The sequence below is a fragment of the Physcomitrium patens genome, chromosome 21 (genome assembly GCF_059467195.1).
Source record: "Physcomitrium patens ecotype Gransden chromosome 21, ASM5946719v1, whole genome shotgun sequence".
Lineage (NCBI taxonomy): Eukaryota > Viridiplantae > Streptophyta > Bryopsida > Funariales > Funariaceae > Physcomitrium > Physcomitrium patens.
Genome location: NC_143430.1, coordinates 7958556 through 8030644, shown reverse-complemented (window position 1 = coordinate 8030644; position 72089 = coordinate 7958556). Strand labels below are relative to the sequence as shown.

The 72089-nt window shown below is 29.7% G+C and overlaps 3 protein-coding genes across 3 annotated transcripts; 2 read left to right on the top strand and 1 right to left on the bottom strand.

Moving 5' to 3' along the window:
• The first annotated feature begins 31059 nt into the window (after nt 1-31059).
• On the top strand, nt 31060-34494 carry LOC112273998 (uncharacterized). The gene is made up of 6 exons (XM_090245909.1): nt 31060-31227; nt 31452-32155; nt 32605-32799; nt 33021-33084; nt 33354-33649; nt 33853-34494. The coding sequence occupies exons 2-6, from the start codon at nt 31488-31490 to the stop codon at nt 33959-33961; spliced, it is 1332 nt and encodes a 443-aa protein (XP_090102035.1). The 5' UTR covers nt 31060-31227; nt 31452-31487; the 3' UTR covers nt 33962-34494.
• A 1775-nt stretch (nt 34495-36269) lies between these two features.
• LOC112273999 (FK506-binding protein 2) lies at nt 36270-37382 on the top strand. The gene has a single exon (XM_024503126.3). It carries the CDS (start codon nt 36470-36472, stop codon nt 36998-37000), a length of 531 nt encoding a protein of 176 aa, XP_024358894.1. The 5' UTR covers nt 36270-36469; the 3' UTR covers nt 37001-37382.
• A 601-nt stretch (nt 37383-37983) lies between these two features.
• LOC112273997 (acetylornithine aminotransferase, mitochondrial) lies at nt 37984-41121 on the bottom strand. The gene is made up of 6 exons (XM_024503123.3): nt 40668-41121; nt 40112-40348; nt 39645-39903; nt 39224-39405; nt 38841-39068; nt 37984-38562 (listed from the first exon to the last, which is right to left on the bottom strand). Exons 1-6 carry the CDS (start codon nt 40917-40919, stop codon nt 38266-38268), a joined length of 1455 nt encoding a protein of 484 aa, XP_024358891.1. The 5' UTR covers nt 40920-41121; the 3' UTR covers nt 37984-38265.
• Nucleotides 41122-72089: the final 30968 nt, after the last annotated feature.

Sequence of the window (72089 nt, the reverse complement as noted above, 5' to 3'; positions counted from 1 at the left end):
ATTGTTAATCAAAACATCGATGATTAGTGCACTTGGATCAAGGTTCAAACTGACTTCACAAACTTCCTTATTACATTGCCTATGCTGTGTTAACGATGAATTCAATGTAGAACGACACTCTAGTGCGATTGCTAGAAGTTACTTCATAGAAATAGAAGGCCAAATAGTGTCCAGATCCTTCAAAATGTCATAGGGTTCCATATTTAAGGTAATTCCTAATGCCCTCTTTCTTTTCATTGGATTGAGTTTGACTCCGAGAGGTAAGATATTCTTCTGTCTTGGACTTGGAATTGGAATAATAGCCAAAGCTTTCTTGGAATTTGTGCCGCCAAGAGGATCTTTCAAAGGATAGGATGTTTTTCAAAATTACGTAGAGAATGGAACAACTTGAAATGGAACTGAAGCCTCCGTAATCGGGACTTCATTGGATTGCCCAACTGAGTCAAGTCTCATACTAGATAAGAGGCCTGTAACAGGACCTGGATTGGATGTCCCCGTAATTGGATCAAATTGGCCATTTGCATCAAGCTCACCTAAATATTGAATTGGTCCTTTTGTCGTTTTGCTGACTCTTAATAAGAATGGCTTAGATATATTCCACCCGATTTACTAGAAAATCTTGAGGATCTTGATTTATTTTCTCAATTTTTTCTTGGCTTTGAATCTACTGATCCCGATTATTGAAATTGAACGGAGTATTACATTGCTGATAAGTATGCCTCGACTGCTTACAATTTCCACACACTAGCACATAATCATCATTGGCTTTGAGATTGGAACATTCATTGGCATAATTTCCAATTTGTTTGCAACGAAAACAACAAAGTGGTCTCCTTGCACCCCCATGAGGCATATTGGGTGTCTCCATCGATATATATATACTAGGCTTGTTGCATGTAGAGTTAAAAAATGATCCTGGTTCTCCATTGGTACGGAGGGTACTTAGTTTGATGACGCCGGTGGATCATATTGCTGATACCTCTACTACTCCTTACCGTAGTTTTGGAGGTTTGATGCAGATCCTTGATTAAAATTAGAACTTTGAAAGTTATTGAATGCTTAATTTTGTCGATTAGATCGATTTCCATTCCATCTATACGTATTTTCCATTTGAACTTGATTGATGTCCCACTCAGTTGGTGAGATCATGGTTTAATTACTGAATTGTTGTTGCCTTTGCTAATTCCAACAATTAGCTGTTAAGTACTTTCCTCCGAAAAATGTACATTGATCCATCATTTGTGAGGGTGAAGGACATTCTGTTACTAAATGACCGTGGCCCTTACAATTACTGCACTATACATTGGTCCTAGTATTGGTAGGCTTGTGCTTCTTTTTCTTATCCTTAGCCATATTAACATCCATTTCTTCTATTTTCTTTATCAAGTTCAATAACAAGACTTCATTGGAATCTTTAGGGGCTAGTATTATTGGTAACTTTGCCATAGTTAATGCTTGTTATTGATATGAAAACTATAGAGCATACGGTGTTGTCACATTCGCTGGTACAGCTTGTAATAGAGTGACATTAACTGGCCCTTGAATATTGGCACTGGAATTGGCCACTGTTTGTAACATCCGTGGATAACTACCCATTGATCCGTTCTAAGTCGGATTTTGATAGCTGCCTTGAACTGGAATCATGGTGGCACCTGTAGTTAAAAACTGATCATAATGGTATTCCTTCCAAAGCTTGGCTCTATAAAGAGATGCAGTTACCGTATTTGGTTGAGCCTCTTTTATAAATATTTTTAGTTCGGGTGGGTACAATCCGTTGATTACTATGGACAATACAAAAGCCTCTGGCATTTGGTGATTAGGCTACTTGTGGAGTATATTTTCCACATGACCATAGTATGATTCTACTACCTTTCATGGATCCATTTTGCTAGTCATTAATCTTTCTCAAAGTCGATCATCAAAACTAATTAGGCAAAAATGGATTAAAAATGTATTCAACAAATGCTTTCCAATTGAGAAATTGACCCATTGGTTAACGGTTGTACCATTCAAATGCGTGTCTTTCAAGGTTGTTGGCAACCATCGTAACCAAATATCTTCAGTTCTTCCATTATTGCCTATACATGTTGTCAAAAATTGAGAAAAATGTTGATCGAGTTTTGCACCCAAAAAATCCCTAAATGTAGGTAATGGAGCCATGCTCGTTGTGCGGTCACTCACGTCACCCATTTGTATGCTATTGGAATCGCTGGACCATCCATCACCATTGAAGAGAATAATATTCCACTTAATCTTTTGTCAAAATAACTGGTGCCTTCTCCAATTGATTGTTCTAAATTTTCAAGTTTCTTCAATTTACTATTATTGTCCCTTACTAAGTTATTCAATTGAATTGGAGGTAAAAATGATGGATTTTGAAATACACTAAATTGGCCCTTATTGACCAGTAATTTATGCCACTCTACTGAACCAATTTTGACAGAATTGAAAACTTCTGTTATTAGAAACATATCCAATGGAATATCCAATTCTTCTGTGATTACTCTTCGCACAGTTAACGGCCTCAAGGAAAACATTAGTCTATTGACCAAATTTTCCACGAGTGCTCTTAGCAATTTCTCTAACGGTATATACTTTTGAAATATTTGATGTTGATCAGCTTCTGGGTGTACTCAGATATGCCGACAAGCATGCAATCATGGTTTAATCCCACTTTATCGATGATTCCTTTTTAACTTCTATTCTTGCTTGTTATGTAATAAATTTCTTGCTTGTGATCTCTCTATTCTTTCTTTTGAGTGCCGTATTCTCTTTACTATTAAGTTCTCATTCTTAATAACCATACTCTTTCATTATATACTACTGAATTTGCTTCCTATCTCCCATCTAATTAAACCGGCAGTTAATTCCTAATACTCAATGCTATTGTCTATCCTCGACAGCGACGCCAAAATGTGATTGTTATTTTTCTTATTCTACAATTCTTTTTAGAATAAACCTGTATAGGAGAATTCAAACATAGGAAAAGACTAAGTGCATGAGTTTTACTTATTATGGTCACACAATTAATTGTATTCCAAACCACTAAAATATTAAGAAACACTACGATGCTTTCTCCCAATAACAATACTCTTTCATCAACTGATAACAACAGTGTGTAACCCTACACTCTCAAAATACGGCTCAAAACATAATAATTTCTATCTAACACTAAGAATAACAGATTTCACTCCAACCAATCTAAATTCACATAATTTTTGTAATCACAGACTTCCTCTGTCGAAACACACACAGCTCTCAATAAACAACAGTCTTAATCTTCCAATAACTCCTCATATAATTCAATCACTTAGTACTCCAATTATATAATCAATAACTCATAAATCAATCTCTGATTTATTCCACAGATTCACTTCTCAATATTGAGAAACTATCCATTATTCTTCAATAATAAAGAAAAAAAACAAAGAGACAAAGAGGTAGCACCAAGCTTATCCCAGCTCATGACTATCACAGTCTGGCCATCATACTAACTTCTACAACTCCTATATACTTACTTCATATTTCTAGATTCTAACCATAATTCCATAATCAATCACTTTTAATAACTAAATCAATCATCCGTCCTCTTGAACTGACTATTCTATGGACTATAAGTCTATTTTATCAATATCTTACAGAAACAAACTAATATCTATTCTACAAATATGATAAATATCTTAAATGTTGCCAAAATATCAAGAATATTCTTCTATTCATGATAATATTAAATCTATCATTGTCTTTTTTGATAACTGTAAAAATATCCTTCAACTTGATAATCTATTTGTTTCTTATTTTTTTAGTTTGAATTGGGGCCCCAAGTGGTACTTTAGTTCAATTTTTGGGCCCTACATCCAATCAATGGTCTTGTTTGCATTGATATTGTAAATTTTCTAATATTATATTAGGCAGCATCAAAATAGTTTCAAACTCTTGAGTAGTATTCTTCTTCCTATGAATCTACCTTCTTTGCATCCTCTTCATGATTGGCACCTACTCTTCTTTTTACTTTGATTGATTGCAACTCTTCTTTGGCTAATTAGTGCATATAAATTCTTAATAATACAATGTAGACTTACTATTGTTGACAATGGTCATTGAAATTTTGGTTTTGATTGGTGTCATGATATATTATAAGGTATTTTTTCTCTTCCTTCTTTGATTAATTTCATTATTTATAATGCATGTGAAGTGGTGACTTATTGATGAATTAAAGTAATAAATTACTCCTCTAACGTATTTGATGTTGAATCACTCAAAAGCATGGACAAGTCACTATTAAATTGCCTATTCACTTCTCAACTTTGTGTTGTCCATTCTATGTGTATGTATAAATTGTATTGTAAAAGAATTATGTGCATATTAGCTCTTGCTTAGTTTACTATACAATAGCTTGAAAACTATGTTTACCTAAGATCAAATAATCAAACTTTAATGAATCCTAATCAAACCTTAATGAATCCAAAAGAAATTTTAAAGAAATTACAAAAGAAACATAAAGAGATATTAAATTAATTTCAAAGAAAAATAATAAAGAAATCATTAAGAAATATAAAATAAAAATCTTAAAGAAATAAAAATAATACTATAAAATATTAAAAATATAAATCTTTAAAGAAATAATAAAAAATCTTAAAAAAATATTAAAAATAAAAATTCTAAATAAATTCCAAAGTAGATTCTAATTAAATTATAATATAGCCATAATTAGATATTAATTAAATCTTAATTAAATTCTAAATTTTAGACCTAATCTTAATATTTTTTTTAAAAAAAGCTCCTAAATTTGGCTAATGAATTAATTATGATTGACCTTAAATCCTAAATTTCGAGGTGTCTTGGCTTTGATTAGGCATGTTAATTACAAAGGAAGAAGGGTTAGTTATATTAAGGTCCAACTTCTCTATTGTTTGTATGGGTATTATATTTAATCTACTACCTCCATCTAGGATCATGTAGGGAATGATCTTGTCAACTATTGAGACCTCTAGTTTAATTGCTTTGACTTCATGTTCCCCTTAAATTGTTCTTATATGGGCTTGAATTTTTTTCTTGAATCTTTGATGTCTTTTAATAAGCATGTTTGTTTTAAAAACTCTTCTCATTTTTAGAAATACCTCCAATAATTGAGCAATGGTTATATCTACCTTGATTTTTTTTAAAGTCTTTCCACAAATCATAAGACTTCCTTTGATCATCTTTTTTTAAGGATATTAGAATCTCACATTCTAGTTCTGAGATTCTACGACCTTTCCACTCTTTTGTAGAAGAGAATTCCTCCACAAGGATATTTTTCTTTATTATCTTGGTTTTTGGTAATAGGTTCTAAATCATGGAGCACTTGTTTTGATTTCCTCAAATTATCCATTCCCTCTTTTGTGGCTTTATTTAAATCAAAGAAGTGAAAAGAATCTTTTGAACTATTTTCACTTTCTATTGAAGTCAAAGGGGGAGGGCTAGTATATCTAGGCCTAGTCATAATTGCTAATATTAGCATATTAAGAAGTCTTTTAACTATACTAGGAACTTCTTCATGAAGTAATATGTGTGAGAAAACAATGGTTGGTCTTGAATATATTGAAAACCTTGTTTCTCAGTTGGTATTTCCAAATACCTTACAACTTGTGAATTTTGGCTTTTATTTTGTTGGCTATATTAAGATTGGCTATTGCTCAGTGGAATAAATCCTTTTTGTATATTTAATCATGAAAGAGGTTTTTGGATTTAACGATTATTATTATAATAATAAAATAAATTAAAAGGTCTTAAGATATTATCCAAATTTAAGATTCTTGTTTCTTTCAAATGATCTTGGACTTGCAGTTGATAATTTCCTTATGGAAAATTTAAAGGAACTATCTTATCAAATTTTCTACATAAGTCCATAGGATGGTTTTTCCCATAATTTCTATATACTACTCCATTCTCTATGCAACAAATATTTGATTGATGGTTTTTCTTACCAAGATGATAGACTTATTGTTCTTATTGTTGCTAATTTCTAAAGCCTTGGATAGTATTTTTTTGAGGTTGGTATTCAAAATTAGAACCTTCTATACCTTGGTTTCTATAAGGTAGAACATATGATTGTTGCCTTCTTTGATTTTAATGGTAGTTTTTCTAGTTAAAGCAAAATTGACTAGTATGCCTTAATTAGCTACACTTAATGCACCAAAGCCGTGAAGTATACCTATTGGATTCTATAAGAGGTGGAATTTGATTTGAATTTTGACTCTTAATTAAAAGAGTCATCTACTCTTACATAGCCTTCATTTAGTGAGAAAGTTCATTTTGGAACCTCCGTTGGCTTTGAAGGATTTTATTCTTAAAGTCCTCTATTCATCTATTCTTATCTTTTAGGTATATCTATTCAGAAAGAATAGAAGATAGTCTAACCTCTAAAGGTGCTTGATAGTTATTTATGGATTGAAATTGAATTTCTATAATTTCACATGAATGTCCTTGAAAATACCCTATATTTTGAATATATATAGGGATGAAACTGGAGATTCTATGGTCTTTTTTTTTCCACATTTGTCTTACTACTTCTTGATGTCTTTACCTATTTGAGAAATTTTCTTGGCTTCTTTTAAATTATTTGGCATGCTCTTTACGATCTTCTAAATTTTTCTTTTACTATTAAATCCTTGAATAAAAAAATAGGTTAGAGTATCATTTGTGAAAAGAATTTTAAAAAAGTGAGTTACTATCACCTCAAATTGCCAAATATATTCAATGATTTTTTTCCTTTTTCTTGTTTTAAAGAAGAAATGGTCATGATGGCATTACTTTGCTTTACTTTTGGTTTGAACTTTTTTAGAAATACTCTCATGAGTATATTATAATTTTTAAAGTTTTGAAGGAGATGAAGAGTGGTTTCTATACCATTTGTAAGCTCCATCTTTTGAGGTGCTTGAAAACCACACAAGATAATAACTCAAGTTGATAATTAAACATGTTAAAAGTTCTATGAACCTCTCCAAATATGCTGATGGATCATCATCCCTAATACCTTTAAGTATAGGAAAGTTGTGAGGCATAGGCACTACTTATAAATCTTTAAGAATTATAATTGACAAAGTGCTTGATTGAACCAAGGAATTGATGGATGTAAGATTGAGATTATTTTCTCTATTGCATTCTATTGGAAAAAAAAGGAGGTGTTGACTCTTCTCTCTTTTCATTTATTTCTATAAATAAATTAGATGAATCAAATTTCAATCCTTTTCTTCTTACTCTGTTGTTTAGATTTGCATCAATTGGATTTAAGACACAAACATCTCCTATCATTGGAAATGTAGGTTGTTTACTTTAAGTCTCTTCTTGTTTGGTCTTTAGTTTATTTTTTTTGATAGCTGATTTTGGATTTTCTATGATTGGTGATAGGTTAGATTACCTAGATCTAGTAGAATGATGCATCTATACAACTATCAACCTATCATTCAAATTAATGTAATTTTATTTACTAATTGATAATAATTTAATTTTTGGCTCCTCTACTTGCAACCTACTTAAAACACCTTCCAATAGGGAAGAAAAATAAAACAAAAACAATTAAAGGAAGAATGCTTGCTTGTATATCATTCCAAGCAAGACTATTTCTAACTTTAATTATTATATAGAAGTACCATATATAAAAGTGACCCTAAAAAATCTTAATTGTAAAAAAAAATTTCATACCAACATGACAAGAAGCCTAAGCTCTTCTTTTATCTTGCCTTTTCATAATAAGACTATTAAAGAATTATCCACTATAACAATTAAGAACAATTGTCTACTGAACAAAAATTATTCTTTTTAAGAAAATCACACCACATTGAAGAAAGACTCACTTCGTTGCATCTCTAGCCAACTCGACACCAATTAAAGAATTTTCAACCTGATTTTTTCCTATTCGATTCGAACTAAATAGTTTGAAAATTTATTTTTAGATTGAGATAATAAAGGATTCTAAGGTTTTTTTGATTCCATATGAAAAAAAATCTGTAAGAAGGTTTAGAAGGTTACCTCTTCTAATGTCTTCCTTCTAGATTCTACCATCAAATTCCTAGCTCCTGTTCTTTGTATTTAAGCAATTTGCTAAAATTTCAAAAAAAAAAAAAAAAAATTGACAAGGATTCAAGGTCTTACTTGCTCACAAGCTATTAATTCCACTCTCCTTTCTTCTTGAGCTCCTTTTTTTCAAACCACAATCTGTATTAGCAAAATAAATTAAATTCAATGAAAGTTGTTGAAAAGAATATTCATCTTAGATTTATGACTTGAACTTATTGGTCTTCTCTCTCCTTATTGATGAAGAATTTTCTTGAGATTCTTGTTAAGCTCCTATTATACTACTTCCTATGAATAAAAGGGATCCAAGAAGTAGAAGGAATAATTAAATTTCCCTACTATAGAGAAAGACCCTCAACTAGAAAAATTACAAGGAGGGATAGTGAAGATCCTTGAAGATGAGCTCTATCCTTGATAATGAATCCTTAGAACTTCTAAGCTTCCTCTTTATTCCAAATATTGCCAAAAATTGAGTATTAATGTAATTTCAAAGAAAATTACACCACTCCAAGCTTATCCTTCAAAAGCTTCTATTATAAAGTACTTTAATTGAAAGTAATCAACAAGCACTAATAAATGCCTTTTCAAACATGGAGTACACAAAATTGCTTAGGCACTAGATCTCTTTTAAATAAAAAATTCACTAAAAATTTAATTTTAGTCCAATTCAAATATGTGATAGCTTTTTAGGAAGCTAACATTAAGATACACATTTTACAAAGTTTCAAAGTAAAATAACAATTACATAAAAACTGATTGATTAAAACCCAAGAGCAAATCACTCTACCTAACCATGATTTTTTTTTTCTTCTTAAAAATACCTCTTTTCTATAAAATTAAAAGAGATTTGTTTACAAAAATAATGAAAAAAGGCAGGAAACTTACCAATGATGGAAAATAGATTTGAAATATTCACTCAAAAAATCCACATAGAAGGTCAATTACAATTAACTCACTCAAGAATAAATCCTAAATCCTAAATCCTTAAAAATTCTAATCAAACTTTAATTAATCTAAAAAAAAACGTAATAGAAATTAAAAAAGAAATATAAAGAAATTATAAATTGATTTCAAAGAAAAATAATTAAAAAAAACTTAAAGAAATATAAAATAAAAATCTTAAATAAATATCAAAAGAATAAAGAAATACTAAAATATTAAATACTTAAAGAAATGATAAGGAATCTTAAAGAAATATTAAAGAAAAAAATTCTAAATAAATCATAAATAAATCTTAATCAAATCTTAATATAGTCGTAATCAAATATTAATTAAATTCCTATAAAATCTTCATAAAATCAAAATAAAATCTTTGACCAAATCCTAAGCAAATTCTAAAAAAATCCTAAATAATTTTAAGATAATTCTAAGTAAATCTTAATTAATTACTATAGCTATTTAAAACATTTAATAAATATTAATTTAATTGATAATCTTAGCTTAAATTTTACACAAAATTCAATCTACAATCAATTATCAAGCATAAAAATTTTGAAAAAAAATTGACTCACCAATTCAAAAGATAAAGGTCCTAAACCACTTAGATATTATATGCCCTCCTTCTCTAACTTAGATGTTGATATTCCAATAGCAATTTCTCCTTATTAAGTCTTTCAATTTCTTCAAAAACTTTGCTAGTGTGTAGAATTTTAAGTCTAAATAATTTTTTCCAATTTTTTCTTTAATTTTTGCAAATATTGCAAACTTGTAAAAATCCTCACTGACTTTAAATTTCAATTATTTGAGACCATAATCTACAAAAATTCTCATAATTTTTAATCTACTTGTTCAATTAATATCAAATTTTATAAATATATTTAAGACAAATATAATAAAAAATTAAAAAGTTTTTAGCTATAAATATGCTACAACATTTATAAAGTCCTTAACATTATAAACTTCTTTTTATTTTTAAAAATTCAAATCCATTGAATATATCTCTTACTTTGAAAAGCCTTCAAAACCTTAATATGCCTTCAAATCATATAAAATTATTTTTTAAAAATATTCTTATAAGTTTGCTCTTAAACTCTACTCTTTCATCTACCAAAGAACCTTAAAGCTGTCATAGGAGCGTGGCTTTGTGCCTCAAAGTCTGATTTTAATCTTGGTTTACAACCAATCTTCTCCAAATATCAATTCTTAATATTTTGAGATTTAAGATGTTTCTGTTTTAATATAAGTCAATCTATTTTTGTATATTTTTATTATTTTTACTAATTTAAAATTGATATATGATTGATAAATTCCACTAAGTTGGAGTTCCAAAAAATTAAAACGGTAAAAATTTGTAGGAAAAATATCCTTCATTGTGGCAATATCATACATGTCCTTAAATATCATTAGGAAGTTGAAGGTTATTGTTGTTGTGGTGATGAATAGTAACTATTGGTATTAGTATTATTGTATGATACATAAATTAGATTTGCATGTGTGATTAATTGTTTGGAAGCCAAATTCTTGACCTTTTTTAAAATTGCACTTTGCATTACTTTTGTACCTTTTATTTTCCTAGTATTGATGTTGTGGATTCTAATGTGTATATATTATAGAGTTGTAGCATTGATAATAGTTCCAAGGAATTTGAGACTCATTTTTTTGCATCTAATTAAAAATATAGTATAATATTAAATTTTCTATTTATTTAATTTTTTTTAAAATATTAATTAAAAATCTTTATTTTTATGAAGTTTGTATTAGAATTGTAAGCTCATGTAATTTTTGATATAATAATTTTAATATTTTTGATATTTTTTTGATATTTTTTTGATATTTTTTTATATTAATTATGATAATTTTTCAATATAATATTTTTGAAATATATTTTTGATATAGTAATATTATTATTGAAACAAATAGATTTGGTACTAATTAAAGTTATAACATAAGAAAGAATATATTATTGATATTTTATTATATATTTATCACAAATTTGGACTTTATCAAAAAAGTTATTTGCCTCTTCAAGCTCTAGAGAATATTGGTAGATGATGCTTGTGAAGTAATTAACAATGAACAAATTTTTCTTCTGAGAAACTTGTTGAGCAAGAATCTTATTTCAAAATGATAAGTACTTTTATTAAGATATTTTTTTTGATAATAGTAATGAGCTGAAAGAAGCTATTTCTTATAATGAAATTAATAAGCATTATGAAACATCAAATATCAAGTCCAATCATATGAAATATACTATGAAGTATTATAATGACACCTGCAAATAAAAACCACATTCGTCAAGATTTCAATTGGCTTGTACAAGTGAATTTGTCATTTAGGAATTTATCTTTGAACAATCATGCATTGGTGTTAACTACTTAGACAACCAATATATTAATGCAAGTTGGACACCGAGCAATGTGAAGAATAAATTAAAGGACACACTATTATATAAAAATGTAATTATGCAAAAGGATATTTGATGTAATGAAGGTATTATAATACCTACTTGATAGCATAGCATAGAAGAAAAAAGACTATTTTCAACCTAATTGGCTCCTATGAAGATATCTATACCAATCTAAAAGAATATTGTCACCAAATCAAAACAACAAATCCTAGAAATTATATAAACTTAAAAATCAATATATATAGATATATATATATATATATATATATATATATATATATATATATATATATTTTAAAAATATAAATTTATATGGCTTGTAATATTATCAATTTATCATTGAGATAAATAGTACCTATCTAAAAAAATAATACTATAAAATATTCTTTGTTGCTATAACAATCAATATGAAAGGGCAACTATTTTTGATTACATTTTGTATTATAAATGTTTTAAATGATAATAATTAGATATTTTTTTTTTTATAGAAATTAAAGATAACAATTCTTCTATCTTGTCCACTAAAGAAAAAACTTCCAAAGTTCACATTTTTATCTGATTGACAAAAAAGTCTCATTAATGCTATTAATCTTATATTTTTAACATACAAATATGTATTTTGTATGTGCCATTTAACTAAAAAAATCCAATAGAAATTTAAGAATCTAGGGCTTATACAACATCTTTAGGTAATAATATGAATACTAATTATTTTAGATTTTAATATTAAATTTTCAAAAGTGTGGATTGTGTTTGAAAAAGGTACAAAGTACTTGATGAGCATTGGATCATAGTATTGGGCATCATCAAAATTTGACAAAAACCAATTTAGCCACATGACTTCAAATATTGTAGGATCTCTAAATTCTTAGATCTTGAAAGTGCATGAGATGTTAATTCCAATGCTAGAAATAATTTGTTGTCAAGTCATGGCATAGTACAATGAATGATGTATTGTAGCCAAGACAATTATTAGACCATTGTTAACAAGTACACAATATCAGATCAAATGATTACACATATTAGCATACAAGTATCACATGATTTCTTTATTTGATATTATTTTTGAATGTATATTGGAACAATCATCTAATATTTTAGATTTACAAAACTACACATGCACTTGAAAATGGTAGCAACTATTTGGAATTCTATGTGTGCATGCAATTAGCTCTTTGCTATTCATGTAGCAATCTATTGTCAATTACATTGCTTATTTTAATACTATTGAAGTTTAATAAGTAATCTATATAATAGCTATCACCTCAATACCATCCATGAAGTATTGGACAAAAACAAGTGATAATAAAAATTGATGTTGCTATGATTCAACTACCCTTCATATGACAACTACTTGACCACCTATAGAAGAATCGCATCTGTACAAAGGATATAGAAATAGCCAAAAGAATATTTGAATGTAGTTGTTGTAAGAGTATAAGATATAATTGCTTAACTTATAAAAAACCAATTTGATTCTAGCATTGATATGCTACTTCATATAATGTTTAATTTCATTTTTAATTCTTATATTTTGAATCACATTATAATAATATTGCAAGTTAAATTAAAAAATTATTTTTTAAAATTTTAAAATAACTCGTATTAAATTTTAGATTTAAAATAAATAATATGTAATTTTTTATTAAACATAATAAAAAAATTGATTATATACAAAAATATTGTCATGTGATAATACAATTATATAGTAAAAAATAAAAATATGGATGTTATTATAGAAGAGCCTAGCAAAAAGATGTAGTAGAAAAATAAAGTTAAATGATAGAAAGGTAGTAAAAGATTTAGTCTTAATACTGCTTTTTTATAGAAGGGACTTCTATTAACTTATAGAAGCATAAATGAGCCAAATCAAAATAAATGAGATAAAAAATTAATATATGCATATTTAGGAGAGAATTAAAAATTAGATAAAGCAAAATTTACTTCAAATTACTAAAAATTGGTACCCAAAGAAGACTAGTTGTCAACCTAGATCAAAATCAGACCCCAAGGCATAAAAGTACATCCATACAGTGATTTTGGAATTCTTTGGATGATTAAAGAGCAAAGTTTGAGAATTTATTTGAGGAGAGATTTTTAGACATTGATTTTATATCAATTGAATCAATATAAAGTTTTTGAAGGATTTTCAAAGTTAGTGATGTTCTTGGTTTGTTTAGATTTTAAAAAATAAAACTATATTTATAAATTTAGAAGTTTCTTAAATTTTGTGGTGTATCTACAAATGAATTTTGAGCAATGTATTGGTGTGCTACTTGTAAATATGTGTGCAAAATTTGAAATCAATTGAACCATGAGATTGAAGTGTTTGAAGGTTTATATAGGTTGATGTCTCAAAAATTGGAGTTTAAAGGTTAGTGAGTAATTCTAAGATCTAAAATAATATATCGATTGGATTAAAGTGATTTTTTCTTTGTGCATCCTAGACTCTATTTTCAATGTTTAGGTAAAATTTAAGAACAATTTAACAATTCAAGAAGGTGGTATTGGTGCTACAAATTCAGTATTCAAATTAGAATAAGAGGCCGCCTAATACTTGATTGGATTATCTTGCATTTCTCTCAATTGATAAGTGCAATCGATTTCATCTTTTTTGTGCTTAATTCTAAATAAGACATTAAGAAGTGTGCAAATTTTGAGTTGATATCAACAGTTCAATCATTAGTTGTTGAAGTTCTATTTTTGCTATTGAATTGAATTTAGGATTTATCTACAGTTTGGTAAGGGCTTAGGATTTGGTCTAGGATTTGGTTAAAATTAAGATTTTCTTGGAATTTGATTAAGAACTTGACTAGGAATTGATTAGGATTTTTCTAAAGTTTGTCTATGATTTAAGATTTTATTAAGATTTAATTAAGATTTAACATAAGATTTGATTCAAGTTTAATTAGGATTTTAATTAAGATTTGATCTGGAAATTAATTAAGATTTAATTAAAATTTCTATTTTTAGTATTTATTTAGGATTATTTAATTTTCCTTCAAAGGTTTTTATTTCTAATATTCCTTTAAGATTATTGTTATTTCTTTAAAGATTTTATTTTATATTTCTTTAAGATTTCTTATCATTTTTCTTTGAAATTAGTTTAGGACTTCTTTCTGTTTCTTTTATAACTTCTTTTAAATTTATTTTGGATTGATCAAAGTTTGATTAAGATTATTAAGTTTTATTTAAAGTTTATTTAAGATTCTATTAGATTTGGTAGGATTGTTGTTGCATTTCTACTTACCTTCTACAGCTAAGTGCCAAGTGTATTCTCATGCAAGAAAAAATATAATAAAACAACATTCTTCATTTGTTTTTTTAAGAATAGAAAAAAAAATCTTTATAATATAATCATATAACAAGTTGACTATACAAGCTATATTTTTATTTTTTTATTTTTTTACATTAAACTTTAAAGTAGATGTTTAAGTTTCTATATTCATGTATGCATACATGCATACATGCATGGATGTATGTATATCTAATAGAAAATAAAATTTCATTATTAAAATTTATAATAAAATATTTTTTTTTGAATTTTTTAAAATTTAGAATAAGATATAGAATAATATGATTTATCATAATTGGCACAAATTTTCTTTATATAAGAATATTTAAGACAAATGCCATATTAAGAATACTTATTTGTTAAATTTCTAAAATAATGATAAAATAGTTATTTAATTTGTATTAGAATAAAATAAAGGTGGCTAAATTATAATTTTGTATATAATAAGTATTTTTAATATTATTATTAGATATCCTTAAATCCAAATATAGATTTTATTAGATTTATAAAAATATTTTTTATTCTATTAAAATATATTTTATTTTAAAATAAATAGCTTTGATAATATAAAGAAAAATATGGTTTTGATACAAGTTATATTCTACTTGTGTATGAAGATACAATGTCTCTTATTGTAATTTTTTAATTCAAAATATGTATATATGTTAAAATAATTGATAAAGTTCTAATTAATTCACCATATTCATATTTTATTTTCTAAATCATTAAATTTTTTTATTTTTTTATTTTTTACATTAATTTCAATGGTCTTAATATGTGTTTGAGAATACAATCTCAATTCTATTAGATTTATAGAATGAAGTTCTTAGAAAAGCAATCATAATTTTTTTTTTGAAATAAATTAATACAAAGTTAAGAATAAAAAAATAAAAAATTCTTTGTTGTAAGTCTAACAATGCTAGTTGGTGTTTTTATCTTAAGATATGTTACTTTAATATTTTCATAATTTTAATTTATTTTATTGACTATTTTCAAAATAAATCCATGATGTGCATATTTGACTTTATCTTTATGCTTTGGAATATAAAAAGCATTCATATGGATAAGTACGTCTTAGGAGTATTGACATGAACTGAAGTTTGATGCAATTCAAAACATCCTTGGCTCACAAGAGATCTTTTTCCTAAAGTAAATTCTATTTTAATATAAGAATAATAGCATTAGCCCACTTAAATTCTATTGATTGCATTAAATATAGCTGGCACTCTCTACAATATTTACTATAGTCTAAAATAAATACTATAGCTACAATATTTGAAATGTAGTGGAGAAGAACTGTTTATCCTCTCCCCTTCTTTTCTTGTATACAAGACACAACGAAATCAATAGACTTTTGTGAGAAGCTCTCTCTCTCCTTAGAAACTCTCTTGTGTGTGTGTGTGTATTACTTACTACTACTCTTGTTTCTTTCTAAACATTCTCAACACGTTATCAATACAATTTGCTCCTACACACTATCACAATTTTTTTTTTTTTGCTGTAGTCGAGATTCTTCAAAGTTGTTGCTACTCCTACTCCCTATGTGACTCATGATCTTGCTGCACTTCATTCTCGCCCCTCACATCTTAGCTGCTTGCTAGATTATCTTACCTTAGCTACTTGCTTAGAAGACTTGCTCTATTCTATGCCTTGCTTGCTTAAAATACTTATTGAAGCCTTGCCTCTCTACTGCGTCCCACATGTGCTACTAAATAACTATCAAATTGCCACTAAACAGTTGTCATTGCCTTTTGTTGACCCTGCCGCCAACCCTGCTGCTGTCTGTCGGGGCCACCTTGCTGCTATTGCCTTGTCATTGTCACCCTGTCGCTGCCATTGACTGCTGCTGTCACCACACTGCCGCCATTGATTGTTGCTATCGCCTTGCTATTGTTGCTCTGCTACCACAATCTACAACCTTGTTTAAAAAAATAAAAAATAAAAAAAAATAAAAATAATTAATATTTTTGATTTCAATTTTAATTTTATCATTTTATTTGACTTTATATTTTAAGGTATATTTTACTCAATTTTTCTACTTGATCTTGTATTTTTTTTATAGATTTATTTATAATGAGTGCTTCAACATTTTCAACTACTTCTACTATGGTTCCAACTATTATTAGTATATTCCAATATTTTCAAGCTCTTCTATTTCCACCATTGACTATAGATGGAAACAATTATCTATAATGGACAAAAATGGAAAAAATAAATTTATTTACAAAACAACTCTCGAATGCCATTATGTTTGAAGAATCTCTTATAATAAGTATTTCTATTCGTCCTGCTATCCATTAGAAAGTACTTCTTTTCCTTCGCTGTCACTTTATACCTGTATTACAATATCAATATTTAAAAATAGAAGATCGTGTAGAACTTTGGAAGAAACTTAAATCTAAATTTGATCATCAAAATACCATTTTTTTCTTGCATGCACATCATAATTGGACACATTTATGAGTCTTAGAATTTCTAAATTTAAATGCTTTCAATAGTGAAATATATAGTATTCTCTTATAATTATGATTATATAGACAAAGCATTTTTGAAGAAGAAATGATTGAAAAAATTCTCTCTACATTTCCTTCTATATCTGCTGTGCTTGCACAATAATATAAGAACATGAAATTTCAAAGTCATTCTGATCTCATGTCCTATCTACTTCTTGTAGAGAAGCAAAATGAGCTACTCTTGTCGAATGCAAAAACTCATCCTATTGGAACCACAGTTCTAGAATCTCATGCATTTAATATTTCAAAATCTAAGAAAAAATTATATAAACATAGAAAAGGTACTCATAAATATCATGGCAGTCATAGTCATGATTATTTCTACCCATATGGAAAGAATAAATGTTTTATTATTAATTATAGTAGAAAAAAAAATCAAAGATGCATTCTTGCCATAAATGTGGAATGATTAGAAATTTAGCATATGCATGCCGTACTTTAGAATATTTTATTAATATGTTCCAAGAAAATAAGAAACTACGAGCTGAGGCTTGTAAAGTTTATACCATAGATGCATCCATGGATTCAATTGGTGTTGATGATTTAGAGGCTTATATGAATGACAAAACCTCTAATGATGAATCAAATGATATACTCATTGATTTTGCAACAACACATATTATCTTGTAGAATAGATAATTTTTTATTGAAAAATCTTGAACTTGGCAAATTAAAAATATGATGATCATGGTTGGAGCAAATGTGTTTTGCTGCCAAGAGGGAACAGTAATGGTAAAATTATTTGCGGATTCCATCATAAAATGTAAACATACGATGTTTGCACCCTCAGCACCTTAGAGTCTGATTAACTACTGATATGTACGTATCAATGGTTATTAATTCTTCACTGCCATTTTAAATAAAAAAGAGGTTTTGATTCTTACAAAGAACCATAAAGTTATTAAAAAAGCTTTTGCTATAGAAAATGGTTTTATACTGAATTATGATTCGGCCTCCCAATATATTTAATTTTGCATCATCTATCACAAAATGTCGTACTTCTCTCTGGCATGGATGATTGAGACATCCAGTATCTACATTATTTAGAAAGATTATTCCATGTATAATTGGATACAATTTAAAGCCTGTAGATATAGACTCTATGGAATTATGTCATGCATGCATGCAAGACAAGATGATTACTCGGCCTTCAATTTGGAAACTCCTACAAGAATTACCACCAATGCTTGAAAAGTTGCATGGTGATATTTGTAGTCCTATTAATCCAATATCGAGACCATTTTGTTATTTTTTGGTCCTTATTGATGCATCAAATAAATAATCACATGTTTCATTATTATCAACCAAAAACATAGTGTTTGCTAATCTTATATCTATGCTTATTCATTTTTGGACACATTTTCTTGATTATCCTATAAAAACATTGTGTATGGATAATGTAAAAGAATTTGCATCAAAGTCTTTTGAAGACTATTGTAGTGCAACAAGAATTGAGTTGACATATTGTATTCCATATGAACATACTCAAAATGGACTTGCAGAGACATTTATAAAGCATATACAACTCATTACCTAGCCACTCCTCCTTCACACAAATTTACCTGCATCTATGTAGAATCATGCAGTTTTACATGCTGCAGCATTAATATGCTTCCGCCTTTCTTCTCTTAAAATTATTTTACTACATGAGTTCATTTTGGATGGTATTCTAAATGTATCTCACTTATGAGTATTTGGTTGCCGTGCTTAGGTTCCAATACCAAAACCTTAATGACATATCATTAGAGCTCATCGATAAGAAGGCATATATGTTGGTTTTGATTCACGAAGCATTATTCATATAGTTGATCCATCAAGTAGCACATTATTACATGTACATTTACAAAATTACCGTTTTGAAGAGAATGCATTTCCATCTCTTCAAGGAGAAGTATCCAATCAACAAAGAAATAAAGTTCTTGTATTTGAAGTACCAAAAATATTTATAATAAATTCCAATCTTAAGACATCTTTGGCTAAAACTAAAGTTGCTAAGATTTTGCATCTAAAATAGATCGCAGATAAAACACCTGATGGCTTTAATGATGCACCTAGAATTACAAGAATTCCTATTAATGAGGCTCAGAATGCACCTCCTCAGATTGTAGTACTATTGACTACAATACCTCAAGTTATAACAACAACTAAAAAAACTTGTAGACCAGATAAGCAACCACGTAAGAAGAAAGCTATAATATTGACTAATCCTAGTATTATTTCTCAAGAAATTTCCACTCATCTTATAGGACCACCAATTCATGATGATATATCCATGCATAATATACCTTCAATTCTTGTGAAAAACAATCTTAAAATTTGAAGGAATAAAATCGAGTTGAGTAAAGAATTATCTATTTTATATTATACTATACATGATATTTGGGACAAACCATCTATTACGATAAATGAATCATTTGTATGTATGATTATAAAAGCCCTTTTTTGAGAGGAAGATGATCCTGAACCTCAAACTATCAAAGAAGCAATGCGTTGCTCTCATTGGTCAAAATAGAAAACTGCTATTGAGGGGGAGTATGCCTCTTTACGTAAAAAAAAAGTCTTTGGTCCAATAGTAGACACTCTTACATCTCACCATGTGGAATATAAGATGGTATTAATATACCATCAAGATGCTCAAGGTCAAATAACTTGCTATACAGCTCGTCTTGTTGCCAAAGATTTACTCAACGATTTGGCATTGATTATCAATCCATATATTTTCCAGTCATAGATTCAATTATATTTTGATATATTATTAGAATGATAATTCATGCTACCCTTGAGATGCATCTGATGGATGTGGTAACTACATATCTATATGGTTCTCTTGATGCAAATATTTATATGAAAGTTCCACCCGGCTTGGAAATAGAAATTCCAAATAGATTTGTTCTAGGATAATATTGTAGTATTAAAATATATAAGGCCTTATATGGTTTAAAATAATCCAAATGCATGTGGTATCAATGTCTTTGACATTATTTAATTACAAATAAGTTTACAAATTTTATAAAAATTCAATATGATTGATGCTTATCCATTGTCAACACCAATAGTTGGACGTGGTCGTGATGGTAATGATCTATACCATCTATACAAGGAAGAGGAGGAAATATTGGGAGATCAATATCCATACCTCACAATGGTCGGAGCACTTTTATATTTGGCTACATCTACCAGATATTGCATTTACAATTAGTGTTCTTGCAAGACATAGTACACGTCCAATACTATGACATTGGAATGGCATCAAATATTTATTATATTATTTAAAAGGTATTGAAGACTTGGAATTATACTACACACAATCTACACATCTAAAATTATTTAGATATTATGATGCAGGATATAAATCTGATACTCCAATAGCTAAATCTCAAACAAGATATGTATTTTTAAGATATGGAGTTCCAATATTATGGAAATCAATGAAACAAACTATAATTGTAACTTCATCCAACCATGCAAAAATTATTGCCTTATATGAAGCATCTCAAGAATGTATTTGGTTGTAATCAATTGATAAATTCATTCAAATAATCTATGGATTTTCATATGATGACTTTCCAACTATCTCTCATGAAGACAATAGTGCTTGTATTATACAAATACAAGTTGGTTTCATTAAAGGTGACAAGACAAAGCATATTGATCTAAAGTATTTTAGTTATACCCATGACTTGATTACTGATCAAGCACTTATAATTAAGAAAATTGAATTTACAAATAACCTTGCTGATCTCTTCACCAAAGCTCTCCCATTGTGAAACCATCGTCGACTTATTTATTGCATTGATATGCAGTGACTTACTTTTCTTAAATAAGAAAGTTAATGAATTCTTTAAATAATTAAAGAAAATGATGTTGTATTTTTTTTCCTTCATATATGATTTTACTCTTGAATATAATAAGATTTTCCTAGATAAGGTTTTAATGAAGCAACAATTGTTCATCTTGCAAGATTACAAAAAAGTATAGATCATAATTCTATATAAATTTTATATTATGTTAATATTATGATGAATGAGGAGGAGTGTTGAGAGCATTAAATGTAACCAGTGCTCTCCATAATATTTATTGTAGTCTATAGTAAATACTATAGCTATAATATTTAGAATGTAGTGGAGAAGAACTGTTTATCTTCTCCCCTTCTCCTCTTGTATATGAAACACAACCAAATCAAAAGACTTTTGTGAGAAGCTCTTTCTCTCCGTAGACACTCTCTTGTGTGTGTGTGTATTACTTACTACTATTCTTGTGTCTTTCTAAACATTCTCAATAAATTCAAAGCTTTATTCGATCAGACCTTTTTGAAAGAGTGCCTTAAGAATGAAGAGTACACTGAACACATTTAATGGAAGCTACAGTGTTGTAGAAAAAAGTGGTTACATGTGTCAAAACAAACTCACATAATAATAATAATTATTATAATAAACACTAAAAGAGAAAAGTGTGAATTCACATTTGACATGTATTAGTTTTAGTTTCCATGTTTGAATTGTCAAACTTCGAGATGATTGGATACACAATTTTTGAAATTTATCATTTGTGACAGTTTTAGTAATTGATCATTCTCAAACTCTTTATGGATAAGGAGCAAGAGTAAGGCAAAATTGGATCCTTCTCGAGGGAAACAGAAAATTAACATCATAGTATCAATAAACAAACAAATATAAATAAATATATATATATATATATATGAAGGCTCTACCGCAGGGAAGCGAGCTCCGATTGTAGAGTCCGTCTCACATATCAACCAATTATAATGTTGCACTCTCCGCCTTGTGATATTAGTTCCGGAAATGAATGCAGTGTCGTATCAAGTAAGCATTCATGCTTGCTGGTTATTGCTGTACATTAGTTCCCATCTCCGCAGGCTACTGTTATCTTCTGTCTATGTCTGCTAGAACATCTTAAATCAGTTCATATCGTATTTAACGTTTTGCTCCTCTTCTGGTTGTGAATGGTTTGGCAACTCTTTTTTGAGAACCCTCAATTGACTCATTTCAATGGACTTCTTCAGGACGTTGTTGAATTGGGATAGCTGTAATTAACGAAATTAAATCAAGTGAATGTGTACGAGCATAGCGTGATGAAAGATCACGCAGAAGTGTGGAGACTGCTTCAGAATTATCCCAACCTGCCCTTGTTTGCAGAAGTGCTTTCAGAATACATGCTGAAATGGGACAAACAGCACAATAATTTCAGTGCAAGATTGCTTAGGTGTTTTTTGAAGATCCAGGTTTGTGTTGGTTATGCAATCCTCTCGCTTAGATGACCAAGTAGCAGGGTACTGCTGGGTCTCTCAAGTGGGGGCTCTGCTTAAATTTATAGGAGCACCAGCACTCAAAACTACCCTGGTGCTCCCTGGTACAGTGTCGGAAGATCTGCGACGACAGAGGGGGCTCAGAAATTGAGCAAAAGTGCCGCTCTGGGCCCCAGTTCAAATTATATATATAGAAAAAAAACAATAAATAGATAGGATATCAAGTTGAAGGGCATTTTTGCAAGTAGATTTGATATTATCAAGAATACTTGGGTATTCTTGATATTTCGGCAAAATTCAAGGGCATGTACGATGTATATATATATATATATATATATCAATATGTAGATTGTATATTAAATCTATAGATTTATCTAGATGCCACATGGTTATAAAAATTTCTCTTAGAATTTTTATATTTTTAAATAGCAGCAATAGAAGCAACTTACAACTTAGAAGATTACAGATTTTATTTGTTTTTGTATGAATATTGTTACTATAGTACCATTTATTTAATTATTATGTTTTTCTTTTTTCTTCTTCATATTTTTATAATGAGATTTTGAAATAATTAGACTCAAGTCAAAATTAGTACAAATAAAGAATGTTATAATACAAATGCAAGAGCAAATAAGAGAATTGATGTTTGCTATGCATGCATTATATGTGTAATTTTTGCCAATACTAGGATTGACTTGTCAAAAACAATATAGAGATGGTAGGAGCTTCTTTTTTAATTGTATTTTTTTAAGTGACTTGTAAAAACACAATTGCATCTACTAAGGAGCCAAAAGTCACTCTTTTAAAAAATTTTGATGATACTAGATTCAAGTTTTGAGAATTTACTAACCAAGTACAACTTTTCATTAAACATTGTCTTCTTTATTATGAATTGCAATCATCTCAAGTGAGGATTATTTGAATCTTATTTAATAAGTAAATCCTATTTTTATTCTATAAAAAGACCAATAAAGCATCAAAACTAATTATTCAAGTTATAAAAATTAAGTTTTACAATGAAATAATTGGTCTATATCTTTATAAATATTACAATTTAAACAACCATCAATTGAAGTTAGTCAAAATAATAGATTTTTTTTTATCAATTAATGTTTTTATACACAAAATCATAATATAATAGATTTATTTATTAACTTGCTTAATCTTCAAAAATAATATCAAATAATTGATTTTGTTATCAAATTTGACAATTGATTTTTTAAGTTTCAACTAAAATATTGCATCATAAAATTTTAGTAATTTGATGATTTTTTTAAAGTACTTCTAAAAATCAAGATAGATAATTAAACATAAAAGATGTATATATTAATGTATACTACACAAATTATCTTGCTAAATTATTGTACAAATTATCTTTTAAAGATCTTGTATTATTTTCTATATTTTGTTTCATATATTAAGATCCAAATAATATAAAATTTCTACATTTTCTTCATTAGATTTTAGAATATTTGGTTTTTTTTCTTCATATAAATTTTTCAAGTATCATACAAGATTGTTGATGCAAAATTTAATCTTATAAATGACTAAATTTTATTTACTAGAGATATTATCTCAGAAGATTTATTGATAGAAGTAATTGATAATAGAAATAAAAATATATTAGTACGTACTATTATAAAGTTTTAAAGTTACCTTTTTTATTTTAGATTCATTGTAATTAAATCCTTTAGATAAGGTAGATATCATGTAGCATTTTTTTTTTGATTAATTTTAAAAAATTCAAAATAAAAATTATGTATTGTATCTAAAACATTCAAATCTTTGTTTGTGGAAAAAAATTAATTTAAACAAGCAAAAATGAAAGAAAAAAACTTTTAGTCATATATGAAAGAATTATTCTTTGCTCAAATAATAGTTATAGTATAATTTTTAAAATAGTAATAATAATAAAGATATATTAAAAAAATTATTAATCTCTTATTTAATAATTATTTTTATAATTATACAATTAACCATTAAGAGATAAATCAGTATCTTAAATAAAATGTTAAAAAAGATACAAATAGTAGATTTTTTCCTTTGATTTTTATTTTTTATGTTAAATAAAACCAAGACTAATTATGAGATTCAAAAATGAGTTCCAAAATTATTAATTTCAAAATCTATCTAAGGATTTTAATAATACTTCAATATATACATTTATGCAAATACTTTATATCATTAAATGTATGATATTTTTTTACTTTTACCTAATTTTAAAAACTTTAAACCTATATTTTAAAGAATTTTTAAAATATATATTGATATTAAATCATTATAATATCTTAAATTATCAAAATTCTATAATTTTTATTTGATATAAAATCTATTTATAATAAAAATAACTATAATATTTTTTAGTAATATTTATTAATATAATAGAATTTTATATTATAAAATATTATAATAATTATTTATTAAGGTCTTAGAAGGTATTCTTGAAGATTTTAAAAATAGATACTTATCAAGGGCATCATCATGAAGAATCAAAGAATCAATACATTCTAATATCACTTGAAAAGAATAACTATTCACTCAAAAATGATATAATTTTACTACTAAAATGGCTATTGCGAATGACAAGAAGATTAGAGACTTTTGAAATAAGACTAAAAATAAGAAAGATATTTACAAGAGTGAAGAAGGCTTCACCTTTGTCTCTATATATACTATCTAACTAAGAGCCATTTGGTGAAATTCTATAGGACTTCAAACATGTATCCAAGCTTCAAGACATGTCTAACTTATAAGACAAGTTTTTTACATGTGTTTCATATGGCCAACTTATACCACAAGCCAGTAATATGTGCAATATATGGCCAACTTATTGGCAAAGTTTTCAACCTAACAATCAACTACAAACACATCTAAAGCCAAATCCATGTCAATTAAGCTTCTAAAAAGCTTTATCACAAGATATTATTAAATCTATATATATTTATCTTCTATCTAGTACTTTTTATTTAGATAATTATAAATTTTGATGATTTTATTTCTTCTTTTAGAAACAAGTTCTATAAGGAGCAAGAATCTTATATTCAAAAAATTTAAGATATAAAAAATTATATTTGCTACATATTTTGAATTTATTTCTCTTTGAAGGTAATTATTAGGTTTTCTTTTTCATTGTCATATACCAAGGTGAGAAGATGATTCTAATACTTAATTATTTTTGAAGTTTTTTTTAACTTCTTATATATAAAATATTTGAAATATCATAATGAGTAGTTTCTATTTTCAATAATTTCATCATATATTGAGAATATCTCCAAAGGTTGTGATATCAAATACATTGTTGTATTATGTGTCTTCTTATTTGGAAATGCACTAAGCATGTGGTTGTGGAAGGTGAAGTTGTATCTTGCAATTATCTAAGAAATAATAATAGGATTTAAACATTAAAAATGAAGTAATTTGAATTTTAATGCAAAAGGATTTAAAACCAATGTAAAGTGCTCAAAAACACTCTTCTCAATTATCTCAAGCAAATAAAAATCCTAATAGTCTTATTATTTGTCATTTTTTGCAACTTCCAATTTTCTCTCTAAATCCCAATCCTAGGCAATGAGCTTCAACTAGTTATAATTCATGATCTAATTATCTAGTTGATATAAAATTTTACATATTAGTGAAACAATACATCTTCTATATGCTCAAAAATTTTAAACCAATCCAATTGTCAAATTATGAGAAATATGCAAAAGAATTGTGCTAGTATCTCTCAGCCACCAACTTAAAGGTTGATGATGAAGTTCAAGCAACAATTTTTCCATCTCCAACTATTAATTTCAAATCCAAATTATTATATAGCTTGATATATTAATATATTAAAACTAAGCTAACTTTTTTTTAGTTCAATAAATAGATCTTCAAATATTATAAAAATCCTACTCAATGCCAAAATGCCAACTTCTGATACATCTTTGCTCTAATTACTGAATATCTTCCAATTGTACTGTTAGAATAATATAAAAGTTTACAAAAAATTAGCACATCTATTCAATTATATAGTGACAAAATTTTAATGATAGATGTCATATGCCTTTCACAAACCAATCAATAGAATTAATCCTAATTTTATTGAATAAACTCAAAACCACTAATACAAACCTTGATTTTGCACAAAAATTGCAAATTCATTTCAAACTTATGAAAAAAAGCTTTAAAACTTTGAAATAAAATTAAAGCTTGCTCTCCGACTCAATCCTTCAATCTCCAAAAAAATTTCTACTTTGTCTTAAGTAGTCGTTTTAGTAGCTTAAGATCTGATTTTGATGTTGATCTATAAAGAGTTGTCCCTTGGGTATCATTCCAAACTTTCCTAGAATTTTTTTAGCTCAACCTTATCCTTAACTTCATCTTAGAATTGAGTATAGTAAATATTTATCTAATCTATTTTATTTTTATCAATTTATAGCCTTTCTAAGGCACTAAAAGAATTTTTTTTACAACTTAGAAGGAAAATTTGTTAACCAAATTTTAATCTATTAGCTAGTAAAACAAGATAATAAACTAAGAGGCTTTTATAAAAGCCTTGTTTAAATTTCTAAAATTATTATTAAACAAGATAATAAAGTAATAATCATAATATCATTTTTGTTCACATTTTCTCCATATAGTCATGCTACAATGTGACAATATTGTATTTCACTATGTATTTGTAAAAAAACATGTTCTTAAAGATTATTATTTCTATTATGTCATCTTGAAGGTTGTGTTGATTATAACATTTTTTCTGATAATTTAACAAATATAAGTTGTAGAATTAAATCTATTTTTTGTTGATTCTCTATCTCTTTAGCACCAAAAATATATAGAAATTATAAACAAAGATAAGCAATAAAACTCAATTTCTATCAAACTATGTTTTTTTTATAGGAATAATCAATTAATTCTTCATCTTAATTTTGATGGAAGTCATTGATAAAAAGCATCAACCTTCTTTTGTGCATTTTCAAGATTCTTGAATGGCTATTATGTGCATTCTTTAACATTATATTTATGCTATTGTATAAGATATTTTAACATATTTTGGTGCCGCCTTGAGTTTAAGACTTCTTTGACTTCAAACTCCTACTTATTGTCTACTTCTATAAGAAGATGTGATATTTGTCTTCTTCCCAATATATCTACTCTCTTGTATGGTTCAAGAAGAGAGACATAGAATATATGATGGATTTTTATAGATTCTATTAGATATAGTTGATATGTAATTAGATTGATCTATTTATAAATTGAAAATAATCTAAGTCTATAATAATTCAATTTGTTACAAGTGCGACTAGTCTTGATATTACAACAAAATAACCATATCTTGTTACCAATATGAAATTCATGTTGTTTTTTGTAATTTATATTTGCATTGATCCTTTGTCATTCTTGAACTTCTTTTAATTGTGCTTTTATTATTGTATGTAATTATAATAAATAATTTGCCAATTTTTTTGCTATTAAATTATTAACTATCAAGAAGTCAAAAGTATCAAGTTGTTGATGATAACCATAATTTTCATAAAAAGATTTTTGCTAAATAGAAGAATGTATTATATTATTATAAAAAAAAAACTTTGTCAATTATAAGAAAGTTATCCAATCATTTCGATGGTAATTAATGGTAGATCTCAAATATTGTTTTAAAGCTTAATTTATTTGTTTGGTTTTTCTTTTAGTTTGAAAATAAAAAACCATTTTTAACATATTTTTTTTATCTTGAACAAATATCACATAATTGTGAAAATTTTTCAACTACCTTCTATATTTGAAGCCACTAAAAATATTTAGATATTAGGTCCAAAGTCTTGTTGTATCTTAAATTTACTAAAATTAAAAAGTTTTGACAAACTTAAAAATTATGTAATTATACTTTATCTTTTAGAAAATATAAGCAAACCTCAAAATAAAATAAATTATTCTTAAATTTAAATCTAAAAATTTCATGAGATTAAAAAAGAATTATTCTTAATATCATAAATAAGAAGATTGGATGACATACTTGATTGAACTTGCTCAAAAAATGTTAAATCAATAATCAAAGTTGATTTCATTGCTCAAAGATGAAATTGCTTTAGCTTCAAAAAAAATCATTTGTTGTTGATATAAAGTTGCATTTTTTTTCTTTTGATATAATATAAAAATATTTAAAAAAAATCATCTAAAAAACCTTTTTATTTTTATAGATGCATCTAGGGTCCAAATTGTATGCCATGTAGGTTTCAATATATAAATATATATATTTTTTTTTTTTTTTGACATGAGCACAAATTTACTTGTTCTAATAAATAAAAATTTGGTTCTTCTAAACTTATAACTTATTACTTGGTTAGAAATATTATTAGATATAATATAAAAATTCAATAATATAAGAAATCTAACTTATTTTTCTTTTTATAATAGATCCAAAATAATTAAATTAGGAAGAATTCTAATAGTATTAAATATTATTAAAATATTATGACCTTTTGTTGTTATATATATATATATATATATATATATAGAGAGAGAGAGAGAGAGAGAGAGAGAGAGAGAGAAATGATTTTATAAATAACATCTTTAAAAGACAAAAGTTGACCATCTATGACCACTTCATATATTGATTGAGTTTTTTTTATAAATTATATTTTTTTAATTCTTAAAAAATACCTTATGTAAAAAAAAACATTAATTCTTTAATCTAATATAATAGAAACTTCATAATTTTTAGATGATAAAAAAATATCTATTATAAAGCAAGAAAAGGGTTTTAAAGAAAAAAAAAAAACCTTTACAAGATGTAATACAAAAAGACAAATTTATTTTCTAACACATTATCTTCTTTAACAACTATGCTCTTCATTTTATAGTTTTATCATTTTTTAGGAAAATATTGAGTATTATATTTAGATTCTCTACAAAATAAATATAACCTTTTTTAATGGCTTTGAGTTTTTTTTAAAGCATATTGTGTTAATTTGCATATTCTCTAATTTTAAATATATTTGTTGAAAAGACATAAGTATAAACCATTTAAAAAGTTGATGTGGTGTACTTTTATGATTTTAAGTTTAGAATTCAAAAAGTTGATAATCACATCTTACGGCAAATTCAATTGTTTGACTTAATGTTTGAAAATCAAGTAATTTCAATAAGAGTGAAAAAAACCTCACTCTTGCCTCCATATATATTATCTAATTAAAGAGGTATGTGCCAATAACATATAAGTCACATAACATATATCCAACTTATAAGACACATGTCTAACTTGTAGGATAGGTTTTTGACACATGTGCTATATAGGCAATTTTTAATATAAGTAGCCAATATGTGTGACATGTAATCAATTTGTTGGCCAAGTTTTCAACCTATTAATTACCTAAAAATATATATATAAAGTCAATCCACATTTACAAATTTTCTTAAAAGTCTTTTAATATGATATTAATAACTTATATTTATTTCTATATAATTCCATTTATTTCTACTTATATAAGTAAATATATTAGTAATTATAAATTTTTATAATATTATAATGATCTTTTATTTTTAATATGATTAATTTTTTCCCAAAATGCATCTAAATTACAAAGTCTTATGACTTAAATAATCTTGTGAATAAAATAACCTAAATAATTTATTCCATATATTTTTTAAAGTTAAGAGAGAAGTGATGTGAGAGACTTAATTCAATAGAAGATAATTTGTAATAATAATAAATATATTTGTACTTTTATGTAATAATGATTTATTTCCAACACCTATGGCTAGAGTATGAGTGATTGTACTACTTAAAGACAATGGTGGAAAGATATGGCTAATATTTCAATCTTATTTACTATTTTGAGTATTTTTTAGATTTAAATTAAATATCAAGTTTTCTCTATAAACTTGAAAATAGCTTTCATCAAACTTTGTATTATTTCTCAAATTAAAAACACAAAGTATTTGAGTACATTAAGTAATGTTACTTTGATGCTCTTATTTCAACACCAAAAAAAAAAAAAGTACAATGTTTTTGTCCATAGTCACACTTTTGAAGTCATCATTGGTGTTGCATTGATCTGAAGGTTTAAAAATGAAACTATTCAATCTATTACATATGTCTCATGACCATTTCCCACTATCAAACATGATTATACCAAAATAGAAAAAAAAATGACTGCTCATGATGTGTGTGTATATATATATATATATATATATGAACTTGGCTACTTATATTGATCATAAATTCCTAATATGTTTGATGAATAAATGCCAAGTATGCCGTAGTATGACATAATGAATTATTAGTATCAAATTTATTAAATTTTACTTTTTGCAGAACTATACAATTGGGCAACCAGGCAGGAACACAAGCGAGTGAGCGAGCAAAAGATGCTCTACACTGTTTAAATGAATCTGTACATGAAGAAGGCACGGGTTCGCCCTCTACTCAATCTTTCATTATCTGCCCGAATTGAGAATGAAGCGGGCAGCAGCAAGGATTGAGCCTGCTGCCCGACATCATCCTTCGAATGAACAGAATTTTCTACGAAGCATTCGTTAACGAAACCATCGAAAGGATGAATGACATCTTTTTGGACTCACACTTCGACAATCTTTTGGAATTTCGAACGAAGCTGCAGGATGTCGGTGGTGCGACGAAGTCATTGGGACTTCTATTCAGCGGCACTGACAATTGACGAATGTGCTGTCTTCCCATGAATTTGGTTGTACCAGTTTTGACAGGATCTTCACTGATGGTCTCGATTGGCGATTTCGTTCGAAATTGCATTGGGTTGGTTTTTGCGGTGTACGCTTGTCACATTGTGTTGCTCTGTTCATGTGATCTCAGGTTTTAGTGAGTAATTCCATAGGGCGAACGGCAAGATGGGGATGTGAGGTTGGGAGTGTGCAATTTCATGTGGAGATGAGAATTCGTGAGATGTTAGGTATATTTTGTTTTGTGTCAGGGTTGGTAGTATCTGAGAAACGCTCTCACAGGGCAGAAGTTTTTTTTAGGGTTTGGAAGCAATTGGGAGCTTGAGACGTCATGATATGAATACACCACGGAATGTTTGGCTGCCGGGGGCTGGTGTGTGGGCATGCTTACCGCCGTCTTCAGATGTCACCGACTCTGTTGAACGCGATTCTTCGTCGCCTCTGAAGGCCAATGGGAATTCTTCACAATGCTGTGATTGGAGGGTTCACGGAAATCACAGGCGGAAGCGAAGAAGAACTTCAAGCTCGCCTGCTTCACGCTCTCGGAAAGATACTGGTCTTGATTTAGGGTATTCAGTTTCACGTGGGAAGGAGAACAACCTTGTTTGTATGAACGCCGAAGTTGAGGAATCAGGTCCAGTGTTCAGGGACGAGAGTATTATAAGTAGAATACGAAATGGCGATCAAGGTGCATCAACTTCTTCTCAGGAAGTGATGTGCCCGATTTGCCTGGCTAATATCGAAGAATCTACAGAAGCTGTCCTGCAATGGTGCATGCACAGATTTTGTACCCATTGTATAGAGGAGTGGAGTCGAGTTCGTCGAGTGTGTCCCTTGTGCAAAGCAGAATATCGTGGCTGGTATTACAGCGTCCAATCAAATAACGAATTTCTGGAGAGGATCTTACCGCCTGTTCCAGAGTCGAATACTCAGCTTTCTCAAGGAGATGTGCCTGCTAGGCAAGCATTTTCGAGATTTCATCTATGGAGAGACCCCAGATTGATGTAAGTACACCCATTTAGCACATATAGGTTGTGATGAAGTTGAGGTGGGTTACATGTGATTGGCTAATCTCAGAATTTGTGTCACTCGTTACAAGGAAGAGTCCACCTAAGTTCATGGTATTTATAGGCCTCTTTTTCTTTTTCTTTTTTTTTTAAATTTTAAAACAACAATTGGTGCAGTATGTCAGTATGTGATGCCTTGGGTTTTTCTCCATCATTAATCTATGGAACTACCTGCGTTCCAACTTCCGAAGCTAATTCTGCTGGAAGTTGTGTAGTTTTCAGCTTTCGAATTCACTGTGTTACCCTATCATACATCTCAAGATTGCTTGGTCTCAAGGCTAGAATAGGCTGATTATGTATTAACTTCTAAATAAAAATACAGAATAAGTGTTGAGTGTGACTTTTGTTGTAATTGATTGTAACTAAATGAACGATTATATCTCTAGACGCCAGGAGAGCGGTAGAAGGCGGAGGCCACTTCATCTTGGACGTCAGGGCGTAGCACCGGATGGAGCTGCATCACGATCGGGATCATTTCCGACGCAGCGCTCTTTTGGTCTTCCTAGACAACATCAAAGTGCTGAAGCGATGAGGCATTTTGAGGAGCAAGCTGCAGCGAAGGTGTTGCGATGGCGACGAAGGTTCGTCAACCCTGGACATAATGCATTCGACGCACTTCTGAAATCCTTGAGGCAGTTTTCAGCAGTTTAGAATGGTATCTGTGTCTGCTACAATAATTTCATTGCTAAATCCTGAGGAGTATTTTTTTCTCTATAGACTTTGACTTCTTGTACTTGTTCTTAACTTCTATGTTTTTATTTTTGGTTGGCTACTGACTTCGGCTGGTTATGGTTGTGTGCAGCATTTACGACAAGAATTTGAAAGCTCGTCCTTTCGAAGTCGGAAAACGATTAATGAGCACCAAGGTTGATTGCTTGGTCTCCCATACGCATGCCTTCGCTATCATTACAGATGTCTAGAGCAAAATAATTCTTGCACACTTGTACGTCTTTTATGTTTATGTCGCTGGTTGATTGTATTTAGAATGTAGGACCTTGGGCGACGCAACTGAATCTCAAGAGGTCTGGATTACTCTAATCTCTTTGTGATTAACGATGTAGATTTTGGGGTGAGCTAACATAAATCTAGTAAATCTGGACGATGGGTCTAAATCCTGCCAATTTCTCTATTTCAGGATGCTAAAGAAAGAGCTGAACGGAGGTTGGAGCCCTGGATACGTCGTGAATTGCAAGCTGTGGTGCCGAATTCCGATCATGATTTCTTAGTTCGTTTGATTTTAGGCATATGGTTTGCATCGAATAGTGAGGCTTCTCACACATCTCAAAAACAAGGGAGATTAGGCGGACAATATGCGACTAGCAGCAGACATGCGGCAGATTCAATTGAAGTCGAGGCTTTTGAAGCGAATGCTATTAAAGAGCTGAAGCGATTTCTAGATGATAAGGCTGAATTGTTTTGGCATGAGTTGCGGTAAGCCTTTCCCCGAATGAAACATATTTGTGGTAACTTTTGCAGTACCACATTTATCATATACTATTATCTATTCTACTTTGCTGCTTTTGCATGTGTTGAATAACATTATTTATAGAAGTATGACTGGAACCATTAATTCTTCTTATATCCTCAACTTTGCTGGAAAAGCCAATTTGTTTCTCATGGATTTTTTGGAACAGTTCTTTTGCAGAAAGTCCCTTTACAATGCAAGCGTACGATACAGTCGTCGTCTATACTAGGCATGATGATGGGAGGCGTGCTAACTACAGGCCAGATAGAAGATTGTAATACCAAGACAGCACACGAAATTCAAGACGGAGATTTGACCTTTTTGGGTTCAAGGTTGATGTTGAGACCTGTTGACTTAAGGATGAGCTGCCTTATTGAGAATAGTTAGTTAAGTCTCAGAGGTGGAGGAGGTAATTTTTTTAGTTGCGGAGAAGGTAAATACATCTCATCATCCTGGCAGTGATCCACATCAAAGGTCACAGGCTTGAGTAAACAGAGACTCAAGGGCATTGAAACAAAAGAAACGATCACACACCAATCTTCCAATTGCCTAAATTGTTGGCAGTTGTCCAACTGCAAGTGGTCAAGCATTATTCAGTTTTGGCTGAAGGCGTCAAGGTTCTAGTCGGATTGAGGATTGAAATAGACGCCTCCTGACAACTCAAGGTAACATCCACCTATAACTCTCATTGAATCAATGGACTGGGATTTTGAGTTCTTTTGTGCGAAACCATTGCAGTTAGTTTTCTTAGAAGTCTGTGTCACTAAGATGTAACGTACAAGCTGAAACACGATATTCCGTCTTGTTGATATGATCGAAGGCTAGACCACATTGGTTTACATGGAGAATATTTGTATGTCTGCTATGCTATTGTACAGCAATGCAATCAAGGAGATTTACATACTTCGATACTAAAATACAAATAAAACAATGATAGAATTTAGAAGACATGATATAAAGTGTAATGTCATTGGTTGGAATAGTGTACTTACCTCGCCTAGAGACGATTCCAAAATTCGTGACGTAACCAAAAATGTAAGAGATTCACAGAGGTACAGGTCGAAGTTAAAATTCAACACTACGGGCTTCAACAGCAGTAAGATTTGTAGGAAACCATTAAGCAGAATGGATAGCAGTTGATAAACATGTCAGGACAGTAAAACTCACACAATAGTTGTTGGACTGGTCTGCACATAGTAAACAGTGTCCAGTACTGTTGCACTCAGACTTGGTTAGGAACCCAACAAAAAACGAATTACTAGTAAGTAAACCTCTCTTACAAAGCATGATCATTACTTCAGAGCCAACATCCAGTAACATTGTCAAGGGCGTGGAGCAGAGGGTGTTCGATTGAAGTGTATGAGCATGCTCAAAATGTGGACGTGGGATTCTTATTTGGCTTCTCTTTCGAGAACCGGATATTGTACTACGCATAAAACGAGGATGCTGGACCAACGTACAATCAAAAAAACAGCAGGACGCTGACTCCGCTCAATTGATTTTTACATGTAAATTAAATATACTTGTAATGGAGATATTACTAAAATTTGAAAGAACACTGAGTCCAATGTTCTTTCTGAACCATCCCACAAACTAGAATCAAGTTCACTCCGCGTTTAAATTCCAGCTTTCATTTTTATTTATTTATTTATTTATTTATTTATTTTTACTGCTTCGAGCGAAACCACAACGCTGTTCACTCTGCAAGTATGCAAGCTGTTGTGGGATTCAGCGTCCAACAACTGCAATTTGATTGCCGATCGAAATTAGAAATTTACTCTAATGATTGTGGTAATCCTAAAGATCATTTTACGGAATTTCTGTTCATGCCATCATTCAAACGTACCACTAGTACATACTTTTCTGTGGATTGAAAGAAAACGTCCAGGCTGTTGATGGGATTGACACAGAAATCTGATTTTATCCAAGTGCAATTCAGATTAGCACTCAACCGGGAGTACTAGTGACCTTGTTGAAATAAGCCAATTTCAACGAAACAATTATATCTAGCCGCTGATTCCTCCCAATTGCAGGTTACAAGATATCGATTCCGCCCAAGTGCGGCACATACAGCAAATGGTAGCAAATTGCTGACTACGGCATTCCAGTATATGCTCTTTACAGTTTCTCAAAATGCAGAACCGTCAAAATCTCAGTCCTCAATCATCGACTATTTTCAGAAATCCCTTGCAGACAAACAACAACCAAATGCTGATGCATGAGGCCTTGCAAAGACTTCGACGAAGCACCGACAAGGCGAGAGAACACGAGAATATAATTGAATTGGACAAGTAAATTGAAGCATTAGATAGTGATTCCATTGTTTTCGATGTCAGACATAATTCGGTGCTTAAAATTTTCATCATCACAACTTGTCAACCTGCTGAGAACTTCCAAAACCCTATCTGCATCTCGGTTTTGTCGGTACCAGAAAGCTGACACTTCCAGAATATGCGCTGCAGATCTGGAATAACGACCATAATTGCAGCGCGGAGTGGTGCAGACAAAAGAAGGAAAAGGACGTTCAGCTCGGCGATAATAGCAGGAAGAGTTGCCCCATTGCTAGCGATCAGTTTTCGTCCATTCTGACACATTCGTCTGGATGTGACTCTCGAGACACCTCTGTAAAGCAATATTGAACGATTACATATCTGACGAAGATGACCTTCGTCCAAGGCGGCGCTGACGGAGAAAAATAGTTCGAGAAGCTTTGTTGCCTCTCACATTTGGAGAGCGTTAAGATAGATCGGTATACCGAGGATAAGACTTCTGAAGTCGGAGATTCGATGCGGCGGATAGAGATGGCGATTTTGGGGACGACGAATTCGGTGTTGATGGTGTTCTGTGCGTGCGTGGCGATTGTCGCAGTTGGAGCGAGTGTCCGGAAAGCAGAACAAAGAGTGACTGAGCTTGGAATTGGGGTCAAATTTAAGCCGGAGGTATGCGAGCTGAAGGCGCACAAGGGCGATCTTGTGAGTGTGCACTACATCGGGAGGCTCTCCGACGGGACACAGTTCGAAAATAGTTATGATAGAAGGCAACCGCTAGATTTCAAGCTAGGGACGGGGTCGGTCATCAAGGGATGGGACCAGGGCATTCTCGGCATGTGTGTCGGGGAGAAGCGGAAGCTCAAGATTCCAGCCAAGCTCGCCTACGGCGCTCAAGGTGCTCCGCCCAACATTCCTGGTGGTGCAGCTCTGATCTTTGAGACGGAGCTCGTTGCTGTTAACGGGAGGAGTGGTCTAGGCCCTGATGACGTCGTGGAGTCCCTACTTGGTATGACTTCTGAGGATTTGGAATCCGTTCTGGACAGTTAGATTTGCTATGAGTTGTGCCCTGGATCCGTTTTTGCAAGTTGGTTGAGTGTGGGATCTTGCAACCGCCTGCAGCAACTTCTGTGATTCCTTTGGTGGCATTTAGGAAGCGGATATGACCAGCGTTTTGAGGTTTAGGGTATCATTCTGAAAGCAGTCAAGAATTTTAGTTGGGTCTCATCATTTACCTTTCCGATTTCAACCTTACAGTGTACAGATTAGTATGAGTTGATGTCTGCGAGAGGGTTTGTCAACCTTACAGCTAAAATCGGTCTAGTGAGCAGTTGATATTCTGTAGTGATGTTCTTTGGCAACTTTACCTATCAATCTACATTTGAGAGCTGCAGAATTGACGCTCCTTTTCCAACTGCTCAATTGAGCACAATTTATAAGGTTCCTTAGGATCATTTTATGTTTTTTAGGTCGTTTATTTGTAGTTTTCAGAAAGAAGGATTTGCAGTTGCAGCAGGAGCAATTCATGTTCAAGTGGCTTTTATTTCATTATCTTGGATGAGGAATTGTGGGGAGCCTTGTGACTTGTAACATGTTGCAACTTATAGTTCTTTGCTTGAGAAGGCTCATAATAAATTTCTTCTTTAGAGCTTTAATCAGCTGCAATCCAAACTGCAATACAAGAGCCCGGGCCTTCGGGATTCAGATTCGCAAACTGCATACATATTGAATTCTTGTTTTGCAGAACTAGGGCGATTAAGTAGATTTTGGATAGACAGTTAAAACTTTCACCTACACGCCTTTTTTTTGGTACGGAGCCGGCTGCACACACCATAATGTTGTACCGAGCGGAAGAGAGCGCTTTAGTTACAGTTGTAGGAAGATACTATGTTAGTGCAATTAGCACAATCGTAACAGCTCAGAATTTTTTGCTGACAGAATAGTTTGCAGAAAAATAGCGACTCGCCATGTAGATTCTCTAGCACTACAGATGTCCTACAGTAGCACTACAGTAATTTCAGTACTTCGCCACGTACGGTAAAGTGTAACCCCATTGTATCAAAATTTTGGCATACAAGGCTTAGTGATCAATGAAAATATTCGATTGTACTACAATAGTAAACAGATTCTAGATTATATATCCAGAATAATATAGCTAAGTCTTACAAATCTGGTTCTCTCAAGACGACCCTAAGGTCCTTCTCGCAGTTCAGAAGTACGAGAGAAAGCAGTGTCAGGGAAAACATAATTGACTACTTTTGATCAGGACATTAACCCAGACACTAAGACCATAGTACCAGGGTACCCTTGACATACTACTTAAGTGAGGGCATGCACTTCACCAGAATATCAACAGCTTGGTCAATTTCTTGCTTGGAGATGATTAGGGGAGGTGCTAGGCGGACAACGTCACCCTTACCAGCGGTGAGAATGAGAAGTTTTTCCTTGAGGGCAGAAGCAACTAACGGGGAGGCAGGAACATCAAGCTGAATGCCGACGAGGAGGCCCTCACCTCGTACTTCCTTCACATGGGAATTCTTGCCTAGCCTCTCGTTCAGTTGCGACTTGAGATACGCACCCTTCTCAGCTACACTCTCCAAGAAGCCAGGAGCCTGAACACAATAGGGGATCCAGCAAACACTTTTTCAGAATCATGCAGTAAAATAAGCCAGGCAATAAATACCAAAAGGGAAAACTAGATTAAAGTGTTTCACTGGAGGGAAAACATCGTTTACCAACACGCTTTCACCAAAATGTATACATTGTTTTACAGATCACAATGTCAAGGATTATATTATGTTCAACCTTAAATCGCTCTAAGCAGGGTGATAACAACAAGATGGAATATCAGAGAAAGCAATAGTGAGGGTCAAAGACTTGGATTTAGTACCTGAATGCGGTCTAACACAGCAAGTGCAGCATGGCACACGAGAGGACCTCCAGCAAATGTGCTACCGTGATCACCAGCTGCTATGCTTGAAGCTACCCTATCTGTTACAAGTACAGCTCCAATGGGTAGGCCACCAGCCAAAGGCTTTGCTAGCGTCATGATATCAGGCCTCACGTCATAAGTTTCATGAGCCCAAAGGCGGCCGGTACGACCCAACCCACATTGTATCTAATATGCATCGGACCAAGGATTGGTTAAATACTCTCAAGAGAAACAAATACAGTGTGCCCACTTCCATGAGATAAGCACTGAAGCTAGCTAACATACAATTATCACAGATACTAACATCGACAAATGTTAATTAAGCGAAATTCTGCATGCACCTCGTCAAAAACAAGAAGGGTCCCAGTTTCGTCGCAAAGTTCACGAAGCCCCCTGAGGAAGGAAGCAGTGGCGGGGCATATTCCTCCTTCGCCCTGCAAAGGCTCGACAAATACAGCTGCTGTCTTACCAGCAACTATTTCTCTAGTTGCTTCCAAGTCTCCAAAGTTCACAAAACTAGCACCTGCAGTACAATTAAGGTTTAGATCTAGCGACCAGGACTTCTAGACCTGAGTCAAATCCAAGCAGGTTTTCTACTTCCACGTCGACTATGCATATTCTGTACAGAATTTTAATAGATTAATGCTTGTCAACACACACTCGTCACAAGTCACTGCATATGCAGGGTAGAAGAAATAACAACTGCCTCAAAGCCAAGTATATAGGAATAAAGAAGCATAAGGAAGGGACCAGGACACGTACCCGGCACTAGGGGTTCAAAAGGTGTCCTATATTGTATTTTACTTGTAAGTGAAAGGGCTCCAAGAGTCCGGCCATGAAAACCATTAGTGAAGGCTACAAGTTCTGTGGCTCCCTGTGCCGTATCCCCGTTACTCTTTGCCAAAGCATAATGATACTTCCGTGCGAATTTGATTGCAGCTTCATTAGCTTCGGTGCCAGAGTTGACCATAAATACCCGGTCGGCAAAAGATGATCTCACAAGTCGTTCAGCTAGTTTCACCTGGGCATGAGCTTTTCAACTGTCAAACCCTCTAAGCATCGACTAACTCTAAAAATAATGTTAATTTCACTACTGTTTCTGTTCCACCACGTACTATGTATAGTTCCACATCGAGCTCGAGACTCGAATGAATGATCCCAATCACCTAACCTCATTCTGAAATCATACTCAACAAGCCTAGTAACATGAAGCTGCTTGTGCTGTTTACCTGAGGTACGGTATGGAAAAGATTGCTAACGTGAGCGAGTTTCCCTGCCTGTTCAGTAACCGCTTTAACCCAGGTCGGATCTCCATGTCCAAGAGCATTCACAGCAATCCCTGCTGTCATATCTAAATACTCGTTGCCTTCGACGTCATACAGTTTACAACCTTTCCCACTAACGAATACCACAGGAGACCTAGCATATGTTTGAACAAAATACTGAGACTCTGCTCCAATGATTTCCTGCCAAGCACATTGTCGATGTCAACAGAAAATTCAGAAAAAATAGAAGCAAGGTTTGTATCCACACAAAGGGTCTCAAATAGATACCAGTTTTTACCATAACGCTATGCGGCAAGGGACAGGCATTTATCGATCTCTGAATATGAGTGGCTTATTGTTTTGGACTTCTGTCCTAGGTCTGCTGATTCTTCCTTCTTAACAGTGACAAAGTCTTGCGGTTTTGCTAGGTGGTCATCTGCGGTGAGGATTACAACGTGAAGATTTCTTATAGTCTCTACAGCATTCACAAATGTTTGAATGGGGAATTGCAGTTGGATACTTGGGAGATGTCATTGGCAACGTTCACTTCCGGCTCACTCTCGGTAAATACAGCCTGGAACACCACACTCTTCCTCTTTGCCCTCTTCAGGACATCCGCACCAGGCCTCACTTTCGTGAGCTGCACACCAGCCAAGCCCGACTCCACAGCCGCCATTTTCACCCTCCGTGCACTTGCGTCTCTAGCCTTCACCACTTGGAGCGCGGCAACGCAACCAAAGGTCAGATTGCTTGCTTGATTGTGAGCAGCCATGTTGAACTGGAATGGGGCTTCGGTTCAAAGAAGCTTGATTCTGCCTCGTCTACCCTCACCTTCCAATTCCACTCTTCCTGCCGCCACTTTAAACTCTCCGGTTCACTCTACTTCCTACTTCAAATCATGTTCTAACCGACCTCCAAGCCTCAGGTCGCTCCACACCTCGCTCTAACAGTCAACGAACACCTGAAGCTACGAAACTCAATGCAGTCCATAACCCTAGCAGCTCTCTAACCCATTCATAATAAACTGTCCTCCTGCACGGGATGGATGATGTCCCATGAATGGAATTCTGTTCATCTACTTTGGAGGTGGGTGCGGACGGGCTGCCCACCGCTGCCCGGGAGACCCTTACGAGAAATTGGGGCCTGGCTCCAGCTAGACTGCCAACTAGGACATATACAATTGTAGCCCAATCGTGACCCTCCACGTGGTCTTGCTTCCAAGATAATGTCTACACCTGTCGCCCTCTTCTTTCTAGGGTACTATTGGCTGCCGAGTCCCCGACGTCGTTGGCCCTCCTATGTGTGTTTCTATTTTAAAAAGAAATATAGAATAGATAAAAACTAAAGAAAAAGTAAAACATAAACTTTCTTTTTTCTTTTTTCCTGTATTGATTCATTTAGAATTAATTACATTCTGAAACCTTCAATAGTTATAACAGAATTTTAGGTTGTCTTCTGTTCCAGTTCTTTCCCCAAAAATAATGGTTTTAAAATAACATGCTTAAAGTGAGTATTATTTTTGAGTACAAATTATTTTAAAACCATTATATTTTAGTGACAAGTATATGTGAGTGTAAATTTCACTCCTCAACCCCAATTACAAGATGGCCTCAATTAAAAGTTTCTTGTAATTGGTAGTATGAAGGGAAGTAAGCAATTAACAAGAACAAAAGATGAACAACCACAAAACAATTGAAATGAATGACATGAAGCAAGTACACAATCAAAAACTAAGTCACAATCTGTTCACTGTGTTTTCACCTAGAAAAAAGTAAAAAGTAAAAAGTAAAAAGTAAAATTCTAGATATGTAATTATATTATCTTTCCAATGACGTAAGAAACATGTAAATCCGAATTACTATGAGTAAGTTATGAAGTTTTAAAAAATAGGAAGTAAATAATTAAAAAGTGAAGTGAATATATTTTACCTCAAGGAAAACTTGCTTATAGATCAAGGGTTCGAACCTCACTAAGGCTCACATGTAGTGTATATCGGTTGCCTAAAGAGGCCTTGAGGCCTTAGTCTTACCTTCCTACCTACATCCAAGGTGCTACAACCCATATAGGACTTGTGCACCTCCCTTCTTACAAGGACTATACTAGTTGCTGGTCCTCCTGTTTTCTACTAGTAGAATTAATATTTTTGCATTTTTGACTTCACCATGGTGTTCAAAAACACCCAATTAGCATATAAACATTGTGTGGCCTTCAAAACTTGCTCCATTTCTTCATAATGGCTCTCCAAGTGGTAAAACTCAATTTTACCAAGGTCTTGAAAATTACCTTAAAAATTCATAGAAAATTCTAAATAAATTCTAAATAAATTCTAAAAATTCCTATAATATTTTTATAATTCTAATATCTATTTAAAGATATAATTACCTATATTGGTTATTTTTTATAGTGACAAAAATCAATTTGAATCTACTAAAAATTCTAAATAAATTCTAAAAATTCCTATAATGTTTCTATAATTCTAATAGTAATTTAAGGATATAATTTCCTATATTAATGATTTTTTATAGTAATAGAATCAATTTAAATCTATTATAAATTCTACTTTCTATATAAATAACTAAAAAGACATGAGGTTCTTTCTTATGTTTCTTTTAACTACTAACTAATATTTATAGTTTTTGTATAAGTAATACATATAGATATAAGATGAATATAAATATTGATTTTAGTAACTAATATTTATTCTTCAATAATAAATAAAAATACTAAACCAACTAAAATAATTACCTCCAAGACTTATTTAGACTCCATTTCTACTCCACTAATACTATTCTTCTTTCTTTAACATCTTCTAAGCACATCTTTACCTAATAATTGTAATTTTGGCACTCTACATGCATTCTTTTGTCCTAAAACAACTAGTGAGTCAATCTGATGACTCATAGTGTATACATTATTTGGGAAGCAAAAATTAATGGTTTTAAAATAACATGTTTATTATGAATATTATTTTGTGTACAAATTCTATTTGAATTGTATGTTTTATATAATATTTTTTGAAACCCCTTCATGCTGTTAAATGGTACTTTGTCAAACTAACTATACATATGGATATATAGTTAAATAATGTAAGTTAATTTTTCATGTTGTGACATATATTTCATCTATTTTTGTTATAATCATCTATTTTGGTTGTATTTATTGTAGATATTTATTATTATTCTTATTTAAAATATTATAAAAAAATATTATATATTGTGGTAAAAATAATCTATATTATTTTATATTAAAAAAGAATAATATTTTAGCAAGAATAATAAAATATAATAATCCCTAAATTTATTAGCAATAAAAGATAGAATCAAGAATAAAACAAAATATATAAATTTTTCTCAATTATAATAGTTTTTGGTTAAAAAAATAAATTTCAATCTTTTATTGCTATTAACAAAGTTGATAACAACAGCAACAATAGGTCAATTTATGTGTAAGTTTAAAGAGTTGATCTTTAATATTTATATATGTACATAATACATATATATTTATTATATATATATATATGTACATAATTTATTTATGAAGATAGATTTGAAGTCAAATACAAGTTAATAGCATGAGCATAATAGAATCATTTTTATGGTAATAATTCATAAATTTTGAATCTAAGTATATTTAGTATATATATATATATATATATATATATTGATATAGTAGAAAAATTAGGTACATATAAATAAAATTGTAATTATAGTGATATACATACATACATACATACATATAGCTATATCTAACCAAAAATAATCTATTAAAAAACTAAAAGAAATACATTCATAACAAAAGAGCACTAAAATGGCTTTTTCAAAATACAAAGGGCTGAAAGAAGTTAAACTACATTTAAAGTATAAGAAATGCATTGACAAGATTAAAGCATAAATTCTAAAATCAATAAATGTTAGCTAACAAAAAAAACCATGTAAAAAGTTACTAAAGACCATAAGTTTGAGAATTTTGTACCAAAATTATAAATACTTCTATATTGGCTTTTTAGATCTATCAAAACTTCTAACATAAGTTTATAATTCTATGTGAATTATCCAAGGTCACCTAAATTTCTACTTTTTATTTAAAAAAATTCTATTATATTTCTATATAAAGATATTTTTATATAATTTTTATTTATATGTATCTACATATTTTTAATTTTTAATTAAATATTTAATTTTAAAAAAACTTATAAAAAAGCAATCTACTTATGTATTGTTAAAGAAGAAGAAAAAAAAGAAATAATATAGTTATATAATAAAAATAAACTATAATGGCTATTTTTAAATAAAAAAAATAAAAGATTTATAAATTTTAATTTAAATACAAGAAAGACATTTAAGAGATTAAAGATGGATTAAATCTTACTTCCTTATAAATACTACATGATACAAAAAATGCCATATAAAAACTTCTAAAGGATTGTAAGGCCATAAGACATGGCATCCAAATTGGAGGTCATTTTTCTAATGATTTTTTATGAAAAAAGAAACTTCTAAAAAAAGTCATAAAATCAATTGGAATATCCAAAAAATCTATAGATCTAATTTTCATATAAAAAAATTTATTAATATTTTTTAAAAAAGATATTATTTTCTTAATAAGTGTATAATTTTTATTATTAATTTTATATTCATTGAAATAATATAATTATTTTATATAATTCTTCTTTTTTATTTAAAGATAATTTAATATAAATAAATAAATAAATAAATAAATATTGATAAAATATATGATCTATCAAAATAATATTTGTTACAAATTCTAATCCATGACTATGTAAAGATAGTTTATAAGTTTTTTAAACCATTCATAACATCTCATATATGTATAAAAGGGTAAATTTTTTTATTTTTTTATTGTTGAAGTTTTTAAAGTTACTTTAAATAATACATTTGATATTTCATTAACTATAATGCCTACTTCGAATTATATCACCAATCATTAAAATTTTCTTCTAAGATTATGGTTCTATAAGTGTTATATTTCACCATCTAATATAATAAGATATACATTATTGTTGATCCAAGAAAGCACAAAGTTTCTTCCTATAGAGATCTCTAGTGTTTATTTATGTCTTAGTTAGTTTCTATTCTCTCCTTTGCACTTGTTTATACTAAATTATCACTTAAATCCCTCACTTGTACTTAATTTGATGTGCTTCATTTTGAACTTGTATAACTCAATGTAAAATCAATAGAATGATTTGAAACCTTTTGTAGTAGATTACATATCTTATCTCTTCTTAATTTTCTAATTTTGAAATCAATTTATAACTTAAATCATTTTTAATAATCAAATCTTTTAAATTAACTTTCTAGTCGAAAATCTATTGTTACAATCTCACACCTAGTTATTCTTTTGTACATATCTCCCAAATCAAATGTCATAATATCTTAAAAATTTGTGATTTTATTTTTGACTTGCCAATATAATTATAATAAAACTCTCATAACTATAATTCTTATAGACACTCAGTCATGATCCCTCAAAATTACTATCCTTGACTTGTAAACTTGTTGGACCTTCTTTGCTTCAATACTTTGTTTCTCTTTGACTACATTATGTTTTGCCTTCAAATATTATTCAAAAGTGGATATATTTATTCTAAATAATTTTTTAAAAGCTTATTCTAATCAAAAATTTCAATTAGTCACAATTAATTCTAATCTAAGAATTAAAATCTATTCTTTTTATTAACTAAAATAAAAGATATAATACCAATGTCTTTTGTGCATCTTCTCACTCTCTTCAATTGCTTTGAAATTTCAAAAATATATCCTAGATATCTCTAAGGTGTCTCTAAAATGATAATCCACTACATGCAGTCTATTTTATCCTTATCTTAGTCCTCACTACCAATCTTTCAAGTTATCAATTTAATAGCCAGTCCTCTACTAACAAACAAACAAGTATATGAATTAAAAAAATATCATACTAATATTAATCCAATTATATACTTAAAATAGTCACAATATGTATGAATGCCTATCATTGAACTATTAAATAATCTACATCATAACAATATAGCTCTTATTTAAATAATATATATAGAAATAAGAATGGAGCCTTTTTAACTCTTATCAATGTCTTTTTTAAAATTTTTAGTCTTATTTCAAGAGTCTTAAGTCTTATTGTCTTTGATAATAGCCATTTTAGTCTATATATTATTCCATCTTTGAATAATTATCTAATCTTTATAAGTGATACAAGTATATATTGATTATTTGATTATTTTTTATTCATACCCTCAATAATTTGACAAGAATAATAATTTTTTATTTTTTCTTTGTTTTATAAGTAAATAGATAACTCTAATTCTTATATTGTATTTTAAAGGTTATAAACTATCTTCTTTTAAAATAATATATATATTTAATATTGATTTTTTTTAAAAAAAATAAATAAACCATCCTACTTTGTATAAAATTTTATTTGATATTAGAGGTTACAAATTATCCTCTTTTAATTTGACTTATAGATTTATTAAAGTTATTTACTATAGATATGTAAAAAAAATTATAGATGCTATATTTTGCAAAAGTGAAAATAAATTTGTAACTATTGCAGTTCTTCACAAGCCTATTAATACTTATAGAATAGAAATCTCATGCATTATCAATGTCAATAATAGAATTACTATTTATATATTTATAGAAGAAGTTAATAATAAAATTTAAAGTTCAAGCCAAAAAGTTGTGTAATTGAGAGAAGTAAATAAATTAAGTTCACAATTAATTTCAAGAAGTCTTGCTACTACAAGGATAAGTATGTCAAAGGATTTTGATGTAATAAGATCAAAATTTTAAAGATTTTCATAAAAAATCAAGCTCTATCTAAAAATAAATCATCTCTAATACTTTGGTGGATTTACTCAAGTTGGATTCATAAGACCATTCTTATTTGGAAGTACTCCCTCTTAGTTTGTATCTTTGATGAAAAATAATTCACAATTCTTTTATCATCTTTATTCATTCTTGAAAGTGTTTTTGACCACATTTGAAAGTAATCAAGAAAATAAAGTAGAGACCAAATTCCTATCTTTACAACATTGATCATGTTATATTAATATATATATTATCAAATTATAAAATCTTATTTATAACTTGTATTAGAATGACAAAAAAATTATCAAAATTTTTTGATATGGATTGAAAGATAATGCAAAAGACTCATTATTGTCAATGTCAAAAACAAAATCATTGAAAGAATGTATTATCTAAGTCATTGCATGGAATAATAGACTTTTTGAAAGATATGAGGAACAAAGATTGATTGAAAGGTAAAAGTCAACTTATGGAAATAATTCCTAAGTTTTCAAAAACTTATTTATCAAGATTGAAATCAATAAAAATTAATATGATATGTTTTAAATTTCTTAGCAAGCTAAAAAAGACTTGACATTGTCAAGAAGATTTGTGCTTATATTCCAGAGAACCTAAGTATAATTCTCAATATTATCCAAAGAAACAACACAATTACAAAATAAAGAGCGTGGTTACTAAAGAGGATAATAGAAAGAAAAATAAGTTTCTTTAGTTATAATAGAGATTGTTTAGCTGTAATCTTGTGTAGTACTTAATAAAATTCATATTTTTTCTTTAAATTCCTTACTTTTTTTTATAATAGATATTTTTTGAAGACCAAAAATTTATAAAGTCTTTGTCTTATGAGATTCAGAAGCCTCAATTTTTTTTTAAATAAAGACTTTATTAAAATAAAATATAATATCTTTTATTATAAAAACTAAGTTCATTCATATAGAAGACATAGATAGTCATTTTTTGTTTTTTAAAGATGTTATTCATAAAATTATTCCTTTAGATGTAGCAACTAATAGACATAAAAGCTTGATAACATTCAATGTAGTTGGGTCTTTTTCCAATTCACTTATTTTAAGATTATTATGGCTTAAAAAATATAAACTCTATATATCAAAATAGATCTACAAAGAGCATACAATCAAGTATATATCAAATTAAGAAATAAAGGTAAGATTACATTACAAACTAAGTATGGATATTTTAAATATAATATCATATCTTTTAGACTTATAAATATACCTACTACTTTTCAACTTTTTTTGAATTGTGATTTTTTAAATTTCTAGATAATTTTGTTGTTTATTATGTAAATAATATTTTAATCTAGTCTAAAAACTCTTAGAAGAGTATAAATTCTATATTTGTTGTATGTTATAAAAATTTAGTGATGCATGGCTATATGCCAAAATAAAAAAGTATATATTTCATACAATTCAAGTTGATATCTTAAGATAAATTATTTCAAATGATAGCCTTATGATGAGTATTAACAAAGTTTAAACTATTATTGATTAAAATATTTTAAAAATAAAAAATATTTGTTTTTTTAAAAAAATTGTTAATTATTATTGAATCTATTATCAATTTTTTTTTCAATTTACAATTCTATTTACACATTTGACTTATAAAGACAAACTTGAGTGGAATAAAGAAATTGAATCATTATTTAAAGTTTTAAAGATAGCTTTTACTTCTACATCAATCTTATATTGAATTAATGTTCTTAAGATATTTTTAATGAAAATTAATATATCAAATTTTATTTTGGATGTAGTATTATTAGAAATAGGAATAGGTGACAAAGTTCATCTATTTTTTATTTAAAAACATTTCTAGTAACCAAGATCAATTCTAAGATATAAAACAAAGAAAGTTTTGCAATAATAAAATATTTCAAGAATGGCATCATTATCTAAAAGACATTTTAAGTTTGGTAATTATTTATATATATTATAAGAACCTCAAGTATTTTATGTTGACATATATTTTAAATTATTACCAACTTCATTGAAACATGTCTTTTTCAAGATTTGAATTTAAGATAATTTTTTATGCATAAAAATAAGAAGGTTTTTTAGATGTCCTTTCTAAACATTATTATCTTACACTAAAAGAAGAAAATATAACTTTTAATCAACAATAAATGATTTTTTTGAAGCAAATTTATTTATAAAAAATGAAATCAATATTGATTATTACTTCAACCTATCTTAAGCAAGTTCAATCAAGTATGTCATCTCATCTTCTTGTTCATGATATTAATTTTTATTTTAAAATTTCATGATATTTCAAGTTTAAATTTTAAAATAATTTATTCTATTTTGAAGGTTTCTTATATTTTCTAATAAATGAAGTATAATTACATGTTCTTCAAACTTGAGACAACTTCCTAATTCTATAATATTTTAGATACAATAAGACTTTAGACCTTATATTTAAATATTTTTAGTGGCTTCAAGTATAAAAGAGTGTTGAAAATTTTGTATAATTATGTGATATTTTTTGAAGTTAAAACATTCTTCATCATCTACCTTATGAGCTTCTTCAATCATTATCTATACTTGAAAAATTAAGGTCTTTTGTTTCTATGGACTTTATGATAGATATCATAGTATTAAATTTTTATAATTCCATATTTGTGATAGTAGATCATTTTACTAAGATGGCACATTTTACATAATATATAAAATCTATTACATATAAAAAAATATTTAAACTTATTTTGATAATATGAACTACTATTATGGATTGCCTATAAATATTATATTATGTAAAAGGACTCAATTTGTATCAAGGTTTTGAAGAATCTTTTGTAAGATATTGATTATAGAAATAAAACTATCTTTGGCTTTCTATCCTCAAACTTATTGACAAACCATATAGATGAATTAAGTTTTGGAATAATATTTGAGATGTATCCTTAACTACTCTCAAGATGATTGGACAACTTTCTTATAATTGATAGTTTTTTTTTATAGTAATATAATATATTCTTCTATTTAAATAAGATTTTTTTATGCAAATTATGATTATCACTTACAACTTAATACTTTTGACTTCTTGAAAGTTGATAATTTTTTAGCAAAAGATTTTATAAATTATTTATCATAGTTAAACACAATAATAAAAGTAAAATTAAAAGAAGCTCAAGAATGACAAAAGATCAATGAAAATATCTATTCTAAGAAACAACATGAATTTTATATTAATAATAAGATATGATTACTTTATTATAATATCAATGCTAATTATTCTTGTAAAAAATTAGATTATTATAGGCTTGGACCATTTTCTATTTGTAAATAGATTATTCCAATTACATATTAATTACACCTATTGGAATCTATGAGAATCCATCTTATATTTTATCTCTCTCTTTTTGAAACATACAAGATAGTAGATATACTAAAAAAAAAGACAAATTTTATAATATAATATCCTATAGAAGTCAAGAATAATTAGGAATTCGAGGTCAAAGAAGTTTTATATTCAAGGTGGCACCAAAATATATTGGGATATCATATACAATAGCACAAATATGATATTAAAGAATATATATGGCAGCCATCCAAGAATCTTTCAAATGCAAAAAAGAAGGTTAATACTTTTTATTCATAATATTTATCAAAACCAAGATGAAAAATCAATCAATTATTATAATAAAAAAAACATAGTTTGATAGAGATTTCATTCTATTATCTATTTTTGTTTATAATTGTTGTATATTTGTGCTAGTTAGGAGATAGAGAATCAATAATGAGTAGATTCAATTCTATAATTAATGTTTGTTAAATTAATGAACAAGATGTTATAATTGACACAACTTTCAAGATGATATAATAGATATAACAATTTTTAAGAATAACATATTATTTTGAAAATAGATGGTGAAATACAATATATTTGATATCATAACTTTAGAAGAGATTCTCAATATTTGTTGATATTATTAGAGGTACAATCCATCTCTTATGATGTTTCAAATTTTTTATTTAAAAGAAGTTAGGAAAGCCTAAAAAATGAATAAATATTAAGATGATCTTTTTTCCTTAATATATACCAATGGAAAAAAAAACCTAATAATTAATTTCTATGAAAAAAAAGTTTAAAATATGTAGCAAATACAATTTGTTGCATCTTGAACTTTTTGAATATATGATTAGTGCTTTTAGAAGAACTTGTTCCTAAAAGAAGAAGTAATATTATAGAAATACATATTTACCTAAATAAGAAGTGTTAGGTATAGGATAAATATATGTAGATTTGATTAAATCTTGTGGTGAAGCTTTTTAGAAGCTTAATAGATATAAATTTGGCTTTAGATGTGATTGTAGTTGATTGTTAGGTTGAAAAATTTGTCAATAAGTTGGCCATATATTATACATATTAAAGGCTTGTAGTATAAGTTGGCTATATGGCATGCATATAAAAAACTTGTCTCCCAAGTTATACATGGCTTGAAGCTTTGATACATGTTTGAGGTCCTACAAAATGTCACCAAATGACTCTTACTAAGATAGTATATATGGAGATAAGAATTAAGCCTTCTTTACTCTTATCAATATCTTTCTTATTTTTGGTCTTATTTCAAGAGTCTCTAATCTTCTTGTCTTTAGCAACAACCATTCTAGTCATAAAATTATACTATTTTTGAGTGATTAGCTTTTCTTTTCAAGTAACACAAGAATGTATTGATTCTTTGATTCTTCATGATTTATGTCCTTGACAAGTATCTATTTTTAATATCTTCAAGAATATCTTGTAAGACCTTAATAAATAATTATTATGATATTTTATAATCTAGAATTTTATTATATGAATAAATTTTATTAAAAAAATTTATAGTTATTTTCATTATAAATAGATTTTATATCAGATAAAAATTAAAGAATTTTGATTAAATTATTTAATATATTATAATGATTTAAAAATTTTATATATATATATATATATATTTAAAATTTTATTTAAAATATAGGCCTATAAATTTGAAAATTAAATAAAGCTAAAAAATCATATATTTAATGATACAAAGTATTTGCATAAATGAATATATTATAGCATTATAAAAATCCTTAATAGATTTTAAGATTAGGAATTTTTGGACTCATCTTTGAATCTCATAATTAAACTTGGTTTTATAAAACATAGAAATTAAAAATCAATTGAAAGAAATCTACTATTTGTATCTATTTTTAATAACATTTAATTTCAGATAAATTGCAATGCATTTTTTTTAATAAAAAAATGTGTTCCAAAGTCTAGACAAAATAAATAATTAATAATTTATAAATTTTATATATATTTTTAAATATTAGATTGTAATTTTTTTCTATTTTATTCTATTTATATCTTATACTATATATATATATATATATATTATATTTTTAAGCTTATTTATCTTTTTGAATTAGCTAAAAATATAGACTTTCAGATTATAAATATTTAATAATAATCATTCAATAACTTCTTGTAATTTCTAAAAAAAATATCATCTGTAGAAAATTTGATTTTTATTTTATCAAAGTTTCTAATTTTCTTAAATTCTCTTTCTAGAGTTTTCTGATACATATTACATTCTAAATATAATACTTAAATCATATATAATATTTAATATGTAATAATTTTTTTGAATGGAATATAATTTATAAATTTTTTAATATGAAATAATTTTTTTTATTAAAACATAAATTATTTAATAGATATATAAAATAAAATAAAATATTCATAAGTCAAAAAGGCATATAATTGTATTCAAAATGGCCACATTTAATTAAAAACTTAATTTTTATTTGATACTTTCTTTAATATATCTTAGATTATAGTATTATTATAGTTTTATTTTATTAAATGAAAATATAAATTTCACTTAATTGGTTAAAATATCCTAATATAAAAGCCAAATTATAATAATTTATAATGATAAATTTTTAAAATTTTAAATAATTTGCACACATGTATAAGAATAAATCTCTTTTAGTTACAAAATAAACTAAAATACTTATATAAAATATTAAATAAAATTCCTTATAAGATTTTTTTAATATATCAAATAAATTTACATAATTGTTTTTTTGTAATAATTTATTAATTGGTCCAAATAGTGGTTGATTTATCTCTTAATGGTTAATTGTATAATTATAAAAATAATTATTAAATAAGAGATTAATAATTTTTTTAATATATCTTTATTATTATTACTATTTTAAAAATTATACTATAACTATTATTTGAGCAAAGAATAATTCTTTCATATATGACTAAAAGTTTTTTTCTTTCATTTTTGCTTGTTTAAATTAATTTTTTTCCACAAACAAAGATTTGAATGTTTTAGATACAATACATAATTTTTATTTTGAATTTTTTAAAATTAATCAAAAAAAAAATGCTACATGATATCTACCTTATCTAAAGGATTTAATTACAATGAATCTAAAATAAAAAAGGTAACTTTAAAACTTTATAATAGTACGTACTAATATATTTTTATTTCTATTATCAATTACTTCTATCAATAAATCTTCTGAGATAATATCTCTAGTAAATAAAATTTAGTCATTTATAAGATTAAATTTTGCATCAACAATCTTGTATGATACTTGAAAAATTTATATGAAGAAAAAAAACCAAATATTCTAAAATCTAATGAAGAAAATGTAGAAATTTTATATTATTTGGATCTTAATATATGAAACAAAATATAGAAAATAATACAAGATCTTTAAAAGATAATTTGTACAATAATTTAGCAAGATAATTTGTGTAGTATACATTAATATATACATCTTTTATGTTTAATTATCTATCTTGATTTTTAGAAGTACTTTAAAAAAATCATCAAATTACTAAAATTTTATGATGCAATATTTTAGTTGAAACTTAAAAAATCAATTGTCAAATTTGATAACAAAATCAATTATTTGATATTATTTTTGAAGATTAAGCAAGTTAATAAATAAATCTATTATATTATGATTTTGTGTATAAAAACATTAATTGATAAAAAAAAATCTATTATTTTGACTAACTTCAATTGATGGTTGTTTAAATTGTAATATTTATAAAGATATAGACCAATTATTTCATTGTAAAACTTAATTTTTATAACTTGAATAATTAGTTTTGATGCTTTATTGGTCTTTTTATAGAATAAAAATAGGATTTACTTATTAAATAAGATTCAAATAATCCTCACTTGAGATGATTGCAATTCATAATAAAGAAGACAATGTTTAATGAAAAGTTGTACTTGGTTAGTAAATTCTCAAAACTTGAATCTAGTATCATCAAAATTTTTTAAAAGAGTGACTTTTGGCTCCTTAGTAGATGCAATTGTGTTTTTACAAGTCACTTAAAAAAATACAATTAAAAAAGAAGCTCCTACCATCTCTATATTGTTTTTGACAAGTCAATCCTAGTATTGGCAAAAATTACACATATAATGCATGCATAGCAAACATCAATTCTCTTATTTGCTCTTGCATTTGTATTATAACATTCTTTATTTGTACTAATTTTGACTTGAGTCTAATTATTTCAAAATCTCATTATAAAAATATGAAGAAGAAAAAAGAAAAACATAATAATTAAATAAATGGTACTATAGTAACAATATTCATACAAAAACAAATAAAATCTGTAATCTTCTAAGTTGTAAGTTGCTTCTATTGCTGCTATTTAAAAATATAAAAATTCTAAGAGAAATTTTTATAACCATGTGGCATCTAGATAAATCTATAGATTTAATATACAATCTACATATTGATATATATATATATATATATATACATCGTACATGCCCTTGAATTTTGCCGAAATATCAAGAATACCCAAGTATTCTTGATAATATCAAATCTACTTGCAAAAATGCCCTTCAACTTGATATCCTATCTATTTATTGTTTTTTTTCTATATATATAATTTGAACTGGGGCCCAGAGCGGCACTTTTGCTCAATTTCTGAGCCCCCTCTGTCGTCGCAGATCTTCCGACACTGTACCAGGGAGCACCAGGGTAGTTTTGAGTGCTGGTGCTCCTATAAATTTAAGCAGAGCCCCCACTTGAGAGACCCAGCAGTACCCTGCTACTTGGTCATCTAAGCGAGAGGATTGCATAACCAACACAAACCTGGATCTTCAAAAAACACCTAAGCAATCTTGCACTGAAATTATTGTGCTGTTTGTCCCATTTCAGCATGTATTCTGAAAGCACTTCTGCAAACAAGGGCAGGTTGGGATAATTCTGAAGCAGTCTCCACACTTCTGCGTGATCTTTCATCACGCTATGCTCGTACACATTCACTTGATTTAATTTCGTTAATTACAGCTATCCCAATTCAACAACGTCCTGAAGAAGTCCATTGAAATGAGTCAATTGAGGGTTCTCAAAAAAGAGTTGCCAAACCATTCACAACCAGAAGAGGAGCAAAACGTTAAATACGATATGAACTGATTTAAGATGTTCTAGCAGACATAGACAGAAGATAACAGTAGCCTGCGGAGATGGGAACTAATGTACAGCAATAACCAGCAAGCATGAATGCTTACTTGATACGACACTGCATTCATTTCCGGAACTAATATCACAAGGCGGAGAGTGCAACATTATAATTGGTTGATATGTGAGACGGACTCTACAATCGGAGCTCGCTTCCCTGCGGTAGAGCCTTCATATATATATATATATATATATATTTATTTATATTTGTTTGTTTATTGATACTATGATGTTAATTTTCTGTTTCCCTCGAGAAGGATCCAATTTTGCCTTACTCTTGCTCCTTATCCATAAAGAGTTTGAGAATGATCAATTACTAAAACTGTCACAAATGATAAATTTCAAAAATTGTGTATCCAATCATCTCGAAGTTTGACAATTCAAACATGGAAACTAAAACTAATACATGTCAAATGTGAATTCACACTTTTCTCTTTTAGTGTTTATTATAATAATTATTATTATTATGTGAGTTTGTTTTGACACATGTAACCACTTTTTTCTACAACACTGTAGCTTCCATTAAATGTGTTCAGTGTACTCTTCATTCTTAAGGCACTCTTTCAAAAAGGTCTGATCGAATAAAGCTTTGAATTTATTGAGAATGTTTAGAAAGACACAAGAATAGTAGTAAGTAATACACACACACACAAGAGAGTGTCTACGGAGAGAAAGAGCTTCTCACAAAAGTCTTTTGATTTGGTTGTGTTTCATATACAAGAGGAGAAGGGGAGAAGATAAACAGTTCTTCTCCACTACATTCTAAATATTATAGCTATAGTATTTACTATAGACTACAATAAATATTATGGAGAGCACTGGTTACATTTAATGCTCTCAACACTCCTCCTCATTCATCATAATATTAACATAATATAAAATTTATATAGAATTATGATCTATACTTTTTTGTAATCTTGCAAGATGAACAATTGTTGCTTCATTAAAACCTTATCTAGGAAAATCTTATTATATTCAAGAGTAAAATCATATATGAAGGAAAAAAAATACAACATCATTTTCTTTAATTATTTAAAGAATTCATTAACTTTCTTATTTAAGAAAAGTAAGTCACTGCATATCAATGCAATAAATAAGTCGACGATGGTTTCACAATGGGAGAGCTTTGGTGAAGAGATCAGCAAGGTTATTTGTAAATTCAATTTTCTTAATTATAAGTGCTTGATCAGTAATCAAGTCATGGGTATAACTAAAATACTTTAGATCAATATGCTTTGTCTTGTCACCTTTAATGAAACCAACTTGTATTTGTATAATACAAGCACTATTGTCTTCATGAGAGATAGTTGGAAAGTCATCATATGAAAATCCATAGATTATTTGAATGAATTTATCAATTGATTACAACCAAATACATTCTTGAGATGCTTCATATAAGGCAATAATTTTTGCATGGTTGGATGAAGTTACAATTATAGTTTGTTTCATTGATTTCCATAATATTGGAACTCCATATCTTAAAAATACATATCTTGTTTGAGATTTAGCTATTGGAGTATCAGATTTATATCCTGCATCATAATATCTAAATAATTTTAGATGTGTAGATTGTGTGTAGTATAATTCCAAGTCTTCAATACCTTTTAAATAATATAATAAATATTTGATGCCATTCCAATGTCATAGTATTGGACGTGTACTATGTCTTGCAAGAACACTAATTGTAAATGCAATATCTGGTAGATGTAGCCAAATATAAAAGTGCTCCGACCATTGTGAGGTATGGATATTGATCTCCCAATATTTCCTCCTCTTCCTTGTATAGATGGTATAGATCATTACCATCACGACCACGTCCAACTATTGGTGTTGACAATGGATAAGCATCAATCATATTGAATTTTTATAAAATTTGTAAACTTATTTATAATTAAATAATGTCAAAGACATTGATACCACATGCATTTGGATTATTTTAAACCATATAAGGCCTTATATATTTTAATACTAAAATATTATCCTAGAACAAATCTATTTGGAATTTCTATTTCCAAGCCGGGTGGAACTTTCATATAAATATTTGCATCAAGAGAACCATATAGATATATAGTTACCACATCCATCAGATGCATCTCAAGGGTAGCATGAATTATCATTCTAATAATATATCAAAATATAATTGAATCTAGAGATATCTTTTTTCTTCTATGCCATACTATCAAATAAGATATTTTAATACCTTCATTACATCAAATATTTTTTTATATATCTACAACTTTGTATTATGATATATCTTCCAATTTATTCTTCATATTGCTCTCTACTCTACTTACATTAGCATGTTGGTTGCTTGAGTAGTTAATACCAATGTATGTGTATTTAGAGATAAATATCTAAATGACAAATTCACTTATACATTCCAATTGAAACCTCGATGCATGCAATTTCCATTTGTAACTATTATTGCAAGACTTCATAGTATATCTCATTTGATCGGACTTGATGTTGGATGTTTCATAATGCATGCTAATTGCATCATGAGAAATAACTTCTTTTAGTTCATTACTACTATTAGAACAAACACCTTTATTAAAAGTACTTATTATTTTGAAATAAGATGCTTGATCAATAAGTTTCTTAAAAGAAAAACTTGTTTATTATTAATTACTTCATAGCCACCATCCACCAATTTTCTCTAGAACTTAGAAAAAAAATTGATAAAGCCCAAACTTGTGACAAACACACAATAAAATATCAATAGTATATTTTTTGCTTTGTTATAATTCTAATGAGTACCAAAATTTTTTACTTCAATAAAATAAATTTTTATATCAAAAGTATGTGCCAAAAATATTGTATCAAAAATATTAAAAATATTGTATCAAAAATTACATAGGCTTACAATTCCAACAAAAATTTCATAGAATTGAAGAATATTAACTAATTTTTTTAAAAAAAATAAAAAGAAATTTTAATATTATACTATAGTTCTAATTAGATGCAACCAAATCAATCTCAAATTTCTTAAAATTGTTGCCGGTGCCACAATCTTGTAACACATATATCAAAATCCATAGCTCTAACACTAGAAAAATAAAGGACATAGAAGCAATGCAAAGCACAATTTAAAAAAAGTTCAAGAACTTGTTCTCTAGACAATTAACTACACCTGCAAATCTAATCCATATATCATACAATATTGCCAAAATCAATCAAATAATAGTCACTATTCATCTATAACTTCCTAATGATATTCAAGAGCATGTATGATATTGCCACAACAAACAGCATTCTTTTTACAAATTTTTACTATCTCAATTTTTTGTAATACTATTTTAGAAGCATTTATCAATCATGTACTAATTTAAATTGGTAAAATCCATAAATATCTATAAAAATAGATTGATTCATACTTAGACAAAAATACCTTTACAACTTATTACATCCAATTTATCCTAGTCTAATACCATATTGTTGTGTAATAACACGGCTATTAGGTGAAAGAAGAAAGAAATTATTTTATTATGATTTTTTAATTATAAAAATATTACAATCTTTTTTTAAGCATTCATTTGGACCATATGTTGTAATAGAAGATTCTAAAAATGATACATACTTATTAGAAGAACTTCATGGGATAAAATTAAAGACACCTATAGTAGGCAAGAAGGTCAAATTATTTAAATAAAGAGGTGCATACATATATTTTGATGAAAAAAAAAAATCTATTAAGTGATATTGAAATAGGAATGGAAGAAAAAATTAAAGATCATGAATTTGACTAAGATGAAGAGCATCCTATATCAACACATTGAAGAATCATTGCTACGTGCTATAGGATGTACTTATTCAAGAGAGACAGATGTTATGTAGAAACATGACCATTAATTGAAAGAAAAAAGAAAATACTTCATTATGGATGAGATTTAATAAAAATACTTTAAAAAATTATTTTAGAAATATAAATAATAGATAAGGAGATATTTAAAAATTAATAAGTACTAACAGAGAGTTAAGAATAGATTTTAGCAAAAATTACCTCAAAATATCAAGAATTGATATTTAGAGAGGATTGTTTGTGAATCAAGATCAAAATCAAATCCTAAGATACAAAACTACGTCTCTATGGCAACTTTGAGGTTCTTTGGTTGATCAAAGAATAGGATTTAAGAGCAAACTTATGAGAGTATTTTTAAGAATTAATTTTCTATGATTTGAAGGCACATTAAGGTTTTGAAGGCTTTTCAAAGTGAGAGATGTATTCAATGGATTTGGATTTTAAAAAATAAAAGGAAGTTCATAATTTTAAAGATTTTGTAAATGGCATAGCTTATTTTTAGTTAAAATTTTAATAATTTGATATTTTATTTTTCTTAAATATATTTGTAAAATTTAATGATAATTGAATGGTTAAATTAATAGTTATGAGAGTTTTTATAGATTATGGTCTGAAATAATTGAAATTTGAAGTTAGTGAGGGTTTTTACTAGCTTGCAACATTTGCTAATTTGGTTGAAGCAGCAATTGGTGATAGCTATTTGGACTTATAATTCCATATACTAATCAATTTTTGTAAAAATTTGAATAGCTAAGCAAGGAGAAATTGCTATTAGAATATCAATATTTGGATTAGAGAAAGAAGATATATGACATCCAAGTGATTTAGAAGCTTTTTCTTTTGAATTTTACTAGGATTTGGTTTAGGATTTACTTAGAATTTATTTAGAATTTATTTAGGATTTTTATTTTTAATATTTCTTTAAGATTCTTTGTCATTTTTTAAGTATTTTTATTTTTAGTAATTTTTAAATATAATTTTATTTCTTTAAGGTTTTTCTTGAAGATTTTTTACTATTCTTTTTGAAATTAATTTATAGTTTCTTTATGTTTCTCTTGTAATTTCTTTTGGATTCATTAAAATTTGATTAGGATTGTTAAGGACTACTTAGATAATATTTAAAATTCTATTAAACTAAGTAGGATCTTATTGTTGCAATTTTTATTTATCTTCCACAATTAGATGCTTAGTGCATTTTCAAGCAAGAGTTACCTTATACAATAATGCATGGCAAAAAAAACATATTACAAAAATTAATAAAATCAAATAGTTGGTTTAAAAATTCTCTACAGCATCCGCAAGTGTTCTTAAAATGTAAAGTAGTACACATATCTTGATATAAAGAGTGCAAATTGTACTGACTAGAAGAAAGAAAGTGAGTTTTAGTAAGTGTTTGGACAGGAGCTGTGTGAGGGCTGAACTTAGCAAAGAAGTTGATTACACTAGAACAAGTGGTAGTAATAATATATTAAAAGCTTTTTTGTATATTATTGGATTAGACTTCATTTTATATATATCATCACTTAGGCTAAGAAAAATCACCATTCATTTAGCTAGACAAACAGAGATTTATAAAATAGATAAACAAAGGTTTCAAGTTATTGCATAGTAAACTAAACAAGAGCTAATATGCACATAATTCTTGCACAATACAACTCATACATACACACAAAATAGACAACACAAAGTTGAAAAGTAAATAAGTGGTCTACTAATGACTTATTGTCACATACATACTCATGTAAGCTAGTAATTATATATACAAATAGGTAGAAGTAAGTAAAAGTAGGTAAAAGTTAGTTAATTCTATAATATTTAATATGGAAGCTTCCTAGAAGCTTTATAGATGCTCCTTTGACTTCATAAGTGTCTTTAATTGACTTTTTAGATTAGAAACGTGGTCAACAAGTTGGCCATGTGCCACACATGTTGTTAGCTTGAAAATCAAGCTAACTATGTAGTCCACAAGTAGAAAAACTTGCCTTGTAAGTCAAGGCATGTGTCCAACAAAGTCAACACATATTGGAGGTCCTATAGAATGTCGCCATGTAGCCTCTAGTTAGATAGTATATATAGAGACAAGAGTGAAGCCTTCTTCACTCTTGTCAACTTCTTTCTTGCTTCTAGTCTAGTTTCAAGGGTCTCTAGTTTTTTTGTCTTTTGGCAATAGCCATTCTAGTTTCTCTTTCAATATACATACTTATTTATTTTATTACTCTTCTTTGAGTGAAGGCTCACTTGTCTGGATTGTTTTTTCATCGAATTCTTGCCCTTGACAGATTGACAAGAGTACACCTATAATACCAAAGCTTTATCTAATCTTGATTAAGAGTGGATTATCCCTTTCTCTAAATAAGATATAAGCATAGTAGAAGTTACGGATTATCCTCTTCTAAATTGATATTGTCCTTAGTATTTTCTTTGTTCTCAAGTCTTGTCTTCTATTTGTCTTGAGCGATATTAGACATCTTCTCTTTTCTAAGTGTTATCATGGCAGAACTTATTGAAATGAAGAATGCAATGGTACAAATGCAAGAGTAATTGAGGGAGTTAATGCTTGCGATGCATCAACTCAATTTACCACCACAAGGAGCAATAAGATTGTTAGGAAGTGAAGATATAGAAATGGTTGGAGCTTCTTCAACATTTGCACTAAACCATGTCCTTTCTCCTATGGTGGAATGCCCTTCTAGTGTTAGAGAACCAAGAATTACCCTACTCGAGAAGTTTGATGGCACCATATCTAAGTTTCGAGGATTTATCAATCAAGTGTAACTTGTAATTGAACTTCAACCCCAAAGCTACCCAACTCTAGGATCGCAAGTTAGATTCATTGGTACGCTTCTTTCAGGTTCAGTACTATCGTGGTTTTCATCTTTTCTTGAATGACGAGATCCAATATTAGATAATCTAGAGGCTTTTCTGGTGGAGTTTTGATCCGTGTATAGAGAACATGATGCAATTCGTGTTGTAACCAATAAGATCCGTATTTTACGACAATACAATCGATCAGTAATATTATATGCTTCACAATTTTGACAACTTGCAATTGATATTAAGTGGGATGATGCTGCACTTATTAGCCATTTTCTCTATGGATTACAATATGAGGTAAAAAAATTAATGCTCAACTTATCTGATCCTCAAACATTCAGTCAAACAATTGATTTTGCTATGAAGTGCGACAATCGCCTTTTTGAATTCCGATCTGAGAACCGTACAAGTGAACCTCAACATTACTATAATTCAATGGCAACACCAACACCTCTTCAATACATACATTCGAAAGTAGAGGATATGCAAATTGATACAGTATGTTTCAAACCTCTCACTGAGCAAGAAAAGACTCATCGTCGTCAAGAAGGATTATGTTTATATTATGGAGAACCAAAGCACACTGCTCAACATTGTCCAAAGAAATGATGCAATCACAAATGAGGAGTATGGCTGTGAAAGAAGCTAATATGTCGGAAAACGAGTTTGTCCAGCTACAATAGGGACCGTGCGGCTGGAACCTTGCACAATATCTAGTAAAGGTCCTATTCTCTCCTCAAAGCCCTCTCCTTGTTTTACATTAAATATTATTTTAAGACCTAAACATTATAAAGTCTGTGCCTTGTTAGATTCGGAAGCCTCAACATGTTTTTTAGATGAAGAATTTACTAAAAGATATAGCATATCTTTAGTAAAGAAAACTAAATCTATTCATGTAGAAGTCATAGATGGTCGTCTATTGTCTTCTAGAGATATTACTCATGAAACCCTTCCTATAGAAGTAATAATCAATGGTCATAATAGTTTTGTAGTATTTAATATCATTAGATCTTTCTCTAATCTAGTCATTTTAGGTTTATCGCGGTTAGAAAAATACAACCCTCAAATAGATTGGATTTTCCGAACTCTTACTTTTTCTAAAAGTATAGCTAACAGTGTAGTTAATCAAGTAAAGAGTCATAAGTCCAGTTCAATTAAATCCGTATTTATAGGTGCAAAAGCTTTCTTGCACACTGCTATGAAAGAATCACCATATATTATTTATGCCACACCCATTTCTACTAGTGAAAAGACTTCAAGTGGCATTCCAAGCCAATATCAAAAATTTCAAGATGTATTTGAAAAAAAAAATGTGGATACACTCCAAGACATCGTCCCTATGATTGCTCAATTGACCTTCAAGAAGGAGCACAACCGCCATTCGGACCAATCTATAGTTTATCACAAAATGAGTTGAGTGAACTCAAGGAGTATATTGAAGAAAATCTAGTCAAGAATTTCATATGCCATTCTAAATCTCCAGCAGGAGCTCCAATTCTATTTGTGAAGAAAAAAGATTGATCATTGTGGATGTGTGTTGATTATCAAGGACTCAACAAGATTACCATGAAGAATAGGTATCCACTACCTTTAATATCAGGACTTCTTGATCAGCTGAATCAAGCTAAGATCTATACAAAAATAGATCTTCGGGGAGCATACAATCTAGTACGCATCAAGGAAGGAGATGAATGGAAGACTACATTTCGAACTAGGTATGGACATTTTGAATACAACATCATGCCTTTTGGACTTACAAATGCACCAGCAGCTTTTCAACATCTAATAAATGATGTTTTTTGAGAGTTTTTGGACGATTTTGTGGTCTGTTATCTAGACGACATCTTGATCTATTCTAAGAATCCAGAAGAACATAAACTTCATGTTCGTCCTGTGTTACAAAAATTAAGAGATGCATGACTCTATGCCAAGATAAAAAAGTGTGTATTCCACACTTCTCAAGTTGATTTCTTAGATTACATCATTTCAAATGATAGACTTATGATGGATCTTAAGAAAGTTCAAACTATTATAGATTGGAAGATCTCAAAAACGGTAAGAGATGTCCAATATTTTTTGGGATTTGCCAAATACTATCGGATCTTCATCAAAGACTTCTCTCAAGTTGCAGCTCCACTTACACGTTTGACTTGTAAAGACAAACTCCAATGGAATCAAGAAGCGAAAATTGCTTTTGAATCTTTGAAGACAACATTTGTTTCTGCACCAATCTTGTATCGTGTTGATTTTTCCAAAGCATTCTTTATGGAAATAGATGCATCAGACTTTGCTCTGGATGCGGTTTTATCACAAATGGGAATAGATGACAAACTTCATCCAGTAGCCTTTCATTTGAGAAAATTCTCAGTAGTAGAAATCAATTATGAGATCCACGACAAAGAACTTCTTGCAATTGTGGATTCTTTTCAAGAATGGCGTCATTATCTAGAAGGCACTTCCAATCCAGTCACCATATATACGGTTCACAAGAACTTCGAATATTTTATGTCAACACGCTTATTAAATCGTCGTCAAGCTCAATGGAGCATGTCTTTATCAAGATTCGAGTTCATCATCACTTATCGACCAAGAAAACAACAAGATTTGTCTGATGCCTTGTTTAAACGTTCTTATCTTGCACCAAAAGAAGGAGATGCAGCTTTTGAGCAACAAAGAACGATTCTCTTGAAGCCAAAGTAATTTCATCTTCGAGTAATAAAATCAACATTGATTGTTGATTTAACTTTTCTTAAGAAAGTCCAGTTAAGTATGTCTTCAGACCCTCTTGTTCATGATATCAAGAATAATTCTTCTAAATCTCATGATCCCTCTAAATTTGAATTCAAGAACAACCTACTCTATTTCAAAGGACGCCTATATGTTCCAGAAGGAGAAGCATGTTTACATGTTCTTCAAGCTTGTCATGACTTCCCAGCAACAAGACATTTTGGATATAATAAGACTTTGGAGCTGATATCTAGGGATTTTTGGTGGCTTCAAATGTAAAAAGCAGTCAAAGATTTTGTACAATCATGTGATGTTTGCTCAAGATCAAAAACTCCTCGTCATCGATTTTTTGGACTTCTTCAGCCATTACTCATTCCAGAACAACCATGGTCTTCTGTTTCTATGGACTTCATCACGAATCTTCTAATCTTAGGTTCTTATGATTCTATATTCGTGATAGTCGATCGTTTTATCAAGATGGCACATTTTGTACCATGTACAAAATCTATCATAGGTGAAGAAACAGCTAAGCTCTTTCTTGACAATATCTATCGCTATCATGGATTATCCAAGGATATTATATCAGATAGGGGAACTCAATTTGTATCAAGATTTTGGCGGACTCTTTTCAAGATTCTAAAAATGGATATAAAACTATCTTCGACATTATATCCTCAAATTGATGGACAAACGGAGCATGTTAATCAAGTTTTGGAGCAATATTTAAGATGTACTATTAACTACCAACAAGATGATTGAACAATTCTTTTGCCATTGGCAGAGTTTGCTTACAATAAAATAGTACATTCTTCTATAAAACAAAGACCTTTCTTTGCTAATTATAGTTATCATCAATGACTTGATACTTTTGACTTTTCAAAAGTTGATAATCCTGCTGCAAAAGATTTGGCGATTCATTTATTAGAGCTACATGCAACGATGAAGGCGCAGTTAAAAGAGGCTCAAGAACAACAAAAGGTCAATGCGGATGTCTATCGAAAGGAACAACGACCATTCCTCTTGGGTGATAAGGTATGGCTACTTCGTCACAATATCAAGACCACTCGTCCTTGTGACAAGTTGGACTATCGAAGGCTGTGACCATTTTCTATTTCTGCATAAATTAATCCAGTTGCATATCGTTTACATCTACCGGAGTCAATGAAAATCCATCCAGTATTCCACGTGTTTCTTCTTGAAACATACAAGACAGTGGACATACCAAGAAGACGACAAGCTCCACCTCCTCCTATAAAAGTGGACAATAATGAAGAGTTTGAAGTAGAAGAAGTCTTAGATTTAAGGCGGCGCTGAAATAAATTAGAATATCTTGTCTATTGGCGCGGATATGGTATTAGTGAATGCACATGGGAGCCAATAAAGAATCTTACAAATACAGCAAAGGCGATGGAGGCTTTTCATCGACGACTTCTATCAAAATCAAGATGAAAACCTTCTTTATAAAAGAAACAACATCTAGGCAAGATAATATTCTACTTTCAATCCTTGTTCATAGCTTCTTCGTAGTTGTGACGTTCACGAGATGGAGAATCAACAACCAATGGATTCGACTCAAGGGCCTTCATTTGCTGACATGTCGGATGAGACATTACGATTGTCACAACCTTCAAGACGACGCAATTGAGATGAAGATCTTGAGGAACGACATGTTCTTCCTCGAATAGATGGTGAGATACAATGCATTTGGTATCACGATTTGGGAAGGGACTCCCGATGTTTGGTGATTTTGCTAGAGGTAGAAACAACTTCTGATGGTGTTCCAAATGTTCTATTCGAAGGAAGTTATGAAGGCCTTAACAATGATCAAATAACTGGGTGGTCTTTCCGCCCTGGTATGGGACACTATCGATGGTTGAGAGGCCCTATCAATCATCTTCGAAGAGAACAAAGATCAGAGTATGTGGTGAATACAATTCATCGCATCATAGATTTCTTCAACATATGATGACCGTTCCTCGTGGAACTCGTCCCTAGAAGGAGGGGTAATATCACGGACATACTCATGTAAGCTAGTAATTATATATACAAATAGGTAGAAGTAAGTAAAAATAGGTAAAAATAAACTAATTCTATAATATTTAATATGGAAGCTTCTTAGAAGCTTTATAGATGCTCTTTTGACTTCATAGGTGTCTTTAATTGACTTTTTAGATTAGAAACGTGGTCAACAAGTTGGCCATGTGCCACACATGTTGTTAGCTTGAAGATCAAGCTAACTATGTAGCCCACAATTAAAAAAACTTACCTTATAAGTCAAGGCATGTGTCCAACAAAGTCAACACATTTTGGAGGTCCTATAGAACGTTGCCACGTAGCCCCTAGTTAAATAGTATATATAGAGACAAGAGTGAAGCCATCTTCACTCTTGTCAACTCCTTTCTTGCTTCTAGTCTAGTTTCAAGGGTCTCTAGTTTTCTTGTCTTTTGGCAACAGCCATTCTAGTTTCTCTTTCAATATACATATTTATTTATTTTATTACTCTTCTTTGAGTGAAGGCTCACTTATCTAGATTGTTTTTTCATCGAGTTCTTCTCCTTGACACTTATCCATACTTTTGAGTGATTCAAAATCAAATACGTTAGAGAAGTAGTCTATTATTCTAATTCATCAAGAAGTCACTACTTCACATGCATTACCAATAATGAAATTAATCAAAGAATGAAGAAAAAAATACCTTCTAATACATCATGACACCAATTAAAACCAAAATTTTAATGACCATTGTCAACAATAGCAAGTCTATGTAGTATTATTAAGAATTTATATGCACTCACTAGCCAAAGAAGAATTGCAATCAATTGAATTGACAAAGAAGAGCAAGTGTCGATCATGGAAAGGATATAAAGAAGGTAGATTCACAAGAGGAAGAATACTACTCAAGAGTTTGAAACTATTTTGATGTTGCCTAATATTATATTAGAAAATTTAGAATAGCAATGCAGGCAAGAGTATTCATTAGATGTAGGGCCCAAAAATTGAACTAAAGTACCACTTGGGGCCCTAATTCAAACTAAAAAAATAAGAAACAAATAGATTATCAAGTTGAAGGATAATTTTATAGTTATCAAAAAAGACAATGATAGATTTAATATTATCAAGAAAAGAGGAGTATTCTTGATATTTTGGCAAAATTTAAGATATTTATCATATCTGTAGAATAGATATTAGTTCGTTTCTGTAAGATATTGATAAAATAGACTAATAGTCCATAGAATAGTCAATTCAAGAGGACTGATGATTGATTTAGTTATTAAAAGCAGTTAATTATGGGATTAAGATTAGAATTAGGAAATAGGAAGTAAGTATATAGGAGTTGTAGAAGTTAGTATGATGGCCAGACTGTGATAGTCATGAGTTGGGATAAGCTTGGTGCTACCTCTTTGTCTATTTATTTTTTTTCTTTGTTGTAGAAGAATAATGGATAGTTTCTCAATATTGAAAAGTGAGTCTGTGGAATAAATCAGAGATTGATTTATGAGTTATTGATTATATAATTGGAGTACTGACTGATTGAATTATATGAGGAGTTATTGGAAGATTATGACTGTTGTTTATTGAAAGCTAAGTGTGTTTCGACAGAAGAAGTCTGTGATTACAAAAATTATGTGAATTTAGATTAGTTGGAGTGAAATCTGTTATTCTTAGTGTTGGATGGAAATTATTGTGTTTTGAGCAATATTTTGAGAGTGCAGGGTTATACACTATTGTTATCAGTTGATGAAGGAGTATTGTTATTGAGAGAAAGCATTGTAGTGTTTCTTAGTGTTTTAGTGGTTCGGAATATAATTAATTATGTGACCCTAATAAGTAAAACTCATGCACTTAGACTTTTCCTATGTTTGAATTCCCCTATACAGGTTTATTCTAAAAAGAATTGTAGAATAAGAAAAATAACAATCACATTTTGGCGTCGCTGTAGAGGATAGACAATAGCATTGAGTGTTAGGAATTAACTGCCGGTTTAATTAGATGGAAGATAGGAAGCAAATTCAGTAGAATATAATGAAAGAGTATGGTTATTAAGAATGAGAACTTAATAGTAAAGAGAATACGACACTCAAAAGAAAGAATAGAGACATCACAAGCAAAAAATTTGGTCAATAGATCAATGTTTTCCTTGAGGCCATTAACTGTCACTGGAGGAATCACAGAAGAATTGGATACTCCATTGGATATGTTTCCAAAAACAAAAGTTTCCAATTCCGTCAAAACTGGTTCAGTAGAGTGGCATAAATTATTGGTCAATAAGGGCCAATTCAGTGTATTTCAAAATTTGTCATTTTTACCTCCAATTCAACCGAATAACTTAGTAAGAGACAATAATAGTAAATTGAGGAAACTTGAAAATTTAAAACAATCAATTGGAGAAGGCACCAGTTGTTTTGACAAAAAATTAAGTGAAACATTGTTCTCTTCAATAGCGACAGGTGGTCCAGTGGTTCTAATAGCAGTACAAATGGGTGACGTGAGTGATCGCACAACAAGCGTAGCTCCATTACCTACATTTAGGAGTTTTTCGAGTGCAGATCCCCATCAACATTTGTCTCAGTTTCTGACAGCATGTGTAGCCAATAATGGAAGAACTGAAGATATTTGGTTACGATGGTTGCCAGCAACCTTGAAGGACACACATTTGAATGGTATAGCTGTCAACCAGTCACACAATTTTTCAATTGGGAAGCATTTATTGAATGCATTTTTAATCCATTTTTGCTCAATTAATTTTGACGATCAACTTCGAGAAAGATTAATGACTAGTAAAATGGGTCCATGAGAGGCAGTAGAATCATAGTATGTTTATGTGGAAAATATACTCCACAAGTAGCTTAATCACCAAATGCGAGAGGCTTTTGTATTGTCCATAGTAATCAATGGATTGCATCCACTCGAACTAAAAATATTTGTAAAAGAGGCTCAACCAAATACGGTAACTGCATCTCTTTATAGAGCCAAGCTTTGGAAGGAATGCCATTATGATCAGTTTTTAACTACAGGTGCCACCATGATTCCAGTTCAAGGCAGCTATCAAAATTTGACTTAGAACAGATCAATGGGTAGTTATCCACGGATGTTACAAACAGTGGCCAATTCCAGTGCCAATATTCAAGGGCCAGTTAATGTCACTCTATTACAAGCTGTACCAGCGAATGTAACAACACCGTATGCTCTATAGTTTTCATATCAATAACAAGCATTAACTATGGCAAAGTTACCAATAATACTAGCCCCTAAAGATTCCAATGAAGTCTTGTTATTGAACTTGATAAAGAAAATAGAAGAAATGGATGTTAATATGGCCAAGGATAAGGAAAAGAAGCACAAGCCTACCAATACTAGGACCAATGTATAGTGCAGTAATTGTAAGGGCCACTGTCATTTAGTAACAGAATGCCCTTCATCCTCACAAATGATGGGTCAATGTACATTTTTTGGAGGAAAGCACTTAACAGCTAATTGTTGGAATTAGCAAAGGCAACAACAATTCAGTAATCAAACCATGATCTTACCAACTTAGTGGGACGTCAATCAAGTTCAAACGGAAAATACATATAGATGGAATGGAAATCGATCTAATCGACAAAATTAAGCATTCAATAACTTTCAAAGTTTCAATTTTAATCAAGGGTCTGTATCAAACCTCCAAAACTATGGTAAGGAGTAGTAGAGATATCAGCAATATGATCCATTGGCATCATCAAACCAAGTACCCTCCATACCAATGGAGAACCAGGATCATTTTCTAACTCTACATGGAACAAGCTTAGTATGTATATATCGATGGAGACACCCAATATGCCTGATGGAGGTGCAAGAAGACCACTTTGTTGTTTTCATTGCAAACAAATTGGAAATTATGCCAGTGAATGTTCCAATCCCAGAGCCAATGACGATTATGTGCTAGTGTGTGGAAATTGTAAGCATTCGGGGCATACTTATCATCAATGTAATGCTCCATTCAATTTCAATAATCGGGATCAGTAGATTCAAAGCCAAGGAAAAATTGAGGAAATAAATCAAGGTCCTCAAGATTCTCTAGTAAATTGAGTACAATGTGTCCAAGCCATTCTTATTAAGAGTCAGCAAAACAAAAAATGACCAATTCAACATTTGGGTGAGCTTGATGCAAAGGGCCAATTTGATCCAATTACGAGGACATCCAATCCAGGTCATGTTACATGCCTCTTACCCAGTATGAGACCTCACTCGGTTGGGCAACCCAATGAGGTCTTGATTACAGAGGCTTCGGTTCCATTTTAAGTTATTCCATTCTCTACGTAATTTTAGAAAACGTCCTATCCGTTGAATGATCCTCTCGGGGGCATAAATTCCAAGAAAGCTTCAGCTATTGTTCCAATTCCAAGTCCAAGACGGAAGAATATCTTACCTCTCAGACTCAAACTCAATCCAATGAAAAAAAAGAGGGCATTAGGAATTACCTTAAATATGGAACCCTATGATATTTTGAAGGATCTGGATACTATTCGGCCTTCTATTTCTATGAAGCAACTTCTAGCAATCGCACGAGAGTGTCGTTCTACATTGAAATCATCGTTAATACAGCATAGGCAACGCTTTAAGGAAGTTTGTGAAGTCAGTTTGAACCTTGATCCAAGTGCACCAATCATCGATGTTTTGATTAACAGTGTTATGATCTTGGGTGTTCACATGGATGGTGGTTCTAGCGTCAATTTAATGAATGTTGATACAATAGATGCTTTAGATTTGGAACACTTAGTACCCACAACATTGATGTTAAGGATGGCAGATCATAGCTGGGTTAAACCAATGGATATTTTATGGAGTGTTCAAATTATAATTGTCAATATTACATATGAAATTGACTACATTATCTTTTGGTTACAACGTTCGACTTTATTATATCCAATTTTATTGGAACGACCCTGGCTTTATCAAGCGAAGGCCAAGAACGATTGGGATCGAGATACTTTGACAATTGGCAAGGACAAAGATAAAATAGTGTTACAAATGTACCCAATACACTATCACGGGGAGTCTCAATTACCAGCATCTGAATTGACATTGCACAATGAGCTTAGCTCGAATGATGATGCAGTAGCATCGATTACGGAGGCATCCGTGGAAGCAACCCAACACCCTGGAGTAGTGTACCAATGTAGCGGTCCGAGGGAGTACTTGATATATCCGTCGCATTCGGAAATCTCTGTTAAAGTTAATATTGATTGGATGATTAAGTATGATGTACACCATGTGAGTGCCCTAGCACAGGATTCAGTACTTTG

What these genes read in the sequence shown, in the direction of transcription:
- LOC112273998 (XM_090245909.1), top strand. Translation starts at nt 31,488, where the DNA reads ATGAATACACCACGGAATGTTTGGCTGCCGGGGGCTGGTGTGTGGGCA. An exon ending in TGGAGAGACCCCAGATTGAT is followed by an intron (nt 32,156 to 32,604) that starts GTAAGTACACCC and finishes TTATATCTCTAG; the next exon opens with ACGCCAGGAGAGCGGTAGAA. An exon ending in AACGATTAATGAGCACCAAG is followed by an intron (nt 33,085 to 33,353) that starts GTTGATTGCTTG and finishes TCTCTATTTCAG; the next exon opens with GATGCTAAAGAAAGAGCTGA.
- LOC112273999 (XM_024503126.3), top strand. Translation starts at nt 36,470, where the DNA reads ATGCGGCGGATAGAGATGGCGATTTTGGGGACGACGAATTCGGTGTTG.
- LOC112273997 (XM_024503123.3), bottom strand. Translation starts at nt 40,919, where the DNA reads ATGGCTGCTCACAATCAAGCAAGCAATCTGACCTTTGGTTGCGTTGCC. An exon ending in TTGCCAATGACATCTCCCAA is followed by an intron (nt 40,349 to 40,667) that starts GTATCCAACTGC and finishes TGTGCTTGGCAG; the next exon opens with GAAATCATTGGAGCAGAGTC. An exon ending in TTTTCCATACCGTACCTCAG is followed by an intron (nt 39,904 to 40,111) that starts GTAAACAGCACA and finishes GCTCATGCCCAG; the next exon opens with GTGAAACTAGCTGAACGACT.